The sequence below is a fragment of the Lolium perenne genome, chromosome 4, assembly GCF_019359855.2.
Source record: "Lolium perenne isolate Kyuss_39 chromosome 4, Kyuss_2.0, whole genome shotgun sequence".
Lineage (NCBI taxonomy): Eukaryota > Viridiplantae > Streptophyta > Magnoliopsida > Poales > Poaceae > Lolium > Lolium perenne.
The window spans coordinates 116,428,295-116,500,383 of NC_067247.2; the positions used below are offsets into that span (position 1 = coordinate 116,428,295).

At 45.4% G+C, this 72,089-nt stretch overlaps 3 protein-coding genes across 3 annotated transcripts; 1 reads left to right on the forward strand and 2 right to left on the reverse strand.

Annotated features, from left to right (window-relative positions):
* The first annotated feature begins 31,681 nt into the window (after positions 1-31,681).
* Positions 31,682-32,423, forward strand: LOC127293699 (histone H2B.1-like). Its single transcript, XM_051323339.1, has one exon. The coding sequence runs from the start codon at positions 31,767-31,769 to the stop codon at positions 32,223-32,225; it is 459 nt and encodes a 152-aa protein (XP_051179299.1). The 5' UTR covers positions 31,682-31,766; the 3' UTR covers positions 32,226-32,423.
* An 8,561-nt stretch (positions 32,424-40,984) lies between these two features.
* On the reverse strand, positions 40,985-45,063 carry LOC127293700 (expansin-B12). Its single transcript, XM_051323340.2, has 5 exons — positions 44,940-45,063; positions 42,124-42,293; positions 41,905-42,017; positions 41,601-41,821; positions 40,985-41,481 (listed from the first exon to the last, which is right to left on the reverse strand). The coding sequence occupies exons 2-5, from the start codon at positions 42,281-42,283 to the stop codon at positions 41,052-41,054; spliced, it is 924 nt and encodes a 307-aa protein (XP_051179300.1). The 5' UTR covers positions 42,284-42,293; positions 44,940-45,063; the 3' UTR covers positions 40,985-41,051.
* Positions 45,064-61,981: 16,918 nt separating this feature from the next.
* Positions 61,982-63,647, reverse strand: LOC127293701 (uncharacterized). Its single transcript, XM_051323342.1, has 2 exons — positions 62,972-63,647; positions 61,982-62,848 (listed from the first exon to the last, which is right to left on the reverse strand). Exons 1-2 carry the CDS (start codon positions 63,578-63,580, stop codon positions 62,081-62,083), a joined length of 1,377 nt encoding a protein of 458 aa, XP_051179302.1. The 5' UTR covers positions 63,581-63,647; the 3' UTR covers positions 61,982-62,080.
* Between the last annotated feature and the right edge of the window lie 8,442 nt (positions 63,648-72,089).

Here is a 72,089-nt window from a genome sequence, read left to right on the forward strand (position 1 = left end):
ATTGTGCCCCGGTTTTATTCTAAGTTCTATCCTCCAAGTGAAATTCATAAGGATCGGAATCGCATATATAATTTTTGGCCTCATGATGGAGAGAGTATTGCCCAAGCTTGGGGGAGATTGAAGTCTTTAATGCTCAAATGCCCCATTCATGAGCTTCCTGGTAATGTTATTATTGATAATTTCTATGCAAGACTTTCTTTTCAAGACAAGACCTTGCTGGATACTTCTTGTTCTGGATCATTTACACGCAACAAAGAAGAGTTTAAAAGGGACCTTCTTGATCGAATCCAAGAAAATACTGAAGGTTGGGAGAACGACAAGGATAGAGAATCAGGTATAATTTATGATTATAAATGCATTGAAGCTTTTATGGATACTGATTTATTTCGTAATATGAGTGCTACATATGGTCTTGATTCCCAAGTTGCTGTAAATCTTTATAAAGCTTTTGCCTCTCATTATGAATTGCCTAAGAAGAATTTTGATAAGTATCATGAACCATACAAAGATAAAATTGATTCATCTATTAATAAGTGTGTTGTAATTGAAACTGCTGATCATGTTATTCCTGAAGCTTATATTGAAAAAACTCCTTTCCCTGCTAAAATGAAAGAGTACTCTATTATAAATAGTGCGGTTCATAAAAGTGAAAAGAAACCTAGAGAACCTGAGGAACAAATAAAAGTTGAACCTGCTGTTGCAATTGTTAAAGATCTTGTGACTGAAAATGTGGAGGATGGTCATATTATTTTCTGTGAAGATGCTTCTAATATTGTTTCACATCCTAATAAACCCAAGCAAGCTAGTGTTCCTATGCTATCTGTTAAAATTGGTGATCATTGCTATTATGGATTATGTGATATTGGTGCAAGTGTTAGTGCTATTCCGTATGATCTTTACACGGAGATTATGCACGAAATTGATTCTTTTGAACTTGAAGATATTGATGTGGTTATTCAGCTGGCTAATAGAGAAACTATTTCACCAATTGGTATTGTCTGAGATGTGGAAGTTTTATGCGGTAAGATTAAATATCCTGCTGACTTTTTGGTACTTGGTTCTGCTGCTAGTGATTATTGTCCTATCATTTTTGGTAGACCTTTTCTAAATACTTGTGGAGCTATTATAGATTGCAAGAAATAGAAAATTTTGACTAAATTTGCTGGTGAATCTTATGAGTTTAACTTCTCTAAATTTACTAAAACTCCTTATAAAGCTGATTTGCCTAGTAATGATTTTAAAATGGAGCAGTGTGCATCTATTGTTCTTGTTCCTAACAATCCTTTGCAGCAACATTTGGAGGATAGCGAGAGTGAAATTTTTAGGAAAGAAAGAGATGAACTTGAGGAAATCTTTCTTCGCCAACCTATTCTCAAGCACGATTTACCGGTGGAAGATTTGGGTACAACACCGCCACCTAAGGAAGATCCTGTTTTTGATTTAAAGCCTTTACCTGATAATCTTAAATATGCTCATATTGATGATAAGAAAATATATCCTGTTATTATTAGTTCTAAGCTTACAGAGTTTGAAGAAGAAAGATTATTGCAAATATTGAAGAAACACCGAGGAGCTATTGGCTACACTCTTGATGATTTGAAGGGGATTTCTCCATCTATTTGCCAACATGCTATTAATATGGAAGATGATGCAAAGCCTGTTGTTGAACCTCAGCGTCGTCTAATTCCGAAGATGAAGGAAGTGGTAAGGAATGAGGTATTACGACTTCTTGAAGCTGGTATTATATATCCTATTGTTAATAGTAGATGGGTTAGTCCTGTACATTGCGTTCCCAAGAAAGGAGGTATGACTGTTGTGCCTAATGATAATGATGAGCTCATTCCTCAAAGAGTGGTTGTAGGGTATAGAATGTGCATTGATTTTCGAAAAGTTAATAAAGTTACTAAGAAAGATCATTACCCTTTACCATTTATTGATCAAATGCTAGAAAGATTGTCTAAAAATACTCATTTTTGTTTTCTTGATGGTTATTCTGGATTTTCACAAATTGCTGTTAAAGCTAAAGATCAAGAGAAAACCACCTTTACTTGTCCCTATGGAACTTATGCTTATAGACGTATGCCTTTTGGTTTATGTAATGCTCCTGCTACTTTTCAAAGATGCATGTCTGCTATTTTTCATGGTTTTTGTGAAAGTATTGTAGAGGTATTCATGGATGATTTTTCCGTTTATGGGAATTCTTTTGATAGTTGCTTGCGAAACCTTGATAAAGTTTTGCAGAGATGTGAAGAAACTAACCTTGTTCTTAATTGGGAGAAATGCCACTTTATGGTTAATGAAGGAATTGTATTGGGACATAAAATTTCTGAGAGAGGTATTGAAGTTGATAGAGCTAAAGTTGAAGCAATTGAGAAGATGCCCTATCCAAGGGATGTTAAAGGTATTCGTAGTGTTCTTGGTCATGCTGGGTTTTATAGGAGGTTTATTAAAGATTTCTCCAAGATTTCAAAGCCTCTTACTAATCTTCTTCAGAAAGATGTACCATTTGTTTTTGATGATGATTGTAAGGAAGCTTTTGAAACTCTTAAGAAAGCCTTAACAACTGCTCCTATAGTTGAACCTCCTGATTGGAATTTACCATTTGAAATTATGTGTGATGCTAGTGATTTTGCTGTAGGCGCTGTTCTTGGACAGCGAGTAGATAAAAAACTGAATGTTATTCATTATGCTAGTAAAACTCTTGATGCTGCTCAAAGAAATTATGCTACAACTGAAAAGGAATTATTAGCTGTAGTCTTTGCTTGTGATAAATTTAGATCTTATATTGTTGATTCAAAAGTTACTATTCATACTGATCATGCTGCAATTAGATACCTAATGACAAAGAAAGATGCTAAGCCGAGGCTTATTAGATGGGTACTTCTTTTGCAAGAATTTGATTTACAGATTGTAGATAGGAAAGGTGCTGATAATCCGGTTGCTGATAATTTGTCTAGATTGGAAAATATTGCTTATGATCCTGTTCCTGTTAATGATAGTTTTCCAAATGAACAATTGGCTGTGATAAAGGTGAGCTCGCGAGACAGTCCTTGGTATGCTGATTATGCTAACTTTATTGTTTCCAAGTACTTGCCTCCAACCTTTTCAGCTCAGCAAAGGAGGAAATTCTTTTATGATTTGAGGCATTATTTCTGGGATGACCCACACTTATATAAAGAAGGAGTGGATGGTATTATGCGAAGATGTGTTCCCGAATATGAACAACAAGAGATATTGAGTAAATGTCATGGCAGTGCTTATGGAGGACATCACGCCAGAGAAAGAACCGCGCAAAAAGTTCTACAATCAGGTTTTTATTGGCCAACTCTCTTCAAGGATGCGAGAAAGTTTATTTTATCTTGTGATGAATGCCAAAGGGTTGGTAATATCTCCAGACGCAATGAAATGCCTATGAATTATACTCTTGTTATTGAACCGTTTGATTGTTGGGGATTTGACTTCATGGGACCTTTTCCCTCTTCAAAAGGTAACACTCATATACTTGTTGATGTTGATTATGTTACTAAATGGGTGGAAGCCATACCTACAAAAAGTGTTGATGGTGAGACCTCTTTAAAAATGCTTTTAGATATTATTTTCCCTAGATTTGGAGTGCCTAGATATATTATGACTGATGGAGGTTCTCATTTTATTCATGGAGGTTTTAGAAAAACTCTTGCTAAGTATGGTATTAATCATAGAATTGCTTCCGCTTATCATCCTCAAACTAGTGGTCAAGTAGAATTATCAAATAGAGAGATTAAATCTATTTTGGGAAAAACTGTTAATAAATCTAGGAAGAATTGGGCTAGTAAATTGAAAGATGCACTATGGGCTTATAGAACTGCTTATAAAAACCCCATGGGAATGTCACCTTATAAAATGGTTTACGGAAAAGCTTGTCATTTACCTTTAGAGCTAGAACACAAAGCTTATAGGGCTGTTAGAGAATTAAATAAAGATCCTAAACTTGCCGGTGATAAGAGGTTGCTACAATTAAGTTCTCTAGATGAATGGAGAAGTGAAGCTTATGAAAATGCTAAACTCTTTAAAGAAAAAGTTAAAAAATGGCATGATAGGAGGATCATCAAAAGAGAGTTTAATATTGGGGATAAAGTCCTATTGTATCGGTCTCGTCTCAGATTCTTTGCAGGGAAATTACTCTCGAAATGGGAAGGACCATATGTTGTCGAGGAGGTGTATCGCTCAGGAGCAATCAAGATTAGTTCTCTCCAAGGCAATGCTACGCAAGTGGTGAATGGACAAAGACTCAAGCATTATATCTCGGGTGATTCTTATAATGTTGATGTTGATATTATTCAAGTGGAAACACCGGAAGTTTTCATCAAAGGACAAATTGACAGTCCGCCAGAACTCGACTTTGAATAGGTAACAGTACTGGTAATGAAAAGTTCGCGATTTACTTTCCGAACATTATTTTTGTTGTTTTTAGAAAATATGAAAAATTACGAGTTCGAAACGGAGTGGAAAAGACGCACGAGGGGGCGAAACCACAGGCCGGCGCGGGCCCCTGCCTGGCCGCGCCGACCTAGGGTTTGGCCGCCCCGTCGCCTCTTTCCGACTCTGGTTCGATCTGGTACTTTCCTTTTGTCGAGAAATTTTTTGCTATATAATCCCCCGGACCCCTGGAGGTCCGTATATCGTTTTCTCGACGTGTTTTGTTTCGAGCTGTTTCTGCCAGGATCTGTTTTTAGTCTAGAAGCACCATGGTCTCCAAGAACAAGGGCAAGGAGTTTCCAGATGAAGAAGATCGAGATCTTGGGTGGAAAGAGGAAGACAAGGACGTCAAGGAAGAGGATGAAGAAGAGGTGGAGGAAGATTCGCGTGCACACCCGCGTGCTACCATTGCAAGCATCAAGGTGGTGGACAACACTTTTAGTGCAAACAAGAGCGCAAGAATTCGCACTGGAGGGGCGGTACCACGTCATTATCTAGCTCCGAAAACATCTCCATCAGGCATTCATCGCCCCTTCCACAATCTAATTTTCAATAATCAAATTGAAGGGACTCCCAAGGCAGCATTGCCTAGCCTGTGGGATATAGATCGCTCTAACACTGCATGAGAAAAGGAGCCTGAGGCTGAAGAGTGGGGAAATAACTCCAAGAGCTGGGACTCGCCATTAGACAGACTCTCTAACCGCGTCGAGCACAATTCAGAGATGATTCGCAATCTCATATACAGGATTGACGAGCTTCAGGAGCTTATTGAGAAGCTTGTCAGGAATTCATCACCACCATCGCCGAAGGAGTAATTCATCATCGGTATTGGCATCCCCTTGGTTTGTTCCAAGCTTGGGGGAGTGCCGCGGTATCACATTATCACCACCTTTTACTTTTATTGTCAAGTAGTGTCATATCATGAATAGGGAAGTTATCGTATAGGATGGGTTGCGTTTGGAAGTATCTCTCCTTTAGTTGTCTATGTATCCCTTGGTGTGAGTTATCGATATGGAATATTAATGAGAAGTCTTATCATTTACATATTGCACATCTTATTTTAGTTTGCAATCTCTATGATTCATCTTGTTGTTAGTATTGGTATCACTTTGGGAGCATTGAATAAATCTATTTGGTTTTGGCAAACTTAGCATTGGTCAATAGTAACAACACTTTGAGGTTTAAATAGAAAAGAGAAATACATGTAGATGTTTCATTGTCTTTCTTGTTAGCTCATAGTTCATTATTCTGAAGTTAAAATTGTTTGTGCTTACAAGGAAGATGCATGATTGTTTCTATCATATGTATATTTGTTTGTTTCCCTCGACTCTTATGCTTGCTAATTAACCTTGCTAGCCAAAGACCTGTACTGAGAGGGAATACTTCTCGTGCATCCAAACCTTCAACCAAACCTATGTTATTTGTGTCCACCATACCTACCTATTACATGGTATTTTCTGCCATTCCAAGTAAATACTTCATGTGCTACCTTTAAACAATTCAAAACTTAGTATCTCTTATTTGTGTCAATGTTTCATAGCTCATGAGGAAGTATGTGGTGTTTTATCTTTCAATCTTGTTGGGCAATTTCCACCAATGGACTAGTGGCTTCATCCGCTTATCCAATAATTTTGCAAAAAGAGCTGGCAATGGGATTCCCAGTCCCAAATTAATTAAACTAAATAGACACTCCTCCATGGTATGTGATTGATGGACGGCACCCGAAGGATTCGGTTAGCCATGGCTTGTGTAAGCAAAGGTTGGGGGGGAGTGTCATCATCATCATAAAGCTAAAATAAAAAGGCACTCCTTCATGGTATGAGATTGTTGGCAGGCACCCGAGGATTCGGTTAGCCATGGTTTGTGAAAGAAAGGTTGGAAGGAGTGCCACACAAAAGGAAAATATTATGGGAGCCGCTCTTAGGAGGTTGTCTGGCAAGGGGGTTAGAGTACCCGCTACCAGTCGTTGACAACAATAAACACCTCTCAAAATGTTACTTTTATTATCTCTGTATGATTTCAAAACTGAAAGAGCTCTAGCACATGATTTAATCCCTGCTTCCCTCTGCGAAGGGCCTGTCTTTTACTTTATGTTGAGTCAGTAAACCTATTTCTCTCCATCTCAAGCAAGCATTTGAGTAGTTGTGATCAAACCATTATATTGTGATTTGCTACATCATGTCTTTTATTCTTCCTTGTTTAGTACAAGTTTTATCTGAATGAATATAGCTTTGCAAGTTATCAATGATTATGAAGAGACCATTATGATTGAGTATGCAAGTTGTGCATTATAAACTTTAAACATGAGAGCGCTGCTCAAGAAGATAAATATAATCTATTAATTGTTCTCTGACCAAGAACGAAGTTTGCCATCACCAATTATGATTTCTCATGCACCTTTACTTGTGATTACCTTATACTTGTTTCAATATGAGTTATAAGAGGTTGTTTACTATAATGTCCTGTGTGAATGAATATGATGTTTCTTGTCCGTATTTTGGTTATCGACTCTTCACTCCATAAACATGTGGTCATGTCTATTGAGTTCAGTTTCGCTTGGGGACAAGCGAAGTCTAAGCTTGGGGGGAGTTGATACGTCCAATTTGCATCACTATTTTATATCATAATTTGCTGTTATTCATTGATATATTTCATATTGGGACACAATACTTATGTTATTTCATCTATTTTGCATGTTTCATCATTATTGGAGGATCGAACACCGGACCAGGATTCTGCTGGAAAAAGCACCGTCAGAACGCAATATTTCGGAAGATCAACTGTGGAAGGAAATTATACCAAAAATCCTATTTTTCAAGATGACGAAGGAAGCCAGAAGGAGGAGCCAGGAGGAGCCAGGGTGGGCCCACACCCTAGGGCGGCGCGGCCCAGGCCCTGGCCGCGCCGCCATGTGGTGTGAGGGGCCCACGACCCCTTTCGCCTCCTTTTCTTCGCCAAACCCTTCGTCCCGAAGACGAAAGCCACAGAGGAATCCTCACGAAGGGTTACAGCCGCCTCTGCGGGGCGGAGAACACCAGAGAGAAAAGAGCTCTCCGGTGGGCAGGAATCCGCCGGGGAAATTCCCTCCCGGAGGGGGAAATCGACGCCATCGTCACCGTCATCGAGCTGGACATCATCTCCATCACCATCATCATCATCTCCACCATCATCACCGCCATCTCCTCCGCAGCACCTCGTTACCGCCGTAGCAATTTGGGTTTGATCTTGATTGTTTGATAGGGGAAACTCTCCCGGTATCGATCTATACTTGTTGTTGATGCTATTGAGTGAAACCATTGAACCAAGTTTATGTTCAGATTGTTATTCATCATCATATCACCTCTGATCATGTTCCATATGATGTCTCGTGAGTAGTTCGTTTAGTTCTTGAGGACATGGGTGAAGTCTAAATGTTAGTAGCGAACTATGGTTGAGTAATATTCAATGGTGTGATATTTAAGTTGTGGTGTTATTCTTCTAGTGGTGTCATGTGAACGTCGACTACATGACACTTCACCATTTATGGGCCTAGGGGAATGCATCTTGTATTCGTTTGCTAATTGCGGGGTTGCTGGAGTGACAGAAACCTAAACCCCCGTTGGTATATCGATGTAGGAGGGATCGCAGGATCTCAGAGTTTAAGGCTGTGGTTAGATTTATTCTTAATTACTTTCTTGTAGTTGCGGATGCTTGCAAGGGGTATAATCACAAGTATGTATTTAGTCTTAGGAAGGGCGGTACATTAGCATAGGTTCACCCACACAACACTTATCATAACAATGAAGATTATTTAGCCGTATGTAGCGAAAGCACTAGACTAAAATCCCATGTGTCCTCGAGAACGTTTGGTCATTATAAGTAAACAAACCGGCTTGTCCTTTGTGCTAAAAAGGATTGGGCCACTCGCTGCAATTATTTCTCTCGCATTTTACTTACTCGTACTTTATTTCATCTGTTACATCAAAACCCCATGAATACTTGTCTGTGAGCATTTACAGTGAAACCTTCATCGAAACTGCTTGTCAACACCTTCTGCTCCTCGTTGGGATCGACATTCTTACTTATCGAAGATACCACGATACACCCCCTATACTTGTGGGTCATCAATTACAAAGCTCATCATATGGATCTCAATCATGTAAGGCAGCTCATGAGATCATTGTATTGAAGTACATGGGAGAGAGATTAACCACATAGCTACCGGTACAACCCTTAGCCTCGGGGGAGAACTACTCCCTCCTCATCATGGGAGACAGCAGCGTTGATGGAGATGGCGGTGGTGTCGATGGAGATGCCTTCCGGGGGCAATTCCCTGTCCCGGCGGCGTGCCGGAGCAGAGACTTCTGTCCCCCGAATCTTGGCTTCACGATGGCGGCGGCTCTGGAACTTTTCTCGTATCGTGGCTTCTCGTCTCGAAGATTTAGGTCAGGGAGGCTTATATAGGCGAAGAGTCGGAGTCGGAAGGGCCATGGGGGGTCCACACACCAGGGGGGCGCCCCCCTCTAGCCGCGCCGCCACCATGTGTGGGGGCCCTGGACCTCCCCTCTGGTCCATCTTCGGTGTTCTGGAAGCTTCGTGGAAATATAAGATCGTGGGCCTTGATTTCGTCCAATTCCGAGAATATTTCCTGTGTAAGATTTTTGAAACCAAAAACAGCAGAAAACAGGAACTGGCACTTCGGCATCTCGTCAATAGGTTAGTTCCGGAAAATGCATAATAATGACATAAAGTGTATATAAAACATGTGAGTATCATCATAAAAGTAGCATGGAACATAAGAAATTATAGATACGTTTGAGACGTATCAAGCATCCCCAAGCTTAGTTCCTACTCGCCCTCGAGTAGGTAAACGATAACTAAGATAATTTCTGAAGTGACATGCTACTTAAATAATCTTGATCATACTATTGCAAAGCATATGAGATGAATGCAGCAATTCGAAGCAATGGTAAAGACAATGAGTAAACAACTGAACCATATAACAAAGACTTTTCATGAATAGTACTTTCAAGACAAGCATCAATAAGACTTGCATAAGAGTTAACTCATAAAGCAATATATTCTTAGTAGAAAGCTTTGAAGCAACATAAAGGAAGATATAAGTTTCAGCAGTTGCTTTCAACTTCAACATGTTTATCTCATGGATAATTGTCAACACAAAGTAATATAACAAGTGCAATAGGTAAACATGTAAGAATCAATGCACGCAGTTGACACAAGTGTTTGCTTCTAAGTTAGAAAGAATAGGTAACTGACTCAACAATAAAGTAAAAGATAGGCCCTTCGCAGAGGGAAGCATGGATTACTATTTTTGTGCTAGAGCTTTTCATTTTGAAAACATAGAAACAATTTTGTCAACGGTAGTAATAAATCATATGTGTTATGTATAAGACATCCTATAAGTTGCAAGTCTCATGCATAGATTACCAATAGTGCTCGCACCTTGTCCTAATTAGCTTGGATTTACATGGATTATCATTGCATAACATATGTTTCAACCAAGTGTCACAAAGGGGTACCTCTATGCCGCCTGTACAAAGGTCTAAGGAGAAAGATCACATTGATTTCTCGTTTTTGATTATTCTCAACTTAGACATCCATACCGGGACAACATAGACAACAGATAATGGACTCCTCTTTAATGCATAAGCATTCAACAACAGTTAAAATTCTCATAAGAGATTGAGGATTAATTGTCCAAACTGAAACTTCCACCATGGATCATGGCTTTAGTTAGCGGCCCAATGTTCTTCTCTAACAATATGCATACTCAAACCATTTGATCATGAAAATCGCCCTTACTTCAGACAAGACGGACATGCATAGCAACTCACATGATATTCAACAAAGGTAAAAGTTGATGGCGTCCCCAGAAACATGGTTACCGCTCAACAAGCAACTTATTAAGAAATAAGACACATAAGTACATATTCTTCACCGCAATAGTTTTTAAGGCTATTTTCCCATGAGCTATATATTGCAAAGATAAGGAATGAAATTTTAAAGGTAGCACTCAAGTAATTTACTTTGGAATGGCAGAGAAATACCATGTAGTAGGTAGGTATGGTGGACACAAATGGCATAGTTTTTGGCTCAAGGATTTGGATGCACGAGAAGTAATCCCTCTCAATACAAGGTTTAGGCTAGCAAGGTTGTTTGAAGCAAACTCAAGTATAAAACGGTACAGCAAAACTTACATATGAACATATTGCAAGCATTATAAGATTTTACATCGTCTCCTTGTTGTTCAAACACCTTAACCAGAAAATATCTAGACTCTAGAAGACCAATCATGCAAACCAAATTTTAACAAGCTCTATGTAGTTCTTCATTAATAGGTGCAAAGTACATGATGCAAGAGCTTAAACATGATCTATATGAGCACAACAATTGCCAAGTATCAAATTATTCAAGACATTATACCAATTACCACATGTGGCATTTTCTGTTTCCAACCAAATAACAATGAACGAAGAAGTTTCAACCTTCGCCATGAACATTAAAAGTAAAGCGAAGAACACAAGTGTTCATATGAAACAGCGGAGCGTGTCTCTCTCCCACACAGGCATGAATTTATTCAGAGAATGAAACTAACAAAACGAAAATAAAAGCACACAGACGCTCCAAGTAAAGTACATAAGATGTGACGGAATAAAAATATAGTTTCACTAGAGGTGACCTGATAAGTTGTCGATGAAGAAGGGGATGCCTTGGGCATCCCCAAGCTTAGATGCTTGAGTCTTCTTGAAATATGCAGGTATGAACCACGGGGGCATCCCCAAGCTTAGACTTTTCACTCTTCTTGATCATATTGTATCATCCTCCTCTCTTGACCCTTGAAAACTTCCTCCACACCAAACTCAAAACAAACTCATTAGAGGGTTAGTGTATAATCAAAAATTCACATATTCAGAGGTGACATAATTATTCTTAACACTTCTGGACATTTCCCAAAGCTACTGAAAGAAATCCATCAAACATAGCAAAACAGGCAATGCGAAATAAAAGGCAGAATCTGTCAAAACAGAACAGTCCGTAAAGACGAATTTTTCTGGGGCACTTAACTTGCTCAGATGAAAATGCTCAAATTGAATGAAAGTTGCGTACATATCTGAGTATCATGCATGTAAATTGGCAGATTTTTCTGAGTTACCTACAGACGGAGCGGCTCAATTTCGTGACAGTAAAAAATATGTTTCTGCGCAGTAATCCAAATCTAGTATTGACTTTACTATCAAAGACTTTACTTGGCACAACAATGCAATAAAATAACGATAAGGAGAGGTTGCTACAGTAGTAACAACTTCCAAGACACAACAAAACAGTAGCAAAATAAAAACATGGGTTATCGCCCAAGAAGTGCTTTCTTTATAGTCATTAAGATGGGCTCAGCAATTTTAATGATGCACTCGCAAGAAATAAGAGTTGAAGCAAAAGAGAGCATCAAAAGCAAGTGTGAAACAAATTTAAGCCTAACCCACTTCCTATGAAAAGGAATCTTGTACATAAATAAATTCATGTAGAACAAAGTGACAAGCATAGGAAGATAAAACACAAGTAACTTCAAAATTTTCAGCATATAGAGAGGTGTTTTAGTACCATGAAAATTTCTACAACCATATTTTCCTCTCTCATAATAATTTCCAGTAGCATCATGAACAAACTCAACAATATAACTATCACATAAAGCATTCTTATCATGAGTCTCTTGCATAAAGTAATTACTACTCCGGTACTCCCAACATAAGCATAGTCATTCTTATTAATTCTAGTGGGAGCAAATTCAACAAAGTAGCTATCATTGTTATTCTCATCATCAAATATAGGAGGCATAGTATAATCATAATAAACTTTATCCTCCATAGTAGGTGGCACCAAAATACCACTATCATTATAATCATCATAAATGGGAGGCAAAGTACCATCAAAGTAAATTTTCTCCTCCATGCTTGGGGGACTAAAAATATCATGCTCATCAAAACCAGCTTCCCCAAGCTTAAATTCTTCCATAGCATTAGCAACAATGGTGTTCAAAGCATTCATACTAATAACATTGGCATTATCATGCATATAAAGTTCCATAGGTTTTTTAATTTTCTCTTCAAACACCTCATGTCCTAACTCAAGTTAAATACTATAAAGATCTCTAATATTTTTGTTGTTTTCCATTATGCCTAACTACTGAAAACAAGAAACAAAAAGATGCAATTGCAGGATCTAAAGGAAATAGCTTCGAGCACTCACACACCGGCAACAGTGCTAGGAAATAGCTTAGTAGTCGGAGGATGTGAATACCTTTTACCTTACCTCCCCGGCAACGGCGCCAGAAAATAGCTTGCTATCCAAAACTGGCGCGTGGTTGACGTGGGAGGTAGAAATCTCTGTGGTGTAGCTTTTCTTTGTTCCCCAGCAACGGCGCCAGAGAATAGCTTGATGTCTACGCACGCTTCTATTCCTGTAGACAGTGTTGGGCCTCCAAGAGCAGAGGTTTGTAGAACAGCAGCAGGTTTCCCTTAAGTGAATCACCCAAGGTTTATCGAACTCAGGGAGGTAGAGGACAAAGATATCCCTCTCAAACAACCCTGCAATTACGATACAAGAAGTCTCTTGTGTCCCCAACACACCTAATACACTTGTCAGATGTATAGGTGCACTAGTTCGGCGAAGAGATAGTGAAATACAAGTGATATGGATGGATATGAGTGGTAATAACAATCTGAATAAAATATGGCAGCGAGTAAACATGGAATAGAACTTGATGGAAACGGTGTTTCAATGCTTAGAAACAAGGCCTAGGGATCATACTTTCACTAGTGGACACTCTCAACATTGCAATCATAATTGAATATAAATAAGCACTTCACTATGCGATTCTGAATTACTCTCTGGCAAGATAACGAACACTAATTCATCATGTAGGCAAACCTTAAAGATGTATTCCCAAGTACTAATAAACACCCCACGCTGTCACTATGAGCATTCATAGGAGGTACTAACACACCACAATTTCATAGAGACATCCAACTCAAATCATAACTCAGTGAATAAGTATTCTGTGAAATATAGCCTAAGAGACCCACACGGCACACACTGTCACCTTTACACACGTGGGACAAGGAGTCTCCCGAGATCACATAAGTAAAATCCACTTGAATAGCATAATGACATCTAGATTACAAAGCTCATCATATGGATCTCAATCATGTAAGGCAGCTCATGAGATCATTGTATTGAAGTACATGGGAGAGAGATTAACCACATAGCTACCGGTACAGCCCTTAGCCTCGGGGGAGAACTACTCCCTCCTCATCATAGGAGACAATAGCGTTGATGGAGATGGCGGTGGTGTCGATGGAGATGCCTTCCGGGGGAAATTCCCCGTCCCGGTGGCGTGCCGGAATAGAGACTTCCGTCCCCCGAATCTTGGCTTCGCGATGGCGGCGGCTCTGGAACTTTTCTCGTATCGTGGCTTCTCGTCTCGAAGATTTAGGTCAGGGAGGCTTATATAGGCGAAGAGTCAGAGTCGGAAGGACCACGGGGGGTCCACACACCAGGGGGGCGCCCCCCTCTGGCCGCGCCGCCACCATGTGTGGGGGGCCTGAGCCTCCCCTCTGGTCCATCTTCGTGTTCTGGAAGCTTCGTGGAAATATAAGATCGTGGGCCTTGATTTCGTCCAATTCCGAGAATATTTCCTGTGTAAGATTTCTGAAACCAAAAACAGCAAAAAAACAGGAACTGGCACTTCGGCATCTCGTCAATAGGTTAGTTCCGGAAAATGCATAATAATGACATAAAGTGTATATAAAACATGTGAGTATCATCATAAAAGTAGCATGGAACATAACCAATTATAGATACGTTTGAGACGTATCAAGCATTTTCTGTTTCCAACCATATAACAATGAACAAAGCAGTTTCAACCTTCGCCATGAACATTAAGAGTAACGCTAAGAACACATGTGTTCATACGAAACATCGGAGCGTGTCTCTCTCCCAAACAAAGAATGCTAGGATCTGATTTTATTCAAACAAAAACAAAAACAAAAACAAATAGACGCTCCAAGTAAAGCACATAAGATGTGACGAAATAAAAATATAGTTTCACTAGAGGTGCTGAAGAAGGGATGCCTTGGGCATCCCCAAGCTTAGATGCTTGAGTCTTCTTAAAATATGCAAGGATGAACCACGGGGGCATCCCCAAGCTTAGACTTTTCACTCTTCTTGATCATATTGTATCATCCTCCTCTCTTGACCCTTGAAAACTTCCTCCACACCAAACTCAAAACAAACTCATTAGAGGGTTAGTGCATAATTGAAAATTCATATATTCAGAGGTGACATAATCATTCTTAACACTTATGGACATTGCACAAAGCTACTGAAAGTTAATGGAACAAAGAAATCCATCAAACATAGCAAAACAGGCAATGCGAAATAAAAGGCAGAATCTGTCAAAACAGAATAGTCTGTAAAGACGAATTTTTCAGGGGCACTTAACTTGCTCAGATGAAAATGCCCAAATTGAATGAAAGTTGCGTACATATCTGAGGATCACGCACGTAAATTGGTAGATTTTTCTAAATTTTATACAGAAGGGGCTGCTCAATTTCGTGACAGTAAGAAATCTGTTTCTGCGCAGTAATCCAAATCTAGTATTGACTTTACTATGAAAGACTTTACTTGGCACAACAATTCAATAAAATAAAGATAAGAAGAGGTTGCTACAGTAGTAAGAACTTCCAAGACTCAAATATAAAACAAAAGTGCAGAAGTAAAATGATGGGTTGTCTCCCATAAGCGCTTTTCTTTAACACCTTTCAGCTAGGCGCAGAAAGTGTGAATCAAGTATTATCGAGAGATGAAGCATTAGCATCATAATTTGTTCTAATAATAGAGTCATAAGGTAACTTCATTCTCTTTCTAGGGAAGTGTTCCATACCTTTCTTAAGAGGAAATTGATATTTAATATTACCTTCCTTCATATCAATGGTAGCACCAACAGTTCGAAGAAAAGGTCTTCCCAATATAATGGGACAAGATGCATTGCATTCAATATCCAAGACAACAAAATCAACGGGGACAAGGTTATTGTTAACCATAATGCGAACATTATCAATCCTCCCCAAAGGTTTCTTTATAGCATTATCAGCAAGATTAACATCCAAATAACAATTTTTCAATGGTGGCAAGTCAAGCATATCATAGATTTTCTTAGGCATAACAGAAATACTTGCTCCAAGATCACATAAAGCATTACAATCAAAATCATTGACCCTCATCTTAATTATGGGCTCCCAATCATCTTCTAACTTCCTAGGAATAGAAGTTTCAAGTTTTAGTTTCTCCTCTCTAGCTTTTATTAGAGCATTTGTAATATGTTTTGTAAAGGCCAAATTTATAGCACTAGTATTGGGACTTTTAGCAAGTTTTTGTAAGAACTTTATAACTTCAGAAATATGACAATCATCAAAATCTAAACCATTATGATCTACAGCAATGGAATCATTGTCCCCAATATTTTGAAAAATTTCAGCAGTTTTATCACAAATAGTTTCAGCAGTTTCAGGCAATTTTGCACGCTTTACACTAGGAGTAGAAACATTGCCAACACCAATTATTTTACCATTGATAGTAGGAGGTGTAGCAACATGTGAAGCATTATCATTACTAGTGGTGGTAATAGTCCAAACTTTAGCTACATTATTCTCTTTAGCTAGTTTTTCGTTTTCTTCTCTTTCCCACCTAGCATGCAATTCAGCCATCAATCTAATATTTTCATTAATTCGAACTTGGATGGCGTTTCCTGTAGTAACAATTTTATTATCATTAGGCATAACTTTCAATTTTAAAAGATCAACATCAGAGGCAAGACTATCAACCTTAGAAGAAAGAATATCAATTTTATCAAGCTTTTCTTCAACAGATTTGTTAAAAGCAGTTTGTGTACTAATAAATTCTTTAAGCATGGCTTCAAGACCAGGGGGTACACTCATATTATTGTTGTAAGAATTCCCATAAGAATTACTATAACCATTACCATTAGCAGAAGGATATGGCCTATAGTTGTTACCAGAATTATTCCTATAAGCATTGTTGTTGAAATTATTACTTTTAATGAAGTTCACATCAACATGTTCTTCTTGGGAAACCAATGAAGCTAAAGGAAGATTATTAGGATCAACATTAGATCTACCATTCACAAGCATAGACACAATAGCATCAATCTTATCACTCAAGGAGGAGGTTTCTTCAACAGAATTTACCTTCTTACCTTGTGGAGCTCTTTCCGTGTGCCATTCAGAGTAATTTATCATCATATTATCAAGAAGCTTTGTTGCCGCCCCCAAAGTAATGGACATAAGGGTACCTCCAGCAGCTGAATCCAATAGGTTTCGCGAATATAAATTCAATCCTGCATAGAAGGTTTGGATGATCATCCAAGTAGTTAGTCCATGGGTAGGGCAATTCTTTACCAAAGATTTCATTCTCTCCCATGCTTGAGCAACATGTTCATTATCTAATTTCTTAAAATTCATTATGCTACTTCTCAAAGATATAATTTTAGCGGGAGGATAATATCTACTAATAAAAGCATCCTTACATTTAGTCCATGAATCAATACTATTTCTAGGCAAAGATAGCAACCAATCTTTAGCTCTTCCTCTTAAGGAGAAAGGAAACAATTTTAATTTTATAATGTCACCATCTACATCCTTATACTTTTGCATTTCACAAAGTTCAACAAAACTATTAAGATGGGCAGCAGCATCATCAGAACTAACACCAGAAAATTGCTCTCTCATAACAAGATTTAGTAAAGCAGGTTTAATTTCAAAGAATTCTGCTGTAGTAGCAGGTGGAGCAATAGGTGTGCATAAGAAATCATTATTATTTGTGCTAGTGAAGTCACACAACTTAGTATTCTCAACAATACCCATTTTAGCAATAGTAAATAAAGCAAACTAAATAAAGTAAATACAAATAACTAATTTTTTTGTGTTTTTAATGTGGAGAACAAGACAGTAAATGAAGTAAATCTAGCAACTATTTTTTTGTGTTTTTGATATAAGAGCAAACAAAGCAGTAAATAAAATAAAGTAAAGCAAGACAAAAACAAAGTAAAGAGATTGGATGTGGGAGACTCCCCTTGCAGCGTGTCTTGATCTCCCCGGCAACGGCGCCAAAAAATTGTCTTGATGGCGTGTAAGACACGCGTCCGTTGGGAACCCCAAGAGGAAGGTGTGATGTGTACAGCGACAAGTTTTCCCTCAGTAAGAAACCAAGGTTATCGAACCAGTAGGAGTCAAGGAACACGTGAAGGTTGTTGGTGGCGGAGTGTAGTGCGGCGCAACACCAGGGATTCCGGCGCCAACGTGGAACCTGCACAACACAATCAAAGTACTTTGTCCCAACGTAACAGTGAGGTTGTCAATCTCACCGGCTTGCTGTAAACAAAGGATTAGATGTATAGTGTGGAAGATGATGTTTGTTTGCGAAGAACAAGTATTGCAGTAGATTGTATTTCAGATGTAAAGAATGGACCGGGGTCCACAGTTCACTAGTGGTGTCTCTCCGATAAGAAATAGCATGTTGTGTGAACAAATTACAGTTGGGCAATTGACAAATAAAGAAGGCATAACAATGCACATACATATATCATGATGAGTACTATGAGATTTAATCAGGGCATTACGACAAAGTACATAGACCGCTATCCAGCATGCATCTATGCCTAAAAAGTCCACCTTCAGGTTATCATCCGAACCCCTTCCAGTATTAAGTTGCAAACAACAGACAATTGCATTAAGTATGGTGCGTAATGTAATCAACACAAATATCCTTAGACAAAGTATCGATGTTTTATCCCTAGTGGCAACAACACATTCACAACCTTAGAACTTTCTGTCACTGTCCCAGATTCAATGGAGGCATGAACCCACTATCGAGCATAAATACTCCCTCTTGGAGTCACAAGTATCAACTTGGCCAGAGCCTCTACTAGCAACGGAGAGCATGCAAGAACATAAACAACATATATGATAGATTGATAATCAACTTGACATAGTATTCAATATTCATCGGATCCCAACAAACACAACATGTAGCATTACAAATAGACGATCTTGATCATGATAGGCAGCTCACAAGATCTAACATGATAGCACAATGAGGAGAAGACAACCATCTAGCTACTGCTATGGACCCATAGTCCAGGGGTGAACTACTCACACATCGATCCGGAGGCGATCATGGTGATGAAGAGACCTCCGGGAGATGATTCCCCTCTCTGGTAGGGTGCTGGAGGCGATCTCCTGAATCCCCCGAGATGGGATTGGCGGTGGCGGCGTCTCTGGAAGGTTTTCCGTATCGTGGCTCTCGGTATTGGGGTATTCGCGACGAAGGCTTTAAGTAGGCGGAAGGGCAGAGTCGGAGGGCTGACGGGGGCCCCACACCATAGGGCGGCGCGGGCCCCCCTCTGGCCGCGCGGCCCTATGGGGTCGGCGCCCCGTCGCCCCACTTCGTTTCCCTTTCGGTCTTCTGGAATCTTCGTGGAAAAATAAGACCCTGGGTGTTGATTTCGTCCAATTCCGAGAATATTTCCTTTGTAGGATTTCTGAAACCAAAAACAGCAGAAAACAACAACTGGCTCTTCAGCATCTCGTCAATAAGTTAGTGCCGGAAAATGCATAATAATGACATAAAGTGTGTATAAAATATGTGAGTATCATCATAAAAGTAGCATGAAACATAAGAAATTATAGATACGTTTGAGACGTATCAATGTGCGAATATCGTTAGTGCCCAACTAGTTGGAGGATCGGGACGCCTAACATCTCCAACCTTCGTACATTCCCATAACACTTATGAGTTTATGTAGTCTCACTAAATTATATTCTATCATCTTGCAATAAGATCTTAGATATCACATATATCTCACACCTTGCTTATTTCTGAAAACAAACTTTCCTGCTCCTTACTTTTTAAACGGATTTGAACTTCAAGTTTCACGAAGACAAGATGATTTTAGGTACTAATTGAAACCATTGCTCTTTGAATCAGCAATGTGAGGTTTTACCAAAAGTTTGCAATAAGACTTAACCATTTCTTGATTATTTAAAAATACGGTACCAGTCCGTAAAATTACTTGTCAGATTTAGCAGTGTTTCTATCTCAATTACAAGACTCGCATGGTAGATAACAGATGCCAATTCTACAAAATTAATTCAAAATACAATTTAGACTATGTTCAGGATAATTAGTTCAAGTTTTAATCTAATTACTCATGAAATCCCACTTAATTCAACATCCCTCATAGTTATTAAGTGGCACACGGTCCAAATTCACTACACCATGTCCGATCATCACGTGAGATGATGTAGTTTCAATGGTGAACATCAACATGTTGATCATATCATCTATATGACTCGTGTTCAACCTTTCGGTTTCCTGTGTTCTGAGGCTATGTCTGTACATGCTAGGCTCGTCAAGCAAACCCAAGTATTTTCGCATGTGCAACATGGCTTACACCCACTGTATGTGAACGTAGAATCTATCACATCCGATCATCACGAGATGCTTCAAAACGACGAACTTTTGCAACGGTGCATACAAGGGAAGAACACTTTATTGTCTTGATATTAATGTGAGGGATCATATTATAATGCTACCGTCGCGATCTAAGCAAAATAAGATGCATAAAAGGATTAACATCACATGCATGGATAATGTGATATGATATGGCCTTTTCTTCTTGTGCCTTTGATCTCCATCTCCAAAGCACATGAACATGATCTCCATCATCACCAGCATTGCGCCAAGGTCCATGGCGCTGCTTCATGGTTGTCCATCGCTAATAGCAACTATAACAACTACTTGAAATAAAGTTATTACATGATGAATAGACACGCAGGTCAAAGACAACCATTAGGCTCCTGCCGGTTGCCATAATACAATAATGATCATCTCATACATCAAATATAGTCACAATCATATAGCCATATCACATCACATGCCCCTGCAAAAACAAGTTAGACACCTCTAAAAAGTGTTTGCATGTTTTACGTGGTTTGGGGCTTTCGAGTAAGATCTGATCTACCTACGAACAAGAACCACAACGTTGATACAAGTGTTGTCAAGTGCAGATTGCAAATTGGATCGAAGAGACAGACACCCGCAAAACTACTTATGCAATACAAGTTGCATGTCAAGCGTGAAGCAAGTCTCATGAACGAGGTCATGTAAAGTTTGCTCGGTCCGCTTCATCCCCCATCCCGCAAGATGAAAAGTGCACAAAAAGCAAGAAACAACAAAAGCATCAACACCCATAAAACCATTGTGTACTACTCGTGCAACAGATCTATGCATAAACACGACTCTGATACCACTATAGGGTTCGATCCATGGAAAACAAAAAATTTCTATCGCAAAGACGAATAAATCCAAGATCCAATATATGGAAAAGCCAAGATCTAATGAGATCGGAGCAACGAGATAGATCAGAAACTAACCCTCGTAGATCCAAAGCCTTAACAAGATCAGATCTCGTGATTGATGTAGACGATCGTTCCGGTGCTGCAATCCGGCAGGACTTCCATACTCGGTCACATGTACGGTGTCGATGACGTCCTTCATCTCCCTGTTCCAGCGGGCAGCAGAGGTGGTAGATCCCCTCAGAATCCTAGCAGCACGACGGCATGGTGGTGGTGGTGGAGGAAAATTCCTGCAGGGCTTCGCCAAGCCTGCACATGAAGAAGGAGGAGGGACAGAGGTGGCGGCTAGGGTTTGGGGAAGGGTGTGTACGTCCCCCTGCCCTCTCCCCACTTTATATAGGGCCTAGAGTCGGCCCAGGTGGCCCCCAACTCATATAGGACTGATGGCCAAGGGAGAAGGGGGAAACTTGCCCCCCAAGTCTTCCCCTTTTAGGGTTTCCCCAAACCCTAGGGGGTTTTGGCCGACCTGGGCCTTGAGGAATGGTGCGCCTGGCCCATTAGGGCTGGGATGCACCCCCTTGGCTCATGTGGCCCCTCCCGGGGTCGTGGGCCCACCAGTGGCCCCTCCGGAACCTTCTAGAAACCCTCCGGTCTTCCATCGGAAAATTCCCGAACTTTTCCGAACCCCGGAAAATGACTTTCCTTATATGAATCTTATTCTCCGGACCATTCCGGACCTCCTCGTGATGTCTTGGATCCCATCTGAGACTCCGAACAACATTCGGTCTCCAACTCATATTCCAAATCTACTATACGACATCGAACCTTAAGTGTGTCACCCTATGGTTCGTGAACTATGCAGACATGATCGAGACTCCTCTCTGATCAATAACCAATAGCGTGACCTGGAGATCCATAATGTCTCCCACATATTCAACGATAACTTAGTGATCGAATAAACCATTAACATACGATACTGATTCCCTTTGTCGCGCGATACTTTACTTATCCGAGGTTTGATCATCGGTATCTCTATACCTAGTTCAACCTCGTTACCTATAAGTAATATTTACTTGTACCGTGGTATGTCATCCCTTGTGACCTTGTCACATGCTTGCAAGCTAATTAGATGATATTCCACCGAGAGGGCCCAGAGCATATCTATCCGTCATCAGGATGGACAAATCCCACTCTTGATCCATATGCTTCAACTCATGTTTCCGAATACTTAATCACATCTTTATAACCATCCATTTACAAAATGGCGTTTGATGTAATCAAAGTACCCATTCGGTATAAGTGATTTACATGATCTCATGATCGAAGGATTATGTTACTATGTATCGAAAGTTTATAGCAAGTTGAACTTAATGACTTGATCTTATGCTATGCTAACTATGGGTGTGTGTCCATCACATCATTCATCTAATGGTATGATCTCGTTATTAAAAACATCCAATGTACATGATCAGGAAACCATGATCATCTATTAATGAACAAGCTAGCTTAACAAGAGGGTTACTAGCTAGGGACTCTGGTTTGTTTACACAACACACATGTATTAATGTTTCCGGTTAATACAATTATAGCATGGGATGTAAATAAATATTTATCATGAACACTAAGATATGACAATAAACAGTTTTATTATTTTCCTCTTGGGCATATCTCCAACATGTTACACCAGGCATACGCAGCTTTCACCTTAATAGTAAAGACTAGTGAAATGCCCGTGCTTCGCCACGGTTTCCTACCTTATGTCTAGTGCCACACACATGTTACACGTGTAAACAATGCAAACAAATATTTAAGTAGATAAAAATTCCCATAGTATTTAAAAATATTAAAAGTTTACTTCACATAATTTAATGCAATGTGTATAAAATACAAGTACATACACATTATCCCTCATTTTAAGAGACATTCTCCGTCAACGCGCCTAAGGTATTCTCGCACAACATCATGAATGTTTTCGTCAACTTCATTTTCATAGTATTTGAGCATGTGTAAGCTTGTTCCTTTTCTCGTAACCATCATGCATGCACAAGCAGTCTATCATGTGCACACGAAGTTTTCCCATAAAAATGTAAGAATGTGAACAAAGAATACTCACGGTGCAAACTGGATGAACACATATTTTACCATCCCACGAGAGCATAAAACTAAAGACTAAGTAACCAAACAACTTTCTGCAAACGAATGGAATATCATTATCTTGGTCATTATGATGATAGTAAGAAAATCACCTGTTGGGGCTTGTTGATATTGGAATACTATGAGGGTATTTACGTGGTCAAAAATAAATATCATAATTTCAGTTAGGTTGTCCTATTTCAAGAGCCTCGTTTAGATAGAGCGAGCACCTCTATAATTTTAATTGGTATCTCTCTTCTGGTACCAACGGATTTTATTAATGTTTATTGTAATAGTACATTTGCATGTGCATATGCTGTACTAGTTCTCACCATGCCATGCATTAGATAAATATATGTTTGCTCTATATGTGGCGATGTACTCTAGGTCCCTTTTCAACGCACCAGAGACGATGGTTTTGTCTATATATACCTTCCCATCAGCTCTATCAAAGAGATGATCACATGGACACGTATAATATATGTACGCATTTACAACCTATAATTGGATATAAAAAAATACATTTAAATTCTAGAAAATTCTAGACAATAATGTGTAAATATTGTTGTGTTGTTGACTTACATCGCCATGCAAGAACTTGTTATCAAGTGTAAAACATCCTAAATTGTCATTAGATAGTAAGGCATAACCGATGTCCACAAACTTGGTATTTCCAGGTGTGGACATAATTGATTCAACAACAACAATATCTTGAGTGGTGCAGACATAGTCTGACAAGATACATAGATGTGCACGATTAATTAGGTAAACAATTCTAGCAAAAAATGAAAAGACAACAATAAGAGCGGAACTAAGTACCTTTTAGGATAAACTTTGCGTTTGCTTTCTTTGGTTTATTGTGACATGAATTGACTATCTCTACTCCTTTGGATTTGTAAAAGTTTGTGACTGAAGGATCTCCATCAAGATATCCTCAGGCCCTATGGTGTTGGTTTCTTTTGAAACATTGACATCCATTTTGTCCATGACCTGCAAAAGCACAACATTTATATAATTAATTAATTGAATGATCAAGCGTTGCAACAAATCCGTCAATCTTCTTATCTCGTCAGACATATGAACATAATTTATATGAAAACTCATATGTATAGAAAGAGATATCCACGTTGTGTATATGGAAAGCAACAACCTATTTAATCATCTCTTGCTGACTAAGTTTTCACCTCCTTCGTATCATGGAGGTGACTTGAATTAATAGTTTTCATATACATCGCCCATACGCTTCTTGTTTTGTCGCTTTTTCTTGCTGTCCCTACGCCTCCCTTTTTTTTCTCTGACAGAAAGTAGTGTAAAAATAAATCCTCACATAAATAATTTTGGATTGTGTTACAAAATGTACAATTTTAAACCATGTTTTGAAAAGCTCAACATGGGTGAATTTTAGCATTATCCACACGATTTCCCTTTTCGACCATGTTGCATTAGACTCTCAGGTGCTACTCCCGCTTGATCACAGTTTAGCAGCCACTACACTCCCCTCTAGCCCCCTTTGTTGACAATACCCTCTAGCCCCCTTTAGAGATGAGAAGCAAACTCATCGATAATAGAATTACATAGTACAAAAATAGCATTATTCAAATAGAGTGAATGCTTAATTCTAGAAAACAATGAATGACAAATATTTTTACCAATGCTAGGATACTAAGAAGTATTGCTTAGTTCTTGAAAACAATGAATATCAAATATTTTACCAATGCTGGGATACTAATACGTATGATTTGAATGCTTGTGCGTTGCTGTGGGTCTAAAAAAATAATTATGGGTGAACATATGGTAGAGTGGAGATTTGGTGCCATTCGGCACCCATGATCCCTTTTATTTAAACAACTCAGGAATTCAGTTCAAAACATGGGAATCCAAACATCAATAACAGCCTCCTCTACGTTGGTCAAGAGCTCATTGATTATCCTAAATTACTTACAAACATGATTAGGACATCAATTTCCATAGCAACTAAATATCTCAATGCAATAGTTGTACAAGGTACTGGGTTGTGGAACTATTACACAATAACACAATGACAATATAAGCATAGGAAAATCAAGTACCTTGACCTGGATCTTCTCAATAGCAACTGCGAAAACACTAAAGGATCAATGTCACCTTTCATTCCCTCGTGGTCCAGTGTCTCTCTAGTACCTACAACAATGGTGGCGTTCATAGGTTGCTGCTAGAGTAGTGTGTCATATTTGTTAAAAAAGAGATGAAGTGATTATAAAACTAAAGCATCATGGTATTGTGCTTCAGAGTTGGCGAGTAATCCTAGCAAAGTGGGTGGTCGATGAGGCCAACTGAGATTTTCTCGACCCTAATTCATAGGTCCACCATTGTTGATGATAACCCGACAAACCAGATCAATTGTCTACAAAAGAAGTAATTTTTCTTTATTTCTCTTCTATGGTTAATACTCATGCATGTACTTGAATAAAGTTTATCAAGATATTTGCATTTTCCTAGAATACTCTACCAATACATTTATGATATTTGTGTTTGAATACTTGTTAGCATATATCGATACACTACACATATTTATTTGTCAATTGAGGTGATTTGAGAATTTCAAAGATTTGGGGAGAACAACTTTATTTTGAGCAACCAAAACTAAATTTATAAAAACAAATAGCTTCTTAGTTCACCACAAAATAATAATCGTTTGGACCCTTGAACATTGCATTGGAATATGAGTTAGCATGTCTTATTACCGAATCAAACGCCATACATTTCCAGTAAATCATACTTAATTAGTTAGGTATAATAAAGTTTGTGAAATGTTATATATAGTGAAAAATATATCAGCCAGATACATTAGGAGAAGTGAAAAAAATTAGTATAAATTAGGACAAAATCCGTGCGTTGCTACGGATTAAATCATGTGACTAAAAATACATTTTAAAATTATTTGTTCAGGTAGGTGCACAATCATCCGTTGTCACAATAGTGACGCCTAGGCCATAGTCTACCCGTCTAATATACAAACAACAAGAAAGTCTTTAACAAAAGATTCATCTGGCATTTCATTTTAATAAAGTTTGACTGTACACGAACAAGAATGGCATATATCAAGAAAATGAGAAAATACTTGATAGAAATCCGAGAATACTCAAACATTTCGTGTACCATTATTAATTTCAGAACCATTCGCGGCAGGCTTAGCTAGAGCATTTTCCGCTCCATCGCCTCTCAAAAATTATCATCACAAACTTTTGCAATTAGCCGGTAATAACCTAATCCCATCATGTACAAACAAACAATCCATCCCCATAGAAAAAAATCCTCACGTTCTACTTGTACTAACCATCACTCAGATTGTATTTGTAATAGGCTATACAATCTCATGCGAGTTAATATTACCTTGCTATACTATCTCAGGCGAGAAACTGAAAACGTACACCGCGTACCTTGTGTGGAGCATCGTGGGGGTGTATATCTCAACAACGTGTGGAAATTCGTGATAGTTTATCATTTTACCGTGAAAAGAATGCCTAAATAGATCGTGGAAAATAATGCATAAATAGAGGGAATATAGTTACGTGGCAAACTCGTTATTGCACATAAATAGAGGGGTGGCACTGTCCACCGACAGAGAGAGAGGGGTGACCACGAAAAAAGAGAGGGGTGGCCACGAAGAGACGGATAGGGGTATACTGCCCGTTAGATCAGTGGATCAACGGTTGGTGGAGTCGATCCGTGTGACAACGGCTCAACCAATCAGGATAAGTTTGGGCTTCTGTGAGCATTTTTGACAATACTTGAGGGCAAAATTGAGTAGTACTAAGAAACCAAGGGCACGTAAATAGTAAATAGACTAAGGGATTCAAACAAAAGAATTACAAAATGAAAAATGCGTGTTTTGAACAATATAATTCATATTGGGCTACATCAAATTAATTGCAATCCAAATATACATAAGTGTGATTGTTATGGCCTCATTTAGACAAACTATGTTTTGGGGAAGATGTTTTGCAAAGGGGTTGAGTGGAAAACCATGCATCTTCATAGCTACTAGTGATTCTGAGAAGTGGAAATTTGTGGTAAAACTTGATTTATCTATGTTTGTTAAGGTTTCCTAGGGGGCAGGTTGCGTATGAAGACTCCATGAGTAGGTGCCACTATGTTTTTATTATTTTTAGATTTTTTTTGCGCATGAATCGACTCAATTAGGTATGTTAATCTCATTTGTTGACTCTCTGTTGACCAGCTACTTGAGGGTAAAACTGAGTAGTATATTGCACTTGCCAGTATAAGTACTCGAGGGGAAAACTGAGTGCAGCTAAATTTTCTGTATAAGGCCCGAGGTCATAACTGAGTACACCAAACGTCCCAGGGTTAGACTCGTGTCGCGGTGCACGCTGCAGTCGTGCATAGCGGACGCGTGTTGCGGTACACGCCACCTTCGTCTTTATAGAGCCCCTCTTTCTCTCCCTCGACGCTTGCCCACTCTCTCATTCTCACTGCAACCGCCTCTCCTGTCCCATTATCTTCTCCACATCAGAAGAAAAAAGCACGAAGAAAACCGCCGGCGATGGAGAAAAATGAGATGCCCATTGTCGGCGCATCAGCCGCCGCCGTCCAGGCCACCGTCGCTTCTTCCAACGTAGCCGCCGGCGCATCAGCAGACGGTGCATCGGCCGCCGCCCCTGTCCAGCCCCCGTCGCTGCATCCAATGTAGCCGCCACCGCCGTCTAGGCCCCCTTCCAGGCCCTCGTCGCTGCTTCCAACGTAGCCGCCGGCGCATCGGCCGCCGCCCCCGTCCAGGTCCCCGTCGCTTGGGACCAGTACGAACCAATGCCGTACGTTGCGCCGGAGAACCCCTACGACACCAGCATCGTCGACGACGAGCCGGAGGTAACCCTTTGTTCCCTTCTTATCCCATTTCATCCCTTTTGTGTTAGATCTAGCGTTATTAGGGTTCGTCTGTTCCTAGTTCAATCCTTTTGTGTTAGATCTTGCGTTATCAGTGTTTGTGATTTGCTTTTGTTTAAGATTCGGTTAACTTATGTGAGTAATCAATCCCATCCGGTTAATTTGTACCGATGATGATGAATATTTGGGCACAAATTGATTCAAGGTTTGGTCAATGAACAATTGGTGTGTACAAATTTGTTGTGCATGATCTTTGGTTCACCGACTCAAATCCTGTATATAAGTGTGTCAAATGTAACTGAGGCTACCTCTTATTTTAGTGCCCATATTATCATGCATGATCTTTTTGTTCACTCTCTGTTCCATCATAGTTGCAATTGACTTCGTGTTTTTTGCACGATCTTTGGTGCTACGTGACAGGTGCAGAGCAGCGACGTCGACAAGCGACGACGAGTCCTTCCACACCAAGACTCGTCACGTCCTCAGGAGGCTGCAGTCCGGCCATTACGATGGCCACTTGCTGGAGGCGTTTACAAGTGCCCCTTCTGCAACAGGAAGCTCCGCGCCACCGACTTCAACTGCCTGGTGAACCATGCTGAATCCATTGGCAGATGCGGCGCTAGAATTGGAACGACCGTGAACGTGCATGCGTTCATGACCCAATACAAAGCACTTGAGATTCACCTGCGCAGCCTCCAAGCGAGTCACATGCGCTACCTGGAGGCGTGAACCGTGCCTACTGCACTCTCTGTATGTGACTGCTCTATCTGTAGAGCAGCTTAAATTCATGTAAAATATAGCTTATGTTGGATCTATCAGTAGTACTGTTGGATCTGTCGTGAATATATCTATGCTATGTTGGATGTTGTATGCAGCTTATCCTATATTTTCTCTGGATTTGTGCCCTAGATTTCCTACCTGATTGGGTAAAACGAAGGCATAAAGAAATGAATGACGTTAAAAAACAGAAGGAGAAGCTGCTCTAGATTTGCTACCAATTTGGGTAATCAAGAATGAATGAGATCGAGTGAGAGAGAGGAAAAAGGTACATTAAAAACTGCTAATCTGGGCGAAATATTAGAAACCACTCGTGCCCACGTCCCAGACCCACACAGCTCCACACGCTACGGTCCCACACGCTACGGCGCCCGCTCCGCTCGTATGATCAAACACGGTCTCGTCCTATCCCACGCGGTCCTTTTCCACCAGCCCCACGCGACACGGCCCTGATGGCGTGTATTTCACACGTTCGTTGGGCAACCCCAAGAGGAAGGTATGATGCGCACAGCAGCAAGTTTTCCCTCAGAAAGAAACCAAGGTTTATCGAACCAGGAGGAGCCAAGAAGCATGTTGAAGGTTGATGGCGGCGGGATGTAGTGCGGCGCAACACCAGGGATTCCGGCGCCAACGTGGAACCTGCACAACACAACCAAAGTACTTTGCCCCAACGAAACAGTGAGGTTGTCAATCTCACCGGCTTGCTGTAACAAAGGATTAACCGTATTATGTGGAAGATGATTGTTTGCAGAGAAAACAGTAAAAACAAGTATTGCAGCAGATTTGTATTTCAGTATAAAAGAATGGACCGGGGTCCACAGTTCACTAGAGGTGTCTCTCCCATAAGATAAAAGCATGTTGGGTGAACAAATTACAGTCGGGCAATTGACAAATAGAGAGGGCATAACAATGCACATACATGACATGATAAGTATAGTGAGATTTAATTGGGCATTACGACAAAGTACATAGACCGCCATCCAACTGCATCTATGCCTAAAAAGTCCACCTTCAGGTTATCGTCCGAACCCCTTCCAGTATTAAGTTGCAAAGCAACATACAATTGCATTAAGTATGGTGCGTAATGTAATCAAAAACTACATCCTCGGACATAGCGCCAATGTTTTATCCCTAGTGGCAACAACACAACACAACCTTAGAACTTTCTGTCACTGTCCCAGGTATCAATGCAGGCATGAACCCACTATCGAGCATAAATACTCCCTCTTGGAGTTAAAAGCAAAAACTTGGCCAGAGCCTCTACTAGTAACGGAGAGCATGCAAGATCATAAACAACACATATGTAATAACTTGATAATTAACATGACATGGTATTCTTTATCCATCGGATCCCGACAAACACAACATATAGAATTACAGATAGATGATCTTGATCATGTTAGGCAGCTCACAAGATCCAACAATGAAGCACAATGAGGAGAAGACAACCATCTAGCTACTGCTATGGACCCATAGTCCAGGGGTGAACTACTCACTCATCACTCCGGAGGCGACCATGGCGGTGTAGAGTCCTCCGGGAGATGAATCCCCTCTCCGGCAGGGTGCCGGAGGAGATCTCCAGAATCTCCCGAGATGGGATCGGCGGCGGCGGCGTCTCAGTAAGGTTTTCCGTCTCGTGGTTTTTCCGCCTCACGGGTTTCGCGACGGAGGCTTTAAGTAGGCGGAAGGGCAGAGTCGGGGGCCTGACGAGGGGCCCACACCACAGGGCGGCGCGGCCCCCCCCTTGGCCGCGTCGCCATGTGGTTTGGCCACCTCGTGGCCCCACTTCGTATGCTCTTCGGTCTTCTGGAAGGTTCGTGGCAAAATAGGCCCCTGGGTCTTTGTTTCGTCCAATTCCGAGAATATTTCGTTACTAGGATTTCTGAAACCAAAAACAGCAGAAAACAGGAACTGGCACTTCGGCATCTTGTTAATAGGTTAGTTCCAGAAAATGCACGAATATGACATAAAGTATGCATAAAACATGTAGGTATCATCAATAATATGACATAGAACATAAGAAATTATCGATACGTCGGAGACGTATCAGGCCCACACGTCAGCACGGAACTAAACGAAATCCTCCCGTCTGAGCTCCTTCTGCGGAATCCAGACAAGGGCTTGGGGAAAACTGAGGAAAAACTAAGGAGCTGAAAAAAACTGAGTACAACTAAGAATCCGAAGGCATGAAAGAAAAAAACTCTTTTGTAAAATATAAGCTGAATATCGTATTAGAGTGGGCGATGAGAGTAAGATATCAATCAGTGTCTTTTGGCCGCCCCTACCAGCCTCTAGTGACAGATTAATTGCGAAGTAGTTCGGTTTTGAAGCAGTGTGCACGTTGATGCTACTCTTGTGCATGCGCAAACAACTGCTGCTCTTGAGGAAATATGCCAATAGGGCATCTGTTTCATTATCGTTAATTTATATCTTTTTGGTTGGGAGCAACTTTTCAGTCATTATTTTTTTTGAGGGAAAGCTATCATAACAACTTTATTGATCATCAAAAATATTTATATCGTTTGCAAGCATCTCAATAAGAAAATCAGGTTGACCATCGAGCCAAATGATGAACTGAGATCCTACTGCCTTACTAGCTAAAGTATGAGCTACCTTATTACTTTTCCTTGGACAATGATTAGAAGAGGAAATAACATGGGTAAAACCTCTATAAAGAGCGAGGAGTTAATTGTCGTATAGGTATTTTTAATTCGTGTTTGGGCTTGTACTTCAGCTACATAAGTGTACTGTACTGTATTTTGCTGTATGCTAGTCTAGAGTCTGAACTCTGAACTTGGGTGATAATACGGAGTATGATTTTGTCAGAGCTTATTGTGGGAGAGCTGCAGGTCCTACTGACGATCCGCGTCGAAACGCATCCGGACCGTCCATCGGGAACAGGGGCGAACGGCTGGTGTTAGTTGGAATCACCGATCCGCGTTACCCACCCCTCCACCAATGAGCATTCGTCTCCTCCCTTCTATATAATCATCCCGCCCGCTCCTCCCTTCTTCACATCTCATCTGCAACCAATTCCCCACCTCTTCTTCCACCTCCCTCCCCGTCGAATCCGCAGCAGTACCCATGGCGCCCAAGGCCGAGAAGAAGCCGGCGGAGAAGAAGCCCGTGGAGGAGGAGCCGGCGACCGAGAAGGCCAAGAAGACCCCCGCTGCCAAGAAGCCCAAGGCGGGAAAGAGCCTGCCCGCCGGGAAGACCGCCGCCAAGGAGGGCGGCGAGAAGAAGGGCAAGAAGAAGGCCAAGAAGAGCGTCGAGACCTACAAGATCTACATCTTCAAGGTGCTCAAGCAGGTGCACCCCGACATCGGCATCTCCTCCAAGGCCATGTCCATCATGAACTCCTTCATCAACGACATTTTTGAGAAATTGGCCGGGGAGTCCGCCAAGCTTGCGAGGTACAACAAGAAGCCCACCATCACGTCCCGGGAGATCCAGACCTCCGTCCGCCTCGTCCTCCCCGGCGAGCTCGCCAAGCACGCCGTCTCTGAGGGCACCAAGGCCGTCACCAAGTTCACCTCTTCCTAGGCTCGTCTGCCTCCTCCTAGGAGGGTCTCATGTTTCGCCGGTCTCCGTGGTACTACTTCCATGTTCCAGTTGTACTCCGTAGTTAGATGCTCCAGTGTGTCATGTCTCATGACCGTGTGATTCTGTAGTAAGAAAAATGTGCTGGCAAGTTGTAACAGCACTGGTATTTCAGTCTCAAGTTTGTACTAATGTTCTTCATATTACCTGTGCCATTTAGGTTGGTTTTATCTCGCCTGTTGATTCTTCTCTTTTAGTTCATGCAGTGAGCTTGTTTATTTGATCTGTTCTATGGTCCTCTGGGTTCCATCTGTTCTGTTCTATCTTTGTGGATCTCTGAAATTTATGCAGATACTGCCTTTTGCTTGCAGACAAGTTGCTCTGCTTGTTCATTCCGATTCTGTAGGTAGCGGTTTGTTTGTGCTGATGATTCTGTTTGTTTTCTGCACCGAAAATAGCTAGCGCATGGCACGATCCTTCGGTTTATATACACAATTCCATTGTTTGGGCTTCAAGATGACACGAACCAATGCCGCCGGTTGCCAGAAACGAGCGGTTGGCAGTTGCATTTTCGGATATCCACACAGAAAAATGGGGAGGGTGATTTCAGCAAGGGATTGGTTTACGCGCCATGCTCCTCATTAGAATTCAGATTCGCGCACAAAATTTTGGGCGGGATTTCAGTTTAGAATAGGCTAGTGGGATGGATACGCGCCCAGCAGTTGCTGGATTTCGGCTTCCCGGCGCTTCTCCAATTTTGCTTCCTCCTCTCCCTCCGTTTACCGCGTCTGCCATTCCCCCCTCTCTCCGCTGAAACCAATCCACACCAACACCGACATGAGATTATATCTTAACACCGATACGAGATTTGCTGGTGGTGGTAGTTGATATGGAAGTAAGATCCCAGCATCAGTTCTTCAGGGACAAAAATACTTCGTTTGACCAACGAAACCAGGTTAATGAAACATATTCACAAAGATTGTTCAGGCTAAACTACACTAGCCAGATGCAAGAATTGGCCGCTCACTTTGAAGTCTGAACCACAACAACTTGCAATCAGTCCTCGAAACTACAGGAAAACACAGATCTAATCCATCCATCCGTCCGGTTAAAATTAGCGGACGGGGGGGATGAGTGAGGCGAGCGTGGCGGGCTGGATCACGCCGGAGCGGAGACCCCGGCGGCGGCTGGTTCTACCGCCGAGCTGCCCGGTGCTCGAGCCGTTGGTCGGTCCCCCTGGATCGGGATCTCGCTACGATCTCCTAGGCGAGTCTGAGGATGAAGAAGAGATCTCAGTGGCGGAGGAAGTGGCATGGCGCGGATTCGACGACGTGCCGCGTGTGCTACCTCTCGACATCGCCGGAGATCAGGGTGAGAGCGGGCGGCTGGAAGACTTTTGGACCAAGATAGGTTTCCCTACGGCGGAGTCCCGCTCGTGGGAGAAGAAGCCGATCGATGGTGCGAATGGACAACGAGCCAGGTCTTCGTCTCCCGCTAGATTGGTCAAGGCTGCGGAGGGTGGAAGAACGGCGGCTTCTGCACCGCCGGTATTCCGCCTCCCCAAACCGCCGGTGAAGATGAAGACCTGGAAAGGCCCGCTTCCTCCCAAGCGGATCACTCCGCCGGCTGTGCTGGCCGATTTTTTTCCGGCCGGGGAGGCCGCCTTGTCGGCTCGTGCGGTGGGGGAGGGTCTTCGGTCGCCGACGACGGCGGTCAATGTGGCGGCGGTGGTCTCTACGGCCAACTCGCCGCCGTTGACACTGCCGATTTTCTGGCCGCGATTTCAAACGCGGGAGGAGGGCGAGGCGGGATCTTCGGCAGCAGTTGGTGGGCCGCTTCCTCGTTGGGCCGGTCTGGGTCGGGCCGTGGCGGCCATGCAGAGGGCGCACGCTGATCGCATACGATCACGTCTGATCGATCAGCGCGTACCGTCTTCTCTTCCTGTTTCCTTCGCCGCCGCCGTTCCTGCTCCAACCGCCACGCCCTGCGCTACGTCGTCGTTCTTCCCAGCTTCCTCAACAGTTTCGGTGCAGCGCCGTTCTTTCGTACAGGTGGTTGCCGGGGTCACGGAGATGGCCGGGCCTTCGAGGCCGTCCGCTCCTCCTGGGGCGCCGGTGCCGACGCCAGGCTCTACATCGACCATGCCGGGGTCGGCTCCACCGGCGACCACAGCTGCTCCGTCTGCCGGTCTATATATGGGACCACCCGGCTTCCAAGGTTGGCCGACCGGGATGCCCATGCCGCAGGCTGCGCCTCCCCCTAGACCGGCTGCACCTACGCCGCGCCTGCCTTATGGGTTCCGTCCGCCTGTACCCCAGATGCAATACATGCCGCAGCCGTCGTATCCGCAGTACCAAGGTCAATTTCAATATCCAATTACTGGTCAGCAGAGTATGGTGCAGCCATCTATTTATCAGCAGCCACCGCCACAGCTGGGACAAGTGAAAAAGAGAAGGAAGAAGAAAAGTGCCACTACGGTGGCGCAGCCAGTACCTTCGGTGGGAGAGTCTGGGCCTCCTGTGGGACAGCCGATACCTCCATTGGGACAGTCTGCGACGCTGCCTATGGTACAGCCACCTTTGGTGGCGAATTCTGATGCACTTATGGCTCCTTTGCAGGCGCCTGCAGTTCCTGATGCCCCAGCGGTGAAGCAAAAGAAGGTGGGGCGATGTTGGAAGTGCGCCGTTAATACACATGCAACCAAGGATTGTAAGGCTGTTCATTATTGTCTGGTGTGTGATTCTGGGGAGCACCCCACCATTCGGTGTCCAATCCTGAAGCTGCCGAGACCTACGAGCTTTTTTGTCGGTTGTGGTAATGACGCCACGCTTGATCTTCAGCTCCCGGACTCTGTTTTTAAGCCTTAGTTGATTGCGTCTGGAGCACCTACAGCTTTGGTGCAGGTGTCAGGAGAGGGTGTAGTTTCAGCTGCAGATATTCAGAGTCTTATGGCTCGTATGTGTCCTGGGAATCCTTCATGGAAGTGGGAGGCGGTGCCACATGGGGTTAATGCTTTTCTTGTTGGTATACCTACAGCCGAGGATCTGTTGAGGATAGATGGGATGCAGATGAGTGTGCCCAAGATTAGTGCACATGCCCTTTTTTCTTCTTGGGTGCACCAGGATATTACTCCGGAGTTTGTGATGAAGCCTGTTTGGGTGCATGTCGAGGGTGTACCTGACTCTGTTCGACACTTTTTAGGTCTCTGGGCTGTGGGGTCTCTTATTGGCACCACTCTTGACGTTGATCTAGTTTCCCTTCGGAGCCTGGGGATTATTCGTATTCTTGTGGCCATGCGTGATCCTTCGGTGTTGGAGAAAGATAAAGGATGCTTGCACGTGATTGCACTACTACAGCTTAATGGTTACAGATTTCGCTTTCGTCGGGAAGCAGCGGGGTTTAAGCCGGATGCTAGGTTTCGTCCCTTTTTCTGGAAGGACGGAGGTGATGATGACGGCTCTCACGGTTTTGAGGAGGAGCGTTTTGATGACGCTGCGGCGGATGCTGCGCCGGATACGGCGAATATGGAGGTAGATGGACTTCCACAGACACAGTCTCAGGGTGCTTCAGCGGTGCCAGTTGAGCAGGTGGCTCTGACTCCTTTCAACCACTCGCCGATGACGGACAGAGGACGACAGATTGTGGCTCGTGCTAGGGCGGAATCTCCTCACCTAGTCGCTTCACGACCTTCACTCTCTCGGTCTGCTTCTCCGTCCAGAGTACGGACGTTCATGCAGGGACGCACTCGACCGGTGTCATCTACTGCTCCTACGCCTTCTTCGCCACGCACGCCGCTGGGGGCGCCGGACCCGTCTTCTACTTCGACACAGACGGAGCCGGCGTGTGGTCGGGACTCGTCGCAACCTTTGGAGGACTCGGCGGCTTTGCAGCAGCCGGCCACGGAGGCTGGGCTGCAGCACGCGCCGTCGATGGACACGTTGCTGGCAGCCACGGCGTCCGCCACGGGCCCCGCGCTGGGTCAGCACACGGACGCGACCACGTCACAGCACGCCGAGCCGGTCGTGACGCCCACGTCGCAGCTCACCTCCTCGGTTGCGCTGCAGCCCACGTTTCCACCGACCTGGCAGCAGCCCGCCATGGAGGGGCTGCAGGTGACGTTCTCATGTCCTGGGGATGGAGCGAACCTCGAGGGGACGCACGAGTCTGAGACCGTGCTCTCTCGGGCGGGCGGGCCGTCTGGGGCACATGAGTCGTCTCCACGGGCGGAGGAGGCCCTTGTGTCTTTGACACCGTCGCCTATGGACGGGGGCTCACCGCGTTCTGGCGCTATGCAGGGGGCTTCATCGACCTTTTCCCCTGTTGTGTCGGATTCTACGTCTACTTCGTCGGCTTCGTCACCGCGTTCGGCTTCACCTCCGCCAGTCTCCACCTTGCAGCAGCCTCTTCCCGCTGTCCTTCCGCCTGTCGTTCAGCCGACGGTGAGGCGAAGTGGGAGGTACGCGCTTGCGGAAGATGGGTCGGGGGCGACGGATGAGGATGTCATGCAGCGAGCCATGCGACGCAAGGCGGAGTTGAACCTCGACACGGCTGGTACGAAACAACCATCCAAGTCTTTTACTTCATTTTCAGATTCACGTATTTCCTCTAATTTGAGTAGTCTTGGGGTCTCATTGGGTAACACGTCTGATGAGATCTCAGTTTCGGCTAATGTGTTGAGACAGACGGAACTTGACCGTTTAACGGTTGTTCCGAACGTCTCCACTGGGCTTGAAACTCCTGTGATAGACGATGATGAAGAGGATGACATCATAGATGGTCAGCTTCTCTCGGCTATCATTGGTAATATCTCAGAAGTTGACTTAGAACACTCGGAGCTTAGTTCAGTCTATGACTTAAAAGCTTCAGCACGAGGTTCTCGGTCTTCAGCTGGGAAGAAGTCTCGTAGATATAGCAAAATCTTCAAATCTAAAATAGTTTCTCAATGAATGGCATGTTTCGGAATAGCAGAGGTCTTGGTGACTTGGCTAAGAATTCTCACATTGCCGACGGTTGTAGAAACTATGATTTAGATTTTATTGCAATATCAGAGACGGATAGGCGGAAGTTCTCACAAAGTTTCCTCGACCGTTTATCAGGCGGGATTAACTTTCAGTGGTATTCTCGCCCACCTCGTGGTAGGTCTGGTGGCATTTTAGTTGGCGTCCGAATAGACACTATGACTGTTCTAGCTAGTTCTGATGGCGAGTATCACATTAAGCTCGACATTCAGAATAAAGCTGATGGTTTCATGTGGAGTCTGGTTGCCGTGTATGGTGCCGCCCAAGACGCTTTTAAGGCTGACTTTTTACGTGAGTTGGTAAATCTTACTAAAGATAATCCCTATCCGATTTTGATCGGTGGAGATTTTAATTTACTAAGATTTCCTCATGAAAAAAGTAAAGGTCTTTTTGATGGACATTGGCCTTTCTTGTTTAACGCTGTCATTGATAGCCTTGACTTAAGAGAGGTGTTTATGTCTGGTCGACAGTTTACTTGGGCAAACAGCTTGCCTGAACCTACATACGAAAAGCTAGATCGCGTGTTGATGGATACTGAATGGGAAGATAAATACCCAATGGTGTCTGTCCGTGCACTAGAACGTATTAAAAAATTGTCTGACCATGCTCCTATCCTTCTAACTACTGGAAATCTCCGAACTGTTTGTAAGCGGCCTTTCAAATTTGAACTAGGCTGGCTACAGAGAGATGGGTTCCATGAGATGGTGAAGAAGGTTTGGGAAAGACCGGTGGGTGGTGGCAATCCAATCCTGAGATGGAATAATAAGATGCGTGCAATGCGCAGACATCTCTCTGGTTGGGCTACCCATATGACTGGCATTCTTAAGAAGGAAAAGGCTCGCTTATCAACTCTGATTGATGAGCTTGAGGCGGTTGCTGAGGTAAGACCTTTGTCTACGCTTGAGATTGAACTTAAGAATCAATCCAATGCGCAGATGGCGGGTCTCCTTCGCGAGGAGGAACTCAAATGGTATCAACGATCTAAAGCCCAATTCATTCTAGAAGGAGATTCGAATACGCGGTATTTCCATGGTATAGCCAATGGGAGACATCGGAAAAAACGTATTCACTCTCTTACTCAAGATGAAGGGTTGATCGAAGGCCATGAGCAACTCAAATCTTATATTACTAATTATTATAAAGGCTTGTTTGGTCCTCCAGACGAAAGCTCTTTTTCTCTAAATGAGGGCTTAACAGCTGATATACCTCAAGTTTCTATAGAGGAAAATGGCTTACTAACTGCACCTTATTCTGAGGAAGAAGTGCAGAAGGCTATTTTCCAAATGGAATGCAACAAAGCGCCGGGTCCCGATGGTTTTCCAGCAGAGTTTTATCAAACTTTCTGGGATACTATTAAAGCGGATCTTCTAGATTTGTTCGGTGCTTTGCATACAGGACAACTAGAATTATTTCGTCTAAATTTTGGTGAAGTAATCTTGTTACCGAAATTTAATGAGGCAGAAAGGATTCAACAATATAGACCTATTTTCCTCTTAAACGTAAGTTTCAAGATTTTCACGAAAGTGGCCACCATTAGACTTAATACGGTTGCGGATCATGTAGTTCAGCCATCACAAACCGCCTTCATGCAAGGACGAAATATCCTTGATGGAGTTGCGGTTTTGCATGAGACGGTACATGAGATGCATACTAAGAAATTAAATGGGGTTATTTTAAAATTAGATTTTGAAAAGGCTTATGACAAGGTCAAATGGTCTTTCCTTCAACAGACACTCAGGATGAAAGGTTTTTCTCCTGAATGGCGCGCTTTAATAAATGATTTTGTGTATGGAGGTAGTGTGGCAATTCGGGTGAATGATGACACCGGCCATTATTTCCAAACACGAAAAGGGTTACGCCAAGGGGATCCGTTATCACCTATGTTATTCAACATTGTGGCGGACATGCTGGCTATACTCATAGAGCGGGCCAAGTCTGATGGTCAGATTGAAGGTGTGATTCCACATCTCGTCGATGGTGGTTTATCTATCCTTCAATATGCCGACGATACAATTCTATTTATGGATCACGATCTCGAGAAAGCTCAAAACCTGAAATTAATTCTGACGGCTTTTGAGCAGCTATCGGGATTGAAAATCAATTTCCATAAAAGCGAGTTGTTCTGTTTCGGTGATGCCCATGATGATACAACTCTTTATACAGAGTTGTTCGGTTGTGGGCAAGGCCAATTTCCTATTCGCTATTTGGGGATTCCGATTCATTATCGGAGACTTACGATTGCTGAATGGAAAATAGTGGAAGAAAGATTACAGAAGCGCCTTAGTAGTTGGAAAGGTAAATTGTTGTCCCTGGGAGGGAGATTGATACTCATTAATTCAGTACTGACAAATATGGTACTGTATATGTTATCATTCTTCCTAGTGCCAAAAGGAATTCTGCATAAACTCGATTATTATCGATCCAGATTCTTTTGGCAAGGGGACAGCGAGAAAAAGAAGTATCGGCTGGTCAAATGGAGTATAGTTTGTAGTCCCAAAGATCAAGGCGGGCTTGGAGTTCATGATCTAGAGGTCAAGAATTCAGCTCTGCTGGGTAAATGGCTATTTAAGCTCCTTACCGAGGATGGGATTTGGCAAACTATTCTTCGGAGAAAGTATATAGGCTCAAAGACGTTGTCCCAAGTGGTTTGGAAACCCGGGGATTCACACTTCTGGGCTGGTCTAATGGCGACAAAAAATGTCTTTCTACGCCATGGAACTTTCTCAATTAAGAATGGAGCACAGATACGGTTCTGGGAAGATGCTTGGTTAGACAATGCACCCCTAAGTGAACAGTATCCTGCGTTGTATAGTATCGTCCATCGCAAAGGAGATACCATTGCTACAGTAATGGCTACCTCTCCTCCGAATGTGACGTTCAGACGAGTTTTGCTAGGACAAAGGCTATTGGCGTGGAATACCTTAATCCAAAGGCTGGGGGATATCAATCTATCACCTGAACCAGATGAATTTAGGTGGAATTTACACGTAGATGGTTCTTTTTCGGTCAAATCTTTATACAACGCCATACTTCATTCTGATGTACCAGTGGATAATAATAAGAAAATTTGGAAGATGAAGATACCATTAAAAATAAAAATATTCGGATGGTATCTTCGTCGAGGGGTCATCCTCACCAAAGATAATCTTGTCAAGCGTAATTGGCAAGGAAGTAAGCGATGTGTTTTTTATCATCATGATGAAACTATTAAACACCTCTTCTTCCAGTGCCAGTTTGCGAGATCTATTTGGTCTGTCATCCAAGTAGCGTCTACCTTGTTCCCTCCGACTAGTGTGGCCAATGTCTTTGGCAATTGGCTTCATGGTATAGATTCAAGGTTTAAGTTGCTTCTTAGGGTGGGTGCGCTTGCAGTGATCTGGGCGCTATGGCTGAGTAGAAATGATAAGATTTTTAATGATAAAAATTGTTCTTTGTTGCAGGTCATCTACAGATGTACAGGTATTCTCCGTTTGTGGTTACCTCTTCAGCGCTTGGAGAACCGAGACCTATTTACGGAGGTCTGTACACGGTTGGAGGCTACGGCGAGGGATACTTTTTCCCTACATGGGTGGCAGCATAGTCTACGGATTGAAGCCCCACCGGCATCTTAGGCGTCATATGTTTCGTCGTTTCGATATGTATTTCGCCTATGTTCTCCTTTAGTTTGACATTTTTGTGATACTAAGACTATTAAAACGGCTGTGTGCACCCTAGTCGTGCAGAGGCTGGATGTAATTGCTTATCAAAAAATCCGTCCGGTTAATCGATGACCAGTCTCACTCACTCAGACAACCACCAGGTTCACATGACATCACAACTGGAGGAATACAACAAGCACCAGCAGAAGGCGATACAGCGCGCTCAATCTTCCTTCCGACCTGTAGCCCCGGCGGCCACCGCTCGCCCTCACCGCCACGCCGCCTGGCCGGTACGCCACACCAGGGTTCCACCCAGCAGGTATGGCATTGCTGGCGACGAGCATCCTGCCGGACCTGAACGTCAGGCGGATGGAGAACGGCCCATGGAGGGTGGAACCGGAGTTGAGCTTCCACACTGCGCCCCAGGACTGCTGCATTGGGATCCACGCTGATGTTGCCCCATAACCTCCGCTCTGCGCGAGGTCGACGGCCGAGAGGTCGCTCTCGCTGTCCTCATACTCAACAAGCACGGCCAGGTAGTTTGGGTTTGAGCCGGCGTCTACTTTGAAGGTTAAGTCTACTCCAGTCCACTCACACTGCACCCTGTAAAATCACACATTGCTAAAATAACCGATTAATGTCGACTATCGAACAAAACACTCCCATATGCTCAAGAAGCCATGCAGAGTAACAATGAGGTATGTTCATCCATGTATGCGTACCGGGTGTACTGGATTTGGAGGAGGCCAGCACCGCGGAGTTGGTCAGCCTGGCCAGGCTTTGCCATGGCACCGAATGCAGTCCCGCTCATGTCGAAGTGGGCAGCCTCATTCTGGCACTGGCCGTCAACTAGTTCGCTAAGGCAAGGGCCACCAGGCCCCTGATCTGTGATGACGACAGTCACCGGAATACCAGAGCAAGCTTCATTGCCACCGCACACCACCTGATGAACCAAGATCTCCAAATGTCAAATGACAGACGATTGCAGTCATGCATATGGAGTCAGTTGTATAGAGCTGCATGTACCCGGTAGCACGAACCGCAGCCATCGCCAGAATCGTAGATGAAGGGGCTGCCTGCGGCAATCATGGATGAGAACGGTGGCTGGTCAACAGCATACTGGTACCCACATGCACCACCTACAGCACAGGTATTCAGGCATGCACACATCAGACATTTACTTCAAGATAAGCGCCAGTTTGGGAAGAGGTAGCAATACAAAATCTCATATACAGTATCTATTACCTTCACTTCCCGCGCCATTAGCATCACCATACCATGTCGCGATGCCACCGGACCAGCTGGAGAGCTCACGGTGAAACTCAGCGGATGCACAGGGGTGGAAGAGCGAAGCGACAACAACTGCAACGGCACAGAAGGGCAGGAGCTGAAACTTGGAAGCCATGTGCAGCACTCTGTGACAATTAGATATGGCTGTTAAGTTCTAAGATAGTGCTGGTTTGCCAGAAGAGAGGAAGGGCAAGTAGAGAATAGTGTTAACTATGCAATAGAATATTCCAACTACGAATGTAACAAACGCAGGCGCAGCACACTAGTTCTCTTTGGCCTGATGACACACACTGAAACAACGGTAGCAGTTTGTAGTGCTTGTTTTTTCTCTTCTCTTTTTATGAAAATGACACTGGTCACTATTCAGTATCAAACAGAAAACTTATAAACCGTTGGAACTTTTGAGACTTGATACATCTTTTTTAATAAAGCAAGCCGTGTGCATCTATTGATGCAGAGGCTGTGGCTATGCTCCTTTATCGAACAAAAAGTGATTAAGAGCAAAACCGAGAGTATTGTAAGGCAGCTCCCTTCAGACAAAGTTGGCATGATGGGGCAGTACTATACTAAATCAAATGCACATACAGGTTCCTGAACTTTTATTCTGCATCTTAACTCTTACAAATTCAAATACAAATTACTATAATGAAGATCCAATATTGTACTATTAAATGATGGTGGAACTGCAAGTACAATATTGAGATATTCAAAGCACCCTATGATCCCACTAATCATGCCAAACAACCACAGAGACACTAAAATGATATAATTATGAAGGAAATATTGTTCAAGAAAATAATTATGAACGAAATGAGGGTGCATTTTCCTATGTTGTGTAAAACCAACAGGTGATTGTTATTTAAGCACATAGTGCTACCCGAGAACTGTCTTATGTAAACGTAATATGTACTATTACAGTCTGTCAGAACCTCTACTAGAGTTACTAAGACCTCTGTTTTCAGAGCATGTAGGATAAGTACGTCTAATCGATTCTAGGGACCTAAAATGAATACTAGTAAAGGTACATACAACAAAAATAACCTTAGGAGACCACTGGTGCGTTGTAAATGTCGTGTACAGGGTAGTATTAGCATTTGAACTGATGGTAAAGGTGTGATAACTGATAAGCATTTGAAGTAAAATGCAAAGATCTGGATCACCAAAAAATACATATTTTCAAGGTGAGTCGTAGATTAGGGCGAGCATGCAAAGGGCCACTGGAAAATTTCGATGAAACAAAACCACTGCCAGATCACCAGTTTCTAGTTTATGCTCAGCATCTAAAAACAAATCCACAACTTGTGCTATGGCACTCCTCTTTTAGAAAATTCTACGAATTCAAAGCAAATCAGTTAATATTAGATGGTGTAAATTTGTATTAATCAAAATATTATTGGGGGTGTATTAGCCTAGTTTTTAAATCTGTATGCATAAGTTTGTTCAATAGTTTGTTGGTACAAATTTCCCCTCACTTAATATTAACTACTATCTTTTTAAGATTCATAAACTTTTCTAGAAGAGGTGCTTTAATGACAGCACCTAACCCCACTGAACTGAAATACATAATGAAACACATGTAGTGTCAGCCTTAACCATATTTAAATTAAAGTTTCTGCAGAAAAGTTTCAAGTCGATTGGTTAAATTGTGTATATTAATCCTAAGAATTATTCCCTTATTCAAAAAATGAGTACTGATAAGGGGATAATAAAAATGTCACAAATGGTAGACAACCCTGCAGAACTGTGTTCATCAACACTCGTACACAATGAAGCATCATTCAAAAGAACATGGTTTATCAATTTTTTTTAACAGAACAAAGCACTGGTCAGTTGTTTTATTAACAGATTACCCTATATACTGCAAATTTGTATGGTAACCTCGTCTAAAATTTAAATGCAAGAAATGTCTAACAATATGGGCATGAATGGAAGACTGACTTTGCCAAGCAAAAATACATAATATTGGTACATTCATGAGATCATGGCGCAAAAGGAATTAAGAGCATCCAATCATTCATAAAACCAGAGTGCTTTCATCTCAGAAAGTGATCATCAGCATTGTAAGTTATAATAACCCTAGGCTGACACTCAAACCTAAATGTAAATCTTACCCTCTTAATCTCAGTGGGAACTCAAATTTTACACATGAACGTTAACAAAGAAGTTCTCCCATATGAAGTAAAGAAACAAGCAGCATTCCTCGTAATGTCTCCCCTGTTAGGATTGGCCTGAACCAGACAGTCTCTATTACTCGATCTGGCTAGTTAGCTAACTACAGAGTGTTGATTCGCAAAAAAACTATAGAGTGTTAACTCATAGCCACCACAAAAATTACAGTTTCAGCATGGCGGCCAATAGTCTAGAAGCACGAAGAGAGTTGGCAAAAGTATGACATCTCTGTCCTTGCTCCAATCAAGGCAGCAGACTTGAATTTTACATGCCAGCGGACTAATTACATTTTCATTTTGCAAAGTCACTCCCAACACATATCTGAGACAAATATGACCCAAGGCACAAACAATGCACAAATCCTAAGAAAGTCCAAGATGGGGTGTATCTATCCCAGCATAAACACATAAACCAGATCGAATCCATCTCAACTCTAGAGCAAACGAACCATTAGCCGATTTGACGCGCTGGTTACTCTGAAAACAAGAATCACGCAAATTTTCGTATGAGCCCTGAACTAGCGCCATTGGGCACTGGCAATCACAGTTTCGCATCAGACCAAGAGCATCTGTAAAAACAGCGCGCGGTACATTCATCTTTACCTTTCTGGCTCGGATGCCGGCGCGCTCGTCGAGTCCGGTCACCTTTTCTTCCCCTGAAGAAGAAAAACAAGCGAATGCAGCAACGGAAGGGAACCTAAGCAAAGGAGGGTGGAGGCGTCATGTTGCTGCTGTATTTTCAAGGAGAAGGCTGGGTTTGTTGAGGCGTAGGCGGTGGCGGCGGCGGCGGCGGCGGCGGCGGAGGGGAGAAGAGAAGAGAGGAGGCTGGGAGTGGAGTGTTCGACAAAGAGTGACAGAGCGAGATTGGGGAGGGGCGTGGAGAGTGCCATGCCTGTTTGGTTGCACGCCGGAACGCTGACTCTTGTTTTGTTCCCTGGCCCAAAAATCCAGAAAGGCTATACTAAGCTTTATCGTTTTGTGCTGGATCTTAGGCCATTAGAGCATCTCCAGTCGCGTCCCCCAAATACGGCGGACAAAAAATGAAGAAAAATGCGTTCCAGTCATGTCCTCTAAAGCCAAATAGCGCCTCATTTTATGTCTGGCGTTTCCGGTAGAGACTCTACACAAAAAACAGCATCCGGACCATGCATGCAGCCCCTCCTCCCCACATGTCATTCTCTTTCCCCCACACTTTCTCTCACCTACTTTTTCCACATGGGATGGTCCCATCTATTAAAATGCATGCATCCGGACGTTGTTTGAGGGACGCGGCTGGGAAGAGCCTCTTTTTTGTACATATTTTTAGTCTCTTTTTGTCCGGCGCTGTCTCCAAACGAGCCCTAAATCGTCGTGCCGGATGTTTTTTGAGGGACGCGACTGGAGATGCTCTTAGGCCCATTAGAGCAACTCCAATAGTATAGTCGGTTGTTGGCTATAAGCAAGATGTCATGTCATCTATAGTCAACATGTAGCCAACAAGTACAATAGTTGACTATAAAAATGTACTACTTTTTCAATGGATGGCCCACCTTTCATTCACACACCTTGCCTAGGAGCACGTGCTAGAGCTATCTCTTGCATAAGAGAACTCGTACCTTGCCTAGGAGCGCGTGCTAGAGCTAGCTCTTGCATAAGAGCATTCTCTTATGCAAGAGCTGCTCATGCAAGAGCTAGCTCTAGCACGTGCTCCTAGGCAAGGTGTGTGAATGAAAGGTGGACCATCCATTGAAAATGTAGTACATTCTTATAGCCAACTATTGTACTTGTTGGCTACATGTTGACTATAGATAACATGACATCTTGTTTATAGCCAACAACAAGCTATACTATTGGAGTTGCTCTTAGCTTGTGTAATGTGGTGTACAAACTAATATCCAAAGTGCTAGCTAATAGACTCAAGGTGCTCCTTCCAGAAATCATCGCACCAAACCAGAGCGCCTTTGTCCCGGGGAGGCTGATTAGTGACAACATCATGTTGGCTTACGAGTGTACACATTTATGCAGAATAAGAGGACTGGATCCCAAGGTTTTGCGGACATAAAATTAGATATGAGCAAAGCATATGATCGAGTGGAGTGGCACTTTCTGGAGGATATGATGCGGAGGATGGGATTTAATGAAGTATGGATACAGAGAATTATGAGATGTGTTTCATAGGTGAGCTACAGAATTAAGGTGAACAACACTTATTCAGATACAGTTGTGCCGCAGAGAGGACTCCACCAGGGTGTGACCCACTGTCACCGTACCTTTTTCTTATATGTGCAGAGGCGTTCTCCTGTCTGCTAAATAAGGCGGAAGTGGATGGAAGATTAGAGGGAGTGAGGGTGTGTGCAAATCCTCCGAGTTTTAATCATCTTATGTTCGCGGATGATTCGTTGATTCTTTTGAAAGCTGCTGAAGAGAACTCAACCCATCTGCGGAATATTTTAGCTCTGTATGAAGATTGCTCGGGGCAGACTGTCAATTTCTCCAAGTCGGCAGCCATGTTTAGCCCTAACACACCAAGAAGTGAGAGGAGGATAGTAATGGAGACCTTGCAGATTGATACGGAGGCGAGAAATGAGAAATATCTGGGACTTCCAGTGTATGCCGGCAGATCAAAGAAAGGAGCTTTTGCATATCTGAATGGTAGAATGTGGGGGAAGATACAAGGGTGGGAAGAACGCCTGATGTCAAGGGCAGCGAAGGATGTGCTTATTAAGGCGTGTGCATAGACTATTCCCACTTTCGCTATGTCATGCTTCGATATTACAAAAAGTCTCTGTGATGAAATGAGTGTAATGGTGAACCGCTTCTGGTGGTCACAACAGAAGGACAAGAGGAAGATCCATTGGATTAGCTGGAAGAAAATGGCTCAACCAAAGAAGGATGGAGGTTTGTGGTTCAGAGACTTACATCTGTTTAACCTCGCAATGTTGGCTCGACAGGCGTGGAGGCTGTTGACGGATCCAATGTCACTTTGTGCCAGAGTATTACATGCCAAGTATTTCCCAAATAGCTTAGTGCTAGAGGCTGAAAGGGTGCGGAATATGTCCTATACATGGCGTAGTATCATGAGGGGAATTGAAGTGATTAAGATGGGCATGATCTGGAGACTTGGAGATGGGACAGAGATAAATATATGGCATGATCAGTGGTTAACTGGACAATGGGACATCTCCTTGATAAATGACATATTCAGAGAGGAGGATGCAGCCGTTATTTTATGTACGCCCCTTCGGAGCGACTTCGAAGACTTCCCGGCCTGGTTCATGAATTCAGATGGGGTCTTCTCCGTCCGCTCAACGTACAAGATGCTTGCAACACAAAAGAGTCATACTGCGGAGGGGTCAGGAGGGTCGGGTACCGCGAAGGAGAGTAAGGAGTTTAACTGGAAGCTTCTCTGGCGGTAGGCGTGTGCACCGAAGACGAAGCATTTCCTATGGAGATTGGCACACAACAATCTTCCGTGGAAACTAACTTTAAGCGGAGAGGTATGGAGGTGGATACCAGATGCCCAATGTGTAGCCGGCTATACGAGGATGGGGGCCACATCTTCCTACATTGTACTCAGGTGAAGAAATTGTGGCGGCAGCTTGAGATGGAGGAGGTGAGGCTGCGACTATGCCAATGTCCCAATGCACAGGATATGCCGATGACCATATTTGATATGGAGGAGGAGAAGAGGCTTTGGACTATTGCATTACTTTGGCAGTGGTGGACGGCGAGTAACAAGAGGAATGCCAATGATGGAGAGAAGTCAGTGGAGGGGGTTGTGTTCCAGGTGCGAAGATGAGCGATGGACTTTACTGAATTCTATGCACAAAAGGGAGCCAAGGCCAGGCAGCCTGAGGAGGAAAGAGGATGGACACCGCCGGCGGAACATGATCTGCTCAAAATCAATGTTGATGGAGCTTTCTCGGACAACCCAAAAAGAGGAGGGTGGGGTTTTGTCATCAGAGATAGCACGGGCCAAGTGGTCGGGGCAGGAGGCAGAATCGAGTTTCCTCAAAGCGTTGTCCATACTGAAGTGGTAGCATGCATACAGGCGCTGGAAGCGGCATCGAATTGGAGGATGACCCGGATTACACTGGAATCAGATTGTAAACTGCTGGTGGATGCATTGAACAAAGCCGACTACGACAGATCGCCAATTGGTGTGTAATTCTTAAAAATAAAAAAATAAAAAATTGAAAACAATAAAACATGTAAAATATTCATAACAATTCTAAAATTCTAAGACAATTTCCAAAATAATCCTAAAACTCTAAATACTTTTGACTTTTTAAAATTCATGACATTTCTAAAATTCAAAAAAACAATCTTGACAATTGTACGTTTACCCATATAAAATTCACAATGCACATTGCTTAGACTACAAATATTTCTAAAATTTATACAACAATTGCAAAATGTGCTAAACATGGCCGGAACCATTCTAACATGTTGCGCATTTTGACATTCTGAACGAAATCAATGTTATTTTCGACAAAAATATATTCCATGGCTTGTTCTAAAAACCATGATCCAAACCACCTGATAATCCATTTCTCCAAAAATAAACCCTGATGTTAGCCATCGAGCCCATGCAATATCTGGTGCCTGTCATCGATCCGATGAATGAATTGAGGTTTAAATTTTATACTAGAGATGATGCAAGGAATATATCGTACTAGCCATCAAAGTACAAGATGGTTTTATTTATTTGTTAGTCTTTTCCTATTGGATTTGAAAAACTTGGCATTGCATTAACTTGTGGCCGCGACAATTTGTTTGTCTTTTTTACGGTAAGCGGTGACAGTTAGCCTTTTGTTTCAATGTTCTCAATTCCAAGAAACACACTAGTTTATTTGATCATAACTCAAGCAGTGGCCATATTGATATCCGAACTAGAAAAATCCGTGCTTAGCACGTTTTTAAACCGAAGGTCCTTAGACCCAGCTTTATAAATAAAGCGAGAACACCAAATCCAAAGTTTTACAACCAACCAACACGACTCACGCCACACACGCGGAGCCCAGAAACGGGACGAACCCAACATCAACGATGGTCACGTGCTACCCAAGCACCAAAGTACACAGTGGGAGAGATACAAGGCCCTGCAGTGGGTCGAATGTGCTAAAAGTGCTAAGCCGCCCTAGTCCTCGCATGAAGCCTCCTGACCTCCTCCACCGCCACGTCCAGCAACGCGCGCTCCCTCGGTCTGACCAGAACCCTCCAAGACTGCATATACAGCAACATGTGGAAGAAGGCATCAGCTGCATTGCCGATCAACTTCCCTTCAATAGTTAGTTTGTTTCTAATGTTCCAAAGGGTCCAACATTGGGCCGCAAAGGTAAACCATACTAATCTACGAAGGGGGCCTAGCAAGCCCTGTGCTAAGGCAATAAAGTCCCCGACCCCTGCCGGGTTCCACTCGCAGTGGAGGAGTTCCCTAACCCCTGCCCACATGAACCCCGCCATAGGGCAAGTGAAGAAGATGTGGTTGCAATCCTCAACCTCTCCACAGAGAGCACACAAGCCATTAGACGGACCCCGTCGCTTAGCCACCTGCTCACAGGAAGGTAGTTTACCACGGATCAACTGCCACAAGAAAACTTTGATCTTGGGCGGAACGCGTGTCCGCCACACCTCCTTGAAGTGTGTGACTGCTGCTCCCTGCAGAAGTCCGCAATAAACCGATCGCGTGGAGTACTCCCCTGAGGACTCGAGGGACCAGGAAATATGATCGTTCCTTTCCCCCTTCGGAAGCCCTTGGATTTCACGGCACAGGTTATCCCATTCAACCTTTTCTGCCAAACCAAGGTGTCGCCGGAACCGAATGCGCCACTCCCCAGGAATCCCCTCTACCACCCTGGTCGCGTGGACCGTGGTGAAGGGGTTGGAGCAGCAGCCGAAGAGGAGCGGGTAGCGGGCCCTAAGTGGCCCTCTCCCCGTCCACCAGTCAAGCCAGAAGTAAGTCCATTTCCCATTATGGACCTTGTGGCGAGCCCCCAGTTTGAAATACCATTTGATCTTTTGTATGGAATTCCAGAACTGGGACCCTCTCGCCGGCACCTCCTTGGAGAAAAAATCCCTGTCCCCAAGGTATTTGGCGCGGATCAAATCAGCCCACAGACCCCCTGTGTTCTGGTAGTATTTCCAAATCCACTTCAGCATCAAGGCAATGTTCATGGTTTTGGTGTTGAGGATACCCAGACCCCCGAACTGTCTAGGTTTGCACACGGTGGCCCAATCCACCATATGGTATTTCCGCTTGTGGCCGACCCCCTCCCAGAAGAATCGGGACCGAGATCTGTCCATAGTCGTATGTGTAGCATCGTGCAGAAGATACATACCCATAGCGAACATAGGAAGACTCGACAAGCAAGAGTTAGTAAGCTCCAGCCGGCCAGCCGAAGCAAGGAAAAGGCCTTGCCAAGGCTCGACCCGGTGGCCCACCTTCTCCGGTAGGAACTCCCAGTCCGCTACCCGAAGCGCCCGACTACTCACCGGCAGACCAAGGTATTTCATCGGAAGCTTGCCCAATTTACAGTTGAGCATGTTCGCCACCCTGCGTTGCTCCAGGTCCGTGACCCCAGTCACAACACCTCACTCTTGTCGAAATTGATCTTAAGTCCCGACATGTTCTTAAAGCATAGGAGTAGGAACTTCAGATTCGCGATCCCCAGATCCGAAGGCTCAATCAGGACAAGCGTGTCGTCGGCATATTGGAGATGAGTCACACCCCCAGGAATGAGGTGCGAGACCACCCCGCGGATGTGGCCAGCCGTGTTGGCCCTAGCCAGCATCGCAGCAAGGCCATCCACCAAGAAGTCGAATAGGATCGGGGAGAGTGGATCTCCCTGGCGGACACCCCGCGCATTGCGAAAGAAAGGACCCACCTCTCCATTGACATTGATAGCCGTCTGGCCTCCCGTGACCAGTTGCATCAACCTGTGGACATTCATGTCCGAGAAAACCTTGCGCCGAAGGATTTCCCGGAGGAACTCCCAGTTCACCCGGTCGTAGGCCTTTTCGAAATCAAGTTTGAGCAAGAGGCCCCCCAACCTCTTGGCGTGCAGCTCATGGGCGATCTCGTGTAGAGCAAGCACCCCCTCGTGAAGGCACCTACCCCGGATGAAAGCAGTCTCACTCCTGTCAATAGTTCGGTGGGCAATCGGGGCTAAGCGAGTCGCGTACGCCTTCGCCACGAACTTAAAGATGACATTGATGAGAGCAATTGGTCTAAACTGCTTGATCAAATCCGCCCCCTTAACCTTTGGAATCAAGGTGATGACCCCAAAGTTAAGGCGAGCGATATCCACCCTACCCAGAACGAAGTCGTTCAGGATCTTGAGGATAGGAACTCGAAGGATTCCCCAGAATCGCTTGAAGAAGGAGACCGGCAACCCATCCGGCCCCGGGGCGGAATCTGGCCTCATGCTCAGAAGCACCTCGTCGAGCTCATCCGACGTGAAGGTTAATTCCAGCGCGAGGTTTTCCGCCGGAGAGATCTGTTGGTCCCCAGACCACAAATCAAGATGGAGAGACAGAACCCTATCCTCTCCCCTCGAACCCATGAGGCCATGGTAGAACTCATACACATGCTCCATGAGGTCGCGCTGTTCGTCGATCTCCCCGTGGTCCGTGACAAGCCGAGGTATCGAACACTTCCGTCGCCTCCCATTGGCGATGGCATGGAAGTAGGCCGTGCAAGAATCCCCTTTCATCGTCCATTGCACCCTACTGCGTTGCTTCCAGTATTCCTCCTCCAAACTGTCCATCAGGAGGAGTTGGTCCTCCAAATGATACCTAAGGGCCCATCCCTCCTCGTCTAAACCGTCGGAATCAGCCCGTCGGTCTAGGCCATCAATCTGCGCAAGAAGGTCCGCCCTAAAGACCCTCCGCTCCTTCCCCAAGTTGGCTCCCCAGCCCTTCAGGAACTGACGCACGTTCCTGGCCACACACTGCCACCCATCGATGCTGTCCCTGTGAGGGCCTAGCTCATGCAGGTAGCAGTGGAGTTTGCCGTTGATGAGCTCCCCAAAGCCCGTCACCCGGAACCACCACGTCTGGAAGAAGAAACGTGGCGGTCGCTTGACCGTGACTTCCCCACTATCCAGGAGGAGAGGGTTGTGGTCCGACCCAATCCTCGTGATAGCCGTGACGGAGCAGAGCGGGAAAGCCGCCTCCCAAGACGGCGAGACGAAGACCCTGTCCAGCACACATCTGATTGGGCAGAGTTGCCTGTTGGTCCACGTGAAACGGGCCCCTGCCCGGTTGATCTCCCGGAGCGACATGGCCGCAATGGAGTCATTGAACCTGCGGATCCGGGGCCAGTTGATGTTCCCATTGTTCTTGTCCTGAGCATAACGGATCAAGTTAAAGTCACCGGCCACCACTAAAGGTACCGGGCATTGCAGGACTGCCTGCTCGAGCTCCCCCAGAAACTCATCAGTACGGCTATGGTCAGCCGGGCCGTAAACCAACATGAAGCACCACTTCATATTGGTGTTGCGCTGTAGGACAATAGCGCTGAGGAAGAAGGTACCCATCCTCCACATCCCCACCTCGAAGGATTCTTCCCGAAAACCTAAGAGCATACCACCGGAGTGTCCCACCGCCGGTAGGTGGTTCCAAGCGAAAAGAACTCCCACCTCTAAGCTATGGAGCTCCGCAGTGGAGATGTTGATCTTTTGAAATCGAAAGTTATGCCTAATAGGGATATTGAAAATAAAATTGTTACTACAGCAAATGCCATCCAAGTTAGAATTAATGAGAATATAAGATTAATGGCTGAACTGCGTGCTAGGTGGGATAGAGAAGAAAATGAAAAACTAGCTAAAGAGAAAAATATAGCTAAAGTTTGGACTATTACCACCACTAGCAATGCTAATGATTCACAAGTTGCTGCACCTCCTACTATCAATGGTAAAATAATTGGTGTTGTCAATGTTTCTACCCCTAGTGCAAAGCGCGCAAAATTACCTGAAACTGCTAAAACTGCTGAAACTGCCTGTGATAAAACTGCTGAAATTTTTTCCAACCTTGGGGATGATAATCCCATTGCTTTAAATTGTAATGATTTAGATTTTGATGATTGCCACATCTCTGAAGTTATAAAGTTCTTACAAAAACTTGCTAAAAGTCCTAATGCTAGCGCTATAAATTTGGCTTTCACAAAACATATTACAAATGCTCTCATAAAAGCTAGAGAAGAGAAACTAAAACTTGAAACTTCTATTCCTAGAAAGCTAGAGGATGGTTGGGAGCCCATCATTAAAATGAGGGTCAAAGATTTTGATTGTAATGCTTTATGTGATCTTGGTGCAAGTATTTCTGTTATGCCTAAGAAAGTCTATGATATGCTTGACTTGCCACCATTGAAGAACTGTTATCTGGATGTTAATCTCGCTGATAATGCTAAAAAGAAACCTTTGGGGAGAGTTGATAATGTTCACATTATGGTTAACAATAACCTTGTCCCCGTTGATTTTGTTGTCTTGGATATTGAATGCAATGCATCTTGCCCCATTATATTGGGAAGATCTTTTCTTCGAACCGTTGGTACTACTATTGATATGAAGGAAGGTAATATTAAATATCAATTTCCTCTCAAGAAAGGTATGGAACACTTCCCTAGAAAGAGAATGAAGTAACCTTATGATTCTATTATTAGAACAAATTATGATGTTCTCTTGATAATACTTGATATACACTTTCTGCTCCTAGCTGAAAGGCGTTAAAGAAAAGCGCTTATGGGAGACAACCCATGTTTTTACTATAGTACTTTTGTTTTATATTTGAGTCTTGGAAGTTGTTTACTACTGTAGCAACCTCTCCTTATCTTAGTTTTGAGTTTTGTTGTGCCAAGTAAAGTCTTTGATAGTAAAGTAAGTACTAGATTTGGATTACTGCGCAGTTCCAGATTTCTTTGCTGTCACGAATCTGGGTCTATCTCCCTGTAGGTAACTCATAAAATTAAGCCAATTTACGTGCGTGATCCTCAGATATGTACGCAAATTTCATTCAATTTGGGCATTTTCATTTGAGCAAGTCTGGTGCCCTAATAAAATCCATCTTTACGGACTGTTCTGTTTTGACTGATTCTGCCTTTTATTTCGCATTGCCTCTTTTGCTATGTTGGATGAATTTCTTTGATCCATTAATGTCCAGTAGCTTTATGCAATGTCCAGAAATGTTAAAAATGATTGTGTCACCTGTGAACATGTTAATTTTTATTGTGCACTAACCCTCTAATGAGTTGTTTCGAGTTTGGTGTGGAGGAAGTTTTCAAGGATCAAGAGAGGAGTATGATACAATATGATCAAGGAGAGTGAAAGATCTAAGCTTGGGGATGCCCCGGTGGTTCACCCCTGCATATTCTAAGAAGACTCAAGCGTCTAAGCTTGGGGATGCCCAAGGCATCCCCTTCTTCATCGACAACATTATCAGGTTCCTCCCCTGAAACTATATTTTTATTCCGTCACATCTTATGCACTTTGCTTGGAGCGTCGGTTTGTTTTTGTTTTTTTTGTTTTGTTTGAATAAAATGGATCCTAGCATTCACTTTGTGGGAGAGAGACACGCTCCGCTGTAGCATATGGACAAGTATGTCCTTAGGCTCTACTCATAGTATTCATGGCGAAGTTTCTTCTTCGTTAAATTGTTATATGGTTGGAATTGGAAAATACTACATGTAGTAACTCTAAAATGTCTTGAATAATTTGATACTTGACAATTGTTGTGCTCATGTTTAAGCTCTTGCATCATATACTTTGCACCCATTAATGAAGAAACACTTAGAGCTTGCTAATTTGGTTTGCATATTTGGTTTCTCTAGAGTCTAGATAATATCTAGTATTGAGTTTTGAACAACAAGGAAGACGGTGTAGAGTCTTATAATGTTTACAATATGTCTTTTATGTGAGTTTTGCTGCATTGTTCATCCTTGTGTTTGTTTCAAATAACCTTGCTAGCCTAAACCTTGTATCGAGAGGGAATACTTCTCATGCATCCAAAATCCTTGAGCCAACCACTATGCCATTTGTGTCCACCATACCTACCTACTACATGGTATTTTTCAGCCATTCCAAAGTAAATTGCTTGAGTGCTACCTTTAAAATTCCATCATTCACCTTTGCAATATATAGCTCATGAGACAAATAGCTTAAAAACTATTGTGGTATTGAATATGTACTTATGCACTTTATCTCTTATTAAGTTGCTTGTTGTGCGATAACCATGTTTCTGGGGACGCCATCAACTATTCTTTGTTGAATATCATGTGAGTTGCTATGCATGTCCGTCTTGTCTGAAGTAAGAGAGATCTACCACCTTAATGGTTGGAGCATGCATATTGTTAGAGAAGAACATTTGGCCGCTAACTAAAGCCATGATTCATGGTGGAAGTTTCAGTTTTGGACATATATCCTCAATCTCATATGAGAATAATAATTGTTGTCACATGCTTATGCATTAAAGAGGAGTCCATTATCTGTTGTCCATGTTGTCCTGGTATGTATGTCTAAGTTGAGAATAATCAAAAGCGAGAAATCCAAAATGCGAGCTTTCTCCTTAGACCTTTGTACAGGCGGCATGGAGGTACCCCATTGTGACACTTGGTTAAAACATGTGCATTGCGATGATCCGGTAGTCCAAGCTAATTAGGACAAGGTGCGGTCACTATTAGTATACTATGCATGAGGCTTGCAACTTGTAAGATATAATTTTCATAACTCATATGCTTTATTACTACCGTTGACAAAATTGTTTCATGTTTTCAAAATAAAAGCTCTAGCACAAATATAGCAATCGATGCTTTCCTCTTTGAAGAACCATTATCTTTACTTTTATGTTGAGTCAGTTCACCTATCTCTCTCCACCTCAAGAAGCAAACACTTGTGTGAACTGTGCATTGATTCCTACATACTTGCATATTGTACTTGTTATATTACTCTATGTTGACAATTATCCATGAGATATACATGTTATAAGTTGAAAGCAACCGCTGAAACTTAATCTTCCTTTGTGTTGCTTCAATACCTTTACTTTGATTTATTGCTTTATGAGTTAACTCTTATGCAAGACTTATTGATGCTTGTCTTGAAGTACTATTCATGAAAAGTCTTTGCTTTATGATTCACTTGTTTACTCATGTCATTACCATTGTTTTGATCGCTGCATTCATTACATATGTTTACAAATAGTATGATCAAGGTTATGATGGCATTTCACTTCAGAAATTATCTTTGTTATCGTTTTACCTGCTCGGGACGAGCAGAACTAAGCTTGGGGATGCTGATACGTCTCCGACGTATCGATAATTTCTTATGTTCCATGCCATATTATTGATGATACCTACATGTTTTATGCACACTTTATGTCATATTCGTGCATTTTCTGGAACTAACCTATTAACAAGATGCCGAAGTGCCACTTACTGTTTTCTGCTGTTTTTGGTTTCAGAAATCCTAGTAACGAAATATTCTCGGAATTGGACGAAATCAAGACCCAGGGTCCTATTTTGCCACGAACCTTCCAGAAGACCGAAGAGCATACGAAGTGGGGCCACGAGGTGGCCAGACCACAAGGCGGCGCGGCCAAGGGGGGGCCCGCGCCGCCCTGTGGTGTGGGCCCCTCGTCAGCCCTTCGACTCCGCCCTTCCGCCTATTTAAAGCCTCCGTCGCGAAACCCCTGAGGCGAAAAACCACGATACGGAAAACCTTCCAGAGACGCCGCCGCCGCCAATTCCATCTCGGGGGATTCTGGAGATCTCCTCCGGCACCCTGCCGGAGAGGGGATTCATCTCCCGGAGGACTCTACACCGCCATGGTCGCCTCCGGAGTGATGAGTGAGTAGTTCACCCCTGGACTATGGGTCCATAGCAGTAGCTAGATGGTTGTCTTCTCCTCATTGTGCTTCATTGTTGGATCTTGTGAGCTGCCTAACATGATCAAGATCATCTATCTGTAATACTCTATGTTGTGTTTGTCGGGATCCGATGGATAGAGAATACCATGTTATGTTAATTATCAAGTTATTACATATGTGTTGTTTATGATCTTGCATGCTCTCCGTTATTAGTAGAGGCTCTGGCCAAGTTTTTGCTCTTAACTCCAAGAGGGAGTATTTATGCTCGATAGTGGGTTCATGCCTGCATTGACACACAGGACAAGTGAGAAAGTTCTAAGGTTGTGTTGTGCTGTTGCCACTAGGGATAAAACATTGTCGCTATGTCCGAGGATGTAGTTGTTGATTACATTACGCACCATACTTAATGCAATTGTCTGTTGCTTTGCAACTTAATACTGGAAGGGGTTCGGATGATAACCTGAAGGTGGACTTTTTAGGCATAGATGCAGTTGGATGGCGATCTATGTACTTTGTCGTAATGCCCAATTAAATCTCACTATATTTATCATGACATGTATGTGCATTGTTATGCCCTCTCTATTTGTCAATTGCCCGACTGTAATTTGTTCACCCAACATGCTTTTATCTTATGGGAGAGACACCTCTAGTGAACTGTGGACCCCGGTCCATTCTTTAATACTGAAATACAAATCTGCTTAAATACTTGTTTTACTGTTTTCTCTGCAAACAATCATCTTCCACACAATACGGTTAATCCTTTGTTACAGCAAGCCGGTGAGATTGACAACCTCACTGTTTCGTTGGGGCAAAGTACTTTGGTTGTGTTGTGCAGGTTCCACGTTGGCGCCGGAATCCCTGGTGTTGCGCCGCACTACATCCCGCCGCCATCAACCTTCAACGTGCTTCTTGGATCCTCCTGGTTCGATAAACCTTGGTTTCTTTCTGAGGGAAAACTTGCTGCTGTGCGCATCATACCTTCCTCTTGGGGTTCCCAACGAACGTGTGAGTTACACGCCATCACCCGGCTGGGGAGCCAGAAAGGCCTCCCGAATCTCCACGTCGGTCTTGCTGAGGGGAAGGTACAGCTTCCCACTCCCCGTGCTCATCTTGAGAGTAGCCCTGGAGGGGAAGTGCACCGTAAACTCCGACTCGGTGGCCTTGGTAACCTGCCAGTCCCAGAGGTCGTCAACCAGATTCTTGAGCTCGTCGGAGAGTTGGGCTTCAGACAGTGGCGCCCCCTTGAACTTGACCACTGCCGCAAACTGGTCCCCCTGACCCTCATCTCGGATCGGCTCCACGTCAATGTTGAAGAACCCGCCGCCCGAGATCGCGTGCCCCATGGACTGCAGCAGGAGGGGCTTGCCACGGGTAGGGCAGCTCGCCGAACTATGTCCCTCCTTACTGCAGATGATGCAAAGGGGATCAAAGGAGCATTCGGACTGGAAATGCCCCGCCCTCCCGCATCGGAAGCATTCACCGCTAGACGCGAGACCCGACGCCTGCCCCGTCCCTTGCTTGGCCTTGCCCTTATGCCGCTGAGACCCGGCCGCTCCCTGCGACTGGGATCGGCTCGAGCCACCATGGCCGCCCGGAGCCTGCCCACCACCCCCTGGTTGCGGGAGCCCGACTGCTGGGGCTGTTGACGCGGACCCTGCGCGCGAGGCGGATCCTGGGAGCGACGGCGAGCCAAGTCCCTGTCTTGCTGCCGTCCCCGGCCCTCCTCCTCCGCCTGTCTGCCACCAGAAGGTGGGCGGCGGCGGTCGTCCCCGCCCCCACCTCCGTCGTACCTCCTCTTGTTATTGTTCGCGCCGCCCCCCTGGAGGCCGCAGTCGCTGTCGACGCCGTAGCTGCTCGAGCCGCCGTACCCATTGGAGCCGAAGCCGCTAGGCCCGTTGTTGCCATGGCCGTAGCCAGAGCTGCTGTTGCCGCCATGCCCGCCGAGGGAGCCCTCTCCGCATGGGTGGCTTCCGCTGTTGAAGAAGCCGCGGTTGTCACTGCCGCCACCACCGCCGCCTCTCCCGTCGCCCCTGACTCCACCACGTCCTCCTCCGTACTCACCACCACGGTCACCGCCGCGGCCCTCGCCGCCACCGCCACCGCCGCCACGCCCGTCACCCCTGTCTTCACCACGACCTCCTCCGAACTCGCCGGTCCGGTCGCCTCCACGGTCGCCGCCGCGAGCGCCACCCCGCTCTCCCGCACGAGCGCCCTCCCGCTCGCCGCGCCTCTCCATCGCCACCACTTCAGCAAAGGACCGTAGTAGGGGAGGTGGAGGAGGGATGCGATGTAGGGATCTCGAAAATCGTCCGCGCCGCCGCACCTCACGAGCCCGAGCAGGGAAACCTAAACTGGGATCTCTGCTCCCCTTCGGTATCCAAAGCCACTTGACCTGCCCCTGCAAAGCCCAAGAGGCCTCCCCCAGGCCGTTAGACACCGAATGGGCCCGCCCAACGGCAGCGGCCCACGAGTGGAAACACAAACACTCACCAGGGCAAAGGGCCATCAGCGGATGGGCCTCCGCAACCTCCAGGCCCAAGACAGGCCCACCAGCAACCTCCTGCCCCGCAAGCGTGGAGGTAGGGTTTGGCGTCTCCTCCGCCTGAGCCAGCCGCGCCGCCCCAGCGTCCGCCGTCGTGGGGGAGAGCGCCCGCCGCCGTCCCGGACTCCCAGTCCTGACCGGCGCACCTGGCACGTCGCCGCACCGCCTCAGCCACCGGCCGGCAGGGTTCCCATCCCCCAGCCTCCGGAAACGCGGGGCGCCCCCGCCACCACCGCCACAAAAACGCGAGCCTCTGCCGCCCGGAGCAAAACGCCGGTGACGGAGAGAACCCCCAAGCTCCTCCGCCCTCGCAATGAACCCTCCCAGGGTTGGTCTTGCCGGAGGGCAGCTCGCCGCCCGGAGCTCCCGCACCCCTTCGTCCTCGTCATCCTCGGAAGAAACCTCCGCAGAGCTCGCCTCCCCCTCCGCCCAGGGAGGGGGCCGAGCCCAAAACCTGTCGCGCACCCCTGCCGACCTCGCCGGCGAGCATGACCCACCGCGCAGCGCCGCCGTCACGGCGCCGGCGCCGGGAACGGGCGAGGCCTCGCCGCCGGAATCGCCAATCTCGTCGCCAATGCCCCTCCTCGTGGGCTTACCGCTTCGGTCCATTAGTTTCCCGATTGCCGCCGTGCTTAGCACGTTCAAACTGATGATATGTCTCGTTTAAAAGAAATCCATATATTATTTTGGAAGATTCTATTCCTAAGGCTTTTTTTTCTATAGTGATTGTTTGGGTTGTAAGATTGTAGGATTGAAAACATATTTATTTTTCTTATTGGATACTTTGCATTTAATTTCATAGATTTTTTTCTTACATCTCACCTCACAAATTTTCCTTCGTATCAATGACAACCATACCATGCACATATTCCTTCACCTAAATTACTGTAGTTTTATCCTGTAATGCTACAAAATAGAAATTTCAGGGTTTATACTTTTTTTTAGAAGTTCGTATGACTAGCCATGTCAGTCCTATGTTTTTTGTATTCTATAGTTTCAACATCGATCCGGACCAAACATGCCCACAGCTGGAGGAGTGTGCCGGTCAAACCAATGTTGCGGCACATAGTACATTTCGTAGATATGCGTTCGTCCGGTATGTCAGCACGAGTCCAGAATTAATCTATTGTTGATGGTTAGGAGGGCAGCCTCTTACCTACTAGAGATCAAACCTAAGGTTTAACACATTTGTGTCTTATAAAATTAAAATTTGTTTCATTGAGACGGGACGCTTCCATCAATAATGAGTCTTTTTTATAAAGAATATATACTAATATCAAGAAAATACTAATTACACCTAACCTCTGCAACAACACGGTGCACTAATGGCAAAACAGATGCACATAGCAAAAAAGAAGAAGAAGAATTACATAATTAAGAGAAATAAGTCCCGCTATGGAGATCAATTACTTGTAGCAGCGAACCAAACAGCACCGATACAGCACCAGAAATCCATCTTGTTCAAAAGTGACGCATCCAAGAAGAAAGGATTGCACAAGCGTTACCGACGGCCTGATCATAGATCATCCAAAGATCATAGGTTTTCACCTTGAAGAAAGTTCGCGCTTACAAAAAATGTTTTGAACAAGAAAATTACGAAACACACACAATTAAAGCTAGACCTTAAATTTTCACCCAAGTTTAGACTGTAAACTTTTCATGTGTTGCCGCCCCATTTGCCGTTGCTGTTGCTCCAAATCACAAATCATCAAAGCCAGCTTGTCAACACCACCACCAGTACTTGAACTACCATTACTAGTCCCCAGAACCTCCATGCCATTTTTCGCGAGTGATTTCACCATGGAACTAAAGATATGCCCCATGATGGCAACAACCTGCAGAGCTTCGCTCGCTCCGTCTTAAACCAAACGGTTAGAAAAATATGATTTCACACGACTGAATACCATGCGATCCGGCAATCTCCAAACATGTCGTCCATTTAAAGTTTACCGGCGGAGCCTCCCAGAACTTGTCACTCCAGCCAAATCAATGGAGACAAGCATGAAGCATATAACAATATGTTTATGGTGTTTTCTTCATCAATCTTAAACCCCGTCGGATCCATTTCTTGAACTCAAATTTTTGAAGGTGCCTATAGAAGTGGATTCTACTATATGTGCATTAGTTTATAGAGTAAGTGTATGTACTTATTTATAAACGTATGCGTCGCACTGAGTCTCAACAGTAAGTGTGTCTTAGATACTTGGTGGACGTCGCCGTAGGTGTCGAGGTGTATTTTCCATGTTATCCAGTCGAGTATACTCCGTACAAGGAAATAAAGAAGATCCAACGGAACCCCGTAATCGCAGCAAGAATCATCGTTCACTCAGTAGTCAAATGCTACTCCTAATCAGACATCACAAGTTCACAACTCGAGTACCAACAGCAACACGAGAAGGTGGTACGCCAAGCCGCCCAATCCTGCAGCGCCCGGCAATCCACGGTCGGCGGCCGCCTCGGCGAGCTCCGACGTCCCGTTGACGCTGCCCTGATCCACGCACGGCCGCGCCCCGAGATTGCTCGTCTGCAGCCTCCCGTACCTTCCCCTGCCGACGCACAGCTCCTCGTTGCCCCGCACGTCGAGCCGCCTGCCGAGCCGCGCCACGAACTCCCCCGGCAGCGCGATCTCCCCGGCGAGCCGGTTCTGGCTGAGGTTGAGCTGCCCCAGGTGCGGAAGCGCGCCGAGGCTCGCCGGGATCGGCCCGTCCAGCCGGTTCCGGTCCAGCGACAGCGCCATCAGGCTCCCCAGCGACGCGAACGCGCCCCGCGGGATCGGGCCCGTGAGGTTGCACCCGGACAGGCCCAGCACCTGCAGCCGCCGCAGCGACCCGACCACCGCCGGCACCGCCGTGCCGATGGGGTTGTCCTGCAGGAGCAGGTACTGCAGCTTCGTTAGAGCGGCCAATGAGGCCGGCAGCGGGCCCGACAGCCCGTTGTGGCTCAGGTCCAGGAACACCAGCTCCTTCAGCGACCCGATCTCCGGCGGCACCGCGCCGGCGAGCCGGTTGTAGCTCAGGTCCGCCTTCTGCAGCATCCGCAGGCTGCCCAGCGCCGCCGGCACGCCGCCGCTGATGCTGTTCCAGCTCAGGTCCAGGATGGACAGGCTCGCCATCCCGCCAATCTCCTCCGGTATCTGGCGCTCGCCGAAACAAACGTACGTGTACGTGTCAGTGTCACCACCAAGACAGACATGCACATTCGTACGAAGTTTACCGACGCCACGACAAGACAAGCAACCAAAGTACTCCGTACGTACCTCGCCGGTGAGGTTGTTGTAGCTGAGGTCGAGCTGCTGCAGCGCGGCGAGGCCGCCGAGCTCCCTGGGGATCTCGCCGCGGAAGCCGTTCTGGGACAGGCTAAGCACCTGCAGGCTCTTCAGGTTGGTCAAGGTTGCGGGTATCCGGCCGGTGAGGCCCGGGTTGGACTTGAGGACGAGCTGCTCGAGGGAGGAGGCGTTGGTGAAGAGCGCGGCCGGCAGCTCGACGGGGCCGGCGCCGACGAAGCAGCCGAAGAGGGAGAGTGTCTTGAGGTGGGGCAGGCCGAGGATCGCGGGGGCGGCGAGCCTGGCGCCGGGCTTGCACGGCGGGGTGGACACGTCGGGGCCGAAGTGGAGGCGAGTTGCTCGGAGGCGGTGGCTGTCGTCGGGGGCGAGCTCGCACTGGAGGCCCGGCCATGGCGTGTCTGTGCACGGCCGAGGGTGCAGCTGCGGCCACGTCGGGTCGTCAAGGAGGTCGGCCATTACGCGGTAGATTGCCGCCAGCTCCGACCTCGGCAGCTCCGGTGGCGCGTCTCCCGCGAGCTGCGCGGTGGCCACGGCCTGGAAGAGGAGGAGGGAGATGGCGATGGAGAGGAGGGAAGAAGCCATTTTCGCAAGTACGTAGTGGGGTATAGTGCAAATGAGATAGACTGAGAGTGATAGGCAGGTCTCGGCATCTGGATGCTCTAGCTCGCTTTATGAGCTCTGAGACTGTGACAAGACACATGCACACTCTCACAGACACACATGGCGAAGACTAGTTAAATCGCAAACGTTTATTGATTGCTTGCCGAAAATATTGCGAACATAACCTGGCTGACACCAAATGTCATCAAGAACCGTGGTCAGGTCACTGCACAAGTGAGAGTATGGATGTATGGAGCAATAATGCTACTGGAGTATATACTGTATCTCATATTTTTGTATATTCTAATCGAATCTTACGTGTACTTGAAGGGCCCAGATGAATTAAAAATTACCCAGCTGAACTTAACTTGAAATAATGGCAGTCGAGACAAGCAGAGAGTGCAACCCGAAAAATACACGACCAGATTGCAACCGGGCAGGGGGCAGCTTTGTGATAAATTGAGGGTTCCACTTCCACCTCAGCTTGCATGGATGCACGTCTGACGGTGCACGACCTCTTTAAAATCAGCTAGAAATTTGGTCTTTCCCCGCCACAATAGATAAATCGGGGTCATTCCGCATAAAACTTATTCATGCGAGTATCAAATATTTTCACGATATTTAATGGATAACTTGTGCAACAATTGATAAATATCGTAGCACCATAAAAAAATTCATTTGCGCACCTACAAAACCATTAGAACAAATGCCCCTTGCATGCAACAAATAATACACATGCTTGGAATATACCGAAACAACTTCTGAAATATTAGAAAAAAACTCCAAGATCGTTAACCCCCCGCCATCAACAATTGGCGGAATGACCTCGCGACCACCGGCTAGTTGGAGCCCAATCCTCTATTTTGAGCTTCAACGAGATGTCAATGATCCATGGAGGAGAGCTCCATGACTTATACCATGTGGATGATGATAAAAAAAATCAACAGGAGGAATCGAAAGGTATCAAATTCTGGTAGAGGAGGAGATGACAAAAGGGGTGGTGACTTCTTTTTTGTACGAAAAAGCCGAAAGAAAGCACGGAGAGGGAGAGAACCACTAGAACAATAGTGCGGGAAGAGTTGGCTAATTGAGCAATTCGAAACATTGGTTGGAGGAACCGGTTTCATACAATTTTAGCGTTTTGGAATGAATCATGTATAATTACATAGGTATGCAAACATACCAAATCATACAATCCCACGAAATATCAAAGGAAAAAAAATCAAATCCAGAAGATCCATAGTGCACATGCACATGCTATAGGGAGTTCAGCACGGATCGGGATGGTCGTGAGAGGGCAAAGACATTATGCAAGCCGCAAGGCGCCAACAGGGTTGCAACACATGCAAAGGAAAAAAGCCGGAACTCCTCTGTGACCACTCAGGTAGTCAGGTGTTTGAGTTGTTAATTACCGGCAGTGTGCACATGTGCGTGACGGTGAGTGGCACATACATGCTAAAAAAACCTTTTGCTAAGAGAAATATGATACTACATGCAAAACACAAATAATTACAAGGGCAAGAGAGGTGACCGACATGCTAGAAATTTGGTCTTTCTTCGCAAGGTCTGATGTCACTGGAACGGTTATATTATATCATTCCCCATGAAACTTATTCATGTGATTATCCAACATTGCCACGACATTAAAGGAATAACTTGTGCAACTATAGATAAAATGGCATGGCATAGTGGAAAATATAATTGGAAGAAAGACCCTCTTGCATGCAACAAATGATATACACTCTTGGAGCATAATGAAAACTTTTGAAATGTTAGTAAAAACTCCAAAATCGTTAACTTCCCGCAATCAACAACTAGTGGCATGACCTCGCAACATCAGGCTAGTGGTAGCCCAATTCTTGATTTTGAACTTCAACCCGATCTTTGTCAGCCATGTTTGGAGGCCACCCATGGAGGAGATCGAGCTCCCTAACTTATAGTACCATGGTGGAGGAGGTGCAAAGACTAGCATGATTTGCCACACATGGACGAAACTCCGTCGAGGAGGAGACGACAAAAGGGGTATGACTTTTTTATGCATGGAAGAGTCGAAGGAAAAGTGGCTGAGGAGGAGGGTGATCACATCTGTCAGCATGAAAGAGCCGAAGGAAAAGCGTGCCGAAAGAGAGCCATTAGCACACTCATGCGGGAAGGGATGGCCAATCAAGTGACTCGAACTATAGGTCTGTTTTCATGCAATTTATGGTCTGTTTTATCCAGGGGATTTTCAAAGGAATTTTGTAGGACTTCTACACATAGAAGTTTTTTTTTTACTATAGGTAATTTGGCTCAAAGGATTGAACCCTCTAGAATATGTATAGATTGCTTTCCTATACTACAATCTCATAGAATCTATAGCTTTCCAAGCTTCGAGGGTTGACGTCTTTTGGGAAATTTCTTGCGTGCCTATGGCAATTGATACATGTAGCCCAATCTCTACAGAAATAATATCCTATGTTTTTTCTCTTGTTCAACCAAACTTCTTTTGCAACTAATTATTGGATTGTTTTTTTTTTGTTTTTATAGGATTTCACATGCATGTCATATTATTGCGGCATTTTTCCTATTTATGTGCTTTTAAAATTATTTGAATCAAACACGCCTTAGCATTTTCATCCGAAACCTATCACATGAGAATGAGCTCATTCTCTGATCCAAATATCCTCCGTAAACCTAGCCCACGGACCAAAATCTTGCAATCGCACGAAATATCGAAGGAAACCAAACTCCAAATCCAAAAGAGGCGTAGTGCACATGTAGCCTACAGGGCCAGCAGCACTCAAAAAAAAAATTGCCGGGTGGTGAGGGAGCCATGGCATTAATTATGCATGCAAGCCGCAAGGCGCCACCAGCTAGGGCCGGGGTGCGTACTCTGGGCACTGGCGCGTATGTATAAATGCATCTCTTGTACTCTCGTGGTACTGGTACTTTGGGTGGAGCCTCACTTGCAATTGATAGCAGTACAGTGTCGATGAGCAGATGCAAAGAAAGAGAAAAGGCGGAACTCCTTTCCCATAGCGGTACACTGTCGTTGCCTGAGTTGTTAGGGCATCTCCAACCGGGCGAGGGCCGTTTGCGTGGCCGCCCGGACACGCGGACAGCGCCCCGCGTCCGCGTGTCCGTTTGGGTCGCACGCGGCGTCCAACGCGGCGACCCAAAGAGACGCCACGTGGTTCGTCTTCGTTGCGCGGTGCTGCGCCATGGTCTCGACGGGACAGCCATGGTGGGCGGTGGAACGCGCGGGAAAGATCCCGCGCGCACCAAGGTTCCCGCGCGCGCGAAAACGCCATTGGCGCGCGCTCGCGCCCAAGTTTCCCGCCTGACCGCCGGCTATAAAAGACGGCGGCGGTCTCGCCCAGACCGCATCACCGTTCTCTCCCCCTCCACCCTCTCCGGCGCCATGCCGCGCACCCTTCAGGCCACATGGGCCAAGCTCTCCCTCGCCGCCCGGGCCAGGTTCCCGCGGACGGACGAGGAGGAGCGCGCGGACTCGCGGTGGGTCGCCGACGACGAGGCGCTCCGCGTCGCTGCCGAGGCGGCGGCAAAGAAGGCCGGTGACGCGGAGGGCTGGCACGAGACCGCGGACGGCTGGTACGAGGCCGCGGAGGAGGGGGCGGCCGCCGCGGAGGAGCCCGTCGCCGCGGAGGACCTCGCGCTCGCGAACATCAACGCCGCCATCGAGGAGCGTCTCGCGGACCTCACGCGCGTGACGAAGGAGCACGAGGGCATACGGCGGGCCGGCCGCCGCCGAGGCGACCTCCTCGGCCGGAAGAACGAGCTGCTCGCTATGCGAGCAGCCCGTCACCTCATCCGGATGCCGTCGCCCGAGCGGCGCGCCGGGAAGGATCTTTGCGTCGGCGGAGCGTGGCCGGCAAGAGCGCATGCGCCGGCGGCAGGAGATCCACGAGGGCTAGGCACCCGCCCGCGTCCGCCTGGAGGCGCGCACCGCTGTGGAACACGCCGCTCTGCAGGAGGTGGAACTATGCGGGAAGCGGATGATTCCGCCGCAGGAGGCGGAGCGCGAGCGCGCCGAGGTGCGCGGACGGAATGGAGGAGGATGATGGCCTCCGTCCAAGCTGCCGAGGCCAGCGCCGCCGCCCGCGCCGCCGCCGACGCGCCACCCGGCCCGTAGTGTCGGGAGTGGAATCCTCACGCGTACAGGCCGCCCGCGTCGAGTGAAATCCACGGCCCCGACGGCGAGCCGGCGAGGAGTCGCCGGCGAGGCCGCCGGCCCCGTACGTATTTAGGATAGAAGTAGTAGCTAAAAAAAAATTGTAATGAGTTCTATTTAATGAAAAATATTAGTTATGCCTATGACACGCGGGCCAGGGGCGGACGCGAGCGACCAGCCTTTCGCGTCCGCGGCCATGCAAACCCGGCCAAGATTTGGGCCGGGTTTGCGTCGATCCGGACGCCGCGGGCATCCGTTTTAGGGATGGATCCGCGCGCTGGGCCGGGTTTTTGTCCGGCTGGACCCATCCGGATGCGCGGGCGCGGGATGGGTCGCCCCGTTGGAGATGCCCTTAGGCTACCCAAACGGACAAACGGACATCAGATTGGTCCGTTTGGGTAAAACCTGCTCCCAACGGGCCGACCCAAATTAAAAACGGACAGACGTAGCGTCCGGCACGACCCAAAGCCGGACAAAATTTAGGAGTCTTTTTGGGGCGAGCCGGACGAACGCGGGCGTCCATTGTATCCGCCTGTGTCCGCGTCCTGGCCCATGTGACAGAGACACAAAATGCAACCGCATGGTCCCAGCCTTCTCTCTCTCCTCTGTCTTCCTCTGTTGCTTTTCCCCCATCAAAAACTTCAACGCTACTCGCCGGATTGGAGCTCACCTAGCCGAGCTCCGACACCACCGTCGCCTGGAGACCCCTGCTGCCGCCGCCTCCTTTTTTTCAGTCATGCTGGAAGTCGCCGGAGCAGAAACGAGCGCCGCCGGTCTCGACGCCGCCGAGCAAGACGAAGACGGGGCAGAGCACGTCGGCGTGAGGACGTCGGCCGCCCCGTGCCTCCCTGCGCCCCGCGCCCCTCGCGCCGCCCCGTGCTATCTCGTCCGAGGCGGCCTGCTTCGCTCGGGTGGAAGGAAGCGCGCGCCGCCCGTTCAGTTCAGCGGCTTCGGATTTGGGGGCGGGCACGGCCACGCATCGCGGCGGAGCGCAGGGCAGGCTCGATCGCGCCAGGGATTCGGGGGTGCGCGCGGGGGAGACAGTGTGAGATGGAGAGAGGCGGTAGGTGGGGTGGTGCGGTAGGTAGGCGGCGATCGAGCAGCGCGCGGCGCGCTCCTCGCGGTGGAGCAGACGAGGAAGAGGAGGAAGTAACTGGGAGGAGTCGAGGCCCGGGAAGGAGGAGGAGACGGCGGCCAGGACACGGCCTGATGCGCGCCCTCCTGCGACGAAGCGCCCTCATGGAGGACGGGGGGAAGGAGGGCGGCCGCTCACCGGCGTGCAGCGCCATCCAAACAGCGGCGCAGCGGGAGATCTCCACCCGCACGGCGACGCTGGGGGCGGCCTGGACCTCCGGCGTGGCGCAGCGTGGCGCGGCGACCTCCGGCGTGGCGTGCCGAGCGCGGTCTCCGGCGTGGCAACTAGTACTACTAGTAGGAAGAAGAAGGAGGAGAAATAATTATTTGGGTCACCAGAGCGTTGGGCGTACTGTGCGATCCAAACGGATTCACGGACGCGAAACGCTGTCCGCGTGTCCGCGCGACGATCCAAACGACCCAAAATAAACGTCCGTTTGGATCGCCCGGTTGGAGATGCCCTTAATTACCGGACCCGGACGTGCGCACATCGCGCGCGCGGCGACGGTGAGTGGCACGTACGGGCGGCGAGACCGATGGCCATGGCTGATGGCCCCATCCCCATTGGGGTGCTACACATGTACAGGCGCGGTGCTGGCCGTCCTGGGGCTTTCTGCATGCAGCCCTGGCCCCTGGGGCAGGGCATGCTCCGGTCCAGACCACGTAAGAGTGACTGTGGCGCTTCAGTCAGTAATCACAACGCTCTCTCGATCTCTCTCGCCATCTCGTGGTCTCATCGACCACGGTCAAAGATCGACGGGCGTGAAAAGACGGGAGCTCAACAACAGCAGTGCGCGACGAGTGGGCGGCAAGCAGAGCAGGGCAGGCATGCACGCGCACAGCGCACGGGGGCCACCCACGGCGAGCGCGCTCGCGACTCGCCAGCAACTCTGCCGCCGGCCGAACACGAGCGCGCGCGCGGGCCACGGGCTGCCAGCGGCGGTCGACCGGCCTGCTTGCGAGCCAGCTATCGGCTGCCGCGGCAGCGAAATTAATTTGGAGACGACACACGGCGGTCGAGGAGCAACACGACGCGGGCCTCGATCGGCGGGAGCCTAGCGAAAAGGACATGGGTTCCTGCCTGCCTGATAGTATGATGCATCGTGGAGGCAGGTGCCAGGCGCGGCGCCGGCGGTGAAGGGAGAGCGAGCGTGCGCGCTGCGCGCCCGGTGAACAGAACAGAGCGGGAGCAGCGGCTGTATACCGCGCAAACACGTACGTACATGGTGGTAGTCCCTCTGGTTAAAGGTCTACTATCAAAGTTTACTACTCCCCACCCGATTCACAACAAGATTAGCTGATTTAGCACAAAGTTACGCTAAATCAGCAACCTTTTCTAAACCCGGTGGTGACAGCGGGTGGCATCACCAACCCGGAGGTACGACTAGAAGCTCTCGCTTATGCGGTTGTGCCGAGGTGCGATATACTGTACGTGGGAATGAAGCGCATCTCATCCGACTGCTCAAATACTCATAAGAAATGAGAACCTGCAAGAGATCTACACGTCGTTACATTAAGCTTTAGAAAACACATTTACAAGAGGGAAACCATTAAGCGACCGCTTAGGTTCGGCCACCACCGAGAGTCCGCGCACAAAAGGGCTCCTTCCGTCATGATCCTTCTAACCACTAGGGTAGCTGAGGGAGCCCATATTTTTATATTGGGTACGTGAAGTTGCGAATTTTTTGCAATACAATAATACTACTCCCTTTGTCTATAAAAGAATTTTAAAGGTTTATCCGAATTTCACTAAGATGTGTCTAGATACATTCAAATTTAAACAAACTTTTGACATGTTTTTATGGACAGGGGTAGTATATGATTTGAAATTATAGAATAGTATCTGATATTGTCTCCAATTATTTTGTCATATCGCAAAAAGAAGAAGAAAATTATGTTTTATCTTATCATTTTAACAACTACAAATCAAAAGTAGACATATTCATACCCACCAGTTGATTATTATGCTACAATTCAACAATATATCCGGTTGCCTCATGTTAGGAAGCGTTGTTATGGACCGACCTTTTCTCCAACTAGGAAATCGGGCCATAGTGGACTTAGGCCCATATACGGAGCATGGGAGGTCTCGGGGATTGTATGTTTCCAGTTTTGCTATGCTCTACGCGCAGGAATGCTACCAATACATATATATTGTATATATGAGCTTTTGGTTGTAAAAAATTATTGCGTATTCATTGCATACCTTTGAATTAGTCTAGCTTCGCCCCTGCATGACGTATCATTGGAAAAAAAAAATCCTTACTCGACCTCTCTAACAAGCCCACGCCTACAATCGCTAGCCACTCACTGTCGATGATTTCCAGGAGGATATCATCAAGGAAATCCAAGGGGAGCCATCGGATGCATGGAGCTCATTGCATGGTTACGAAGGAAATAGCTTCAAGAAGAGAAGAATTGCAGGAGGTGCTCTTTAAGCATGAACGGCGAGAAGAACGGAGAAGCACGTGGCCTAGCTAGAACAATAACTACTTTAGATTTTGGTAGACTGGTTTAATAATCCATTAGATAGTATGTGAATTTCTATAATGTCTCTCAGGTAGTTGAGTAATAAAGCTTGTCATTCCACTGGAGAAGACGGTGATGGTCTCTCTTGATAGTTCTTTGCGGTTGTTTTGGTCAATCTTGTGGCAAAATCGGATTTTCTTATTTAAATTGGGTTTACCATATTTGCGAACCGAAGTTGCTTTTGGTGAATTCAGTTTTGGTTCCGGTTAGTTTGGCTTCAGTTTTTTATGCACACCCATTGGTGCAGCGGTAGATGAGGGGTGGACGGTCAGTTTGTCTCTATGGCCTGCCCTCGCCCTAAACACACCAAATTGAATAATTTTTGATTTTGATTTGGGTCCTATAGTTGGAGTTGCCCTATAATCGACTATTCACGCTACCAAACCACAACATACTACTAGAACAGACTACCTCCAGACAATTGTCGTCAACATGGTGTTCAAGATGGATGCGTGGCGACTCCATGACCAAAGTGGTCCACTCCCCGATGATTGTGAAGCTCGATTTAAGATGGAGTTCAAAATAGGACCTTATCCTGTTATATTTTTTCCTTTTAGGGTCATCCATTCAAATTCCAGGAACTGGAGTGTAATTTACGTTTTTCAGTGCCCTATAATGGGCTGTACCATGTACTCTGAGTCTGTGACTAATCTAATG

Bases quoted from the DNA above. Each gene is read 5' to 3' on its own strand.
- LOC127293699 (XM_051323339.1), top strand. From the start codon at position 31,767: ATGGCGCCCAAGGCCGAGAAGAAGCCGGCGGAGAAGAAGCCCGTGGAG.
- LOC127293700 (XM_051323340.2), bottom strand. From the start codon at position 42,283: ATGGCTTCCAAGTTTCAGCTCCTGCCCTTCTGTGCCGTTGCAGTTGTT. The intron at 41,822-41,904 runs GTACATGCAGCT...TTGGTTCATCAG, and splicing joins GCTGCGGTTCGTGCTACCGG to GTGGTGTGCGGTGGCAATGA. The intron at 41,482-41,600 runs GTACGCATACAT...GTGATTTTACAG, and splicing joins CTCCAAATCCAGTACACCCG to GGTGCAGTGTGAGTGGACTG.
- LOC127293701 (XM_051323342.1), bottom strand. From the start codon at position 63,580: ATGGCTTCTTCCCTCCTCTCCATCGCCATCTCCCTCCTCCTCTTCCAG. The intron at 62,849-62,971 runs GTACGTACGGAG...GGCGAGCGCCAG, and splicing joins ACAACAACCTCACCGGCGAG to ATACCGGAGGAGATTGGCGG.